The following is a 72,089-nucleotide window of genomic DNA, read 5'->3' as shown; positions in this document are numbered from 1 at the left end:
CAAACTTGAAACCTTTCCTGATTCTCCCTAGTTACATATATTTTCTCTCTGAAATTAATTCATATTTTTATATTTTTATGTGCAGATTGTCTTCTGTGATATAAACTAAGCTTTTAGAGCACAGAGACTATTTCACCTTTGTCTTCATATCTTCAGATTGTACCACAAGTATTTGACATGTTAGAGATCCTTAATAAATACTTATGGATTTATTATTTTTAATAATCTTTCTGGGAAAAGAAGGTATACACGTGATACTTCAATATGTCTTTTTTGTTGGTTGGTGTTTGAAATTAATGAGCATATTGGCTAGCCAACATTTATATATAATTATTCTGATTTCCTTCTATTTGCTGAGATAATCCTTCAGCAATGTTGCTTTTTTACATGTATCTATTTTATTTGTCTTTTTTGGTCCAAAAATGTAGAGGGAACAGAAGCTCTAGGACATACAGCATTGATTGCATGATTCCATTTTCAACCTGTTTGTATTTTTTAGAGTAAGTTCCAAATTTCAGAAGTCAGTGTTAGCACAAAATTTTGTGAAGAGCTGCGTGGCCCTTCTTCTGTTGCTTTAATTAATAAAATAATAGGCTTGTCTTTCTTAACTCTGAGTGCCTGATCAGTTGTGCAGATGGTCAAGAGAAACCCGAGAGTATTTGGAGGAGAAGCCAGGATGGCCAACTTTTCATAGCAAATCCTTCCATTCAGTAATACCAAACTGGGCAGCCTACCCAGTATAATAGCAGATGGCAGCTCCATGGCATAGATCCATCAGTGTGCTGAACATTCTGTCATTCTTGGCCATCCAACTCTTTATATGCTGATGGTCTTTATTTCTCATAGTGTTGATCATGATTACTGTTTTCATATTTAGGTTGACCATGTACCCAGTGCCATATAGCAACAAAATGTCTGCATAAGTTCTGACAGAGCATTGTTGGCAATCAATAAATACTTTTATCATGTTGATAAGAGATGTGTAAGAGGTATATAAACCTCTACTCTCAGTATCAAGAAGCTTTGGGTTCCAAGAAGCTCCCCACCTAATAGACACTGGATATGTGATGCTGGATAAATTAATCTTCAGCTATTTTGTATATTTTTATATATACATATTTATTTATATGCAATCTCTTATTGCAATGTCAATTCCTTGAAAGCACAAGCTATTTTTGCATCTCCAGTGCTTAGCACAGTGTTTGACACATAACAAGTATTTAATAAATATTAATTGATCAACTGGCTTAAATCCTCATTGCTTTAGGGATGTAAGACTTTAATTTGCAGAGATGATGTTTAATCTCCCTTGAGATTAAACTCCAATATCTCCACCAAGAAAATTCCAAAACGGGAGTTATGAAGATTTAGATGTGATTGAAAATGGCCGAAAAACAATTATGATAACTATTTTTTTTTTATCTCATACTTAGTATGTACCATGTATTGTGTTGAAAACTTTATAAGCACTCTTTAGATCCCCATAAAAACTCAGGGGAGATAGGTGCAATTATCACCCCCATTTTACAGATAAGAAAATAGAGGCAAACAGAGGTCAAATGCCCCTTTCACTGTCACACAGCTACTAAGTGTCTGAGGATGAATTTGAACTCGAATCTTCCTGATGCCAAATCCAGCATTTTATCCACTTTGCTACCTAACTGTTCCACTCCCCTTCATGTACTCCTTGGCCTACTTGTTATTCATCATACATGGTGCTACATTCTTCTCTATAATTTTTCATTAGTTGGCCATGCTTTGAATTTAGTCCTCCTTTACTTTCATTTTTGACAATGGTTTGTGAATTATTTGGTTCAAAGAATAACTTGATATAGTTTTGTTTTAACAATGGTCAGATATGCGTACTTCTACTGAAACTGGCCTAAGATCATTTGAATTTGACTATATTAAATTGGATTCATTTGATTCCCCTACTTTTAGTAGTTCAGTGACAGCTGAATACTGGATTTCACATTATATACATGTCTTGTTGCTCTTTTGTTGTGTTTTTCATTCTGTGAATTTTAAGAATGAATATTATTCCCAAAAAAACATGTAAAAGTTGTAACTCTTAAAGAGCACACTTCAGTGACTAATATCCATATTATAACAGTTGGTATATGGGAAATGTATTTCCCATTTCAAATATCATTTAGGTCTACAATGAAATAGGATCAATTATGCTTAAGTACAAAGAAAAATACAGGAAAAAAAACCCCAAACAACAAAAAAAGAATGCTAAGAACTGAATAAATTATTCTGGAAAAACAGCCTAATTAATACTCAAAAAACAAATAAAGACTAGGAAGCCCTAATAGTTGTGTGATTACTATTAATTACTTTACAATCCAGTATAAGGTTTTTGAATTTGGAAGAACAGTGAGAAGACAAGTTAAAAACAGTATCTGCCAACCATTGCTATAATGAAGCAGATCTTGTCTTATGAAAGACAAGAAATATGAATTGAAAAAGTATCAAAGATAGGATAAAGGGTTTTTTTTTCTGATGAAACTCACTTTTTCATTACTCCAAAACATTATTTAAAAAAGTCTCAGTGAGCCTAAAGGATCTGGGCATCTTCATCAGATAGTAAAACATTCTTCCCCTCAAATTAAGAGGAGATAATTTTTTTATTTCTAGTAAGCCTCATAATCTTATCTCCACTGAAAGAAATGATGAATTCTAACAAGTATATTGGTATACTGAGCATAAATGATTCTAGAATTATATAAATCCCCAGATGGAGATGGAATATTACTATATGACTTGGTACTATGCCACATGTCATGAAAGGTCAAGAAATTTACTTAAGAGATGGAGATAAACATGCTTTGATTGCCTGAGAATTCTGATTTAAACTTTATTGAAAACTTAAGGGTATAATCAAGGCTGATCTTGGGGAAAATGAATTCTCAAAAGTATGTATCTAATATGATAAGAGTAGTTTCTTGATAAAGAATAAACAAATGCGTATCATATCTTGTGGACTCAATGACTAAGCATATAAAACAACTAATCTCAGAAATAGGAAGACATAATAAAAGTTTTTTTTAATTTTATTTTTAATAGCATGTTATTTTTTCAAATTTTGCAGATAATTTTCAATCTTCATCTTTGCAAAACCTCATGTTCCAGATTTTTTTCTCTCTCTCCTCCTCTGCCCCCACCCCTAGAGAGCAAGCAATCAAATATAGGTTAAATACATACAATTCTTCTAAACATTTACCTATTTGTCATGCTACACAAGAAAAATCTGATCAAAAGGGAATAAAACACAAGCAAACAACCAATAACAAAAAGGTGAAAATATGAAGTTTTTTTAAAGATAGAAAATTTTAAGTTTTATTGAATTTTAATAATTTCCTTTGTCTCAGGCAATCCACATATCATTGTAGAACTCTAATATCCTTCTAGAACCAGCAAAAGTTCTACCTTCTATTTAAGTTTTTCTGTTTCCTCCAACTGTTAATGCCTTACCTCTCAAATTACTTTGTATTTACTTTATATTTATTTATGTATGATGCACTATCCTGATAGAATGTAACTTGATAGTAGGCATGGTTTCATTTTTATCTTTGTATGGTAAGAGCCTAGCACAGTAGCTGATTTAATAAGTCTGTCTGTCCTTAATAAGGGTTTTTTTCCCCCTATAATCCGAACTCATTTTACACGTAAGAAAACTGAGGGTTGGTGAAGTTAAGAATGATCCCCTGATCCAGTGAAAAAGAATTTGTACTATTATAAATCTATTCAATCAGATACTTGAGATGGTCTAATGACAGATATTCTATAATTTTTTTTCAGGCAGAATGATGTAGTGGCAAGAGTATTGACCATATTATCAAGAGATCTGAATACTAGTCCCTATTTTGCCATCAAGTAACTTTTGTAAAATTATGATGTTGAATGAATGCGTAAGGTTATTTCTAGTCTTAAAAATTCTATAAATATCCCTAAGCCTGATGAACAAAACTCCAGAAGCTCATATCTTTCTGACTTTTAGCCTAATGCAAACCTCTTTTGTTCCAGTTGAATCCCCTCACCACTCCTTGTCCATATGGGTTGTGGGAAACAGGACATGTGAGACTATGTCTTCATCATTTTTCTGTTTTCCACAGGAAGTCTTTCCTGATTTCTAAAGATCACATGACTCATTAGTAAATCTTGTGGTTTGCCTTTCCCTAAGTCAAAAATTGGGATACAGAGAAATTTCCTAATCACCAAGTTTTCAGATTTCTTTTCTCACACTGCTCCCTTCTTTGGAATCTCAGCCTGTTCTCTGTCCAACCTAGTATATCCTAATGTGAATTAATTTGATCTTGTTGCTATTTGGCTGAAAAAATGTGGTTTGGGTTTCATGTGTGTGTGTGTGTGTGTGTGTGTGTGTGTATTCCTTCACCTCTGGAAGCTATTCTAAGATTGTTTTTTTTGTTTTTTGTTCAGATGCCTTCATCTTCCTTCTGCCTTCCAGCACGCTATCATTTCTTCCTTCCTTTTGGGGCCCCTTCTACTGGGTCCCATTTCCCAGAAGGGGTCTCCTCCTTCAGTGCTCTCCTATGTTCTCAGATTGCATCCTATGCTCAGGGTTTCCATCAGTATATTCCATATAGATCTGCCTGCCTTTCTTTTCTTGGTCCCTCGAGACTTGTCAAGGCCTCACATGTGGTATAAGTTTAATAAATGTTTATTGATTGAATGGTTATTTGTGTACATATCTTACCTTCCCTTCTAGAATATAAGTTCTTTGAGTGCAGAAACAAAGTGTTAATTCTCTCTCTGCCTCCTGACATCCTGTCCCCCCTCAAGTCTCAGTTCAAATATCACCTTCTATGGGAAGCCTTTCCTGGTCCTGCTCAATGCTTGTAGTTTCTTTCTGTAATTGATTCATTCAATATATACTTATCCCTTCCACACCTCGACTTCTTCTATCATGGTTTTGATATATCATGTGAAAAAAATTAAATAGAAACTTTGGGGGAGTTTTGCAGAAATTGCAGATCATATTGCAAAGGCCAGCAGATGACACCAAGCCTTTGACCAAATACTTAAATTTTATAAGATGATATTGTAAATAATGCATAAAAGAAAAAGAAAACATTCTGGTGTGAAGGGCCAATCTTTTGTGTGTAAAGGGTAACTATGTACCTAGTTGCTTACAAATTGTCACTCCTATTAGATTTTAAGGTTCTTGAGGGCAGGGAATATGTTGTCTTTCTTGGTATCCCTAGGACTTACCACCATTCCTAGGCACATGTGCTTGTTGTGCCTAGCATAGTATATTACATATGTATCATTTATAGCTCTCTCTCTCATATACATATACATACATATATATATATTTGCTAAATGCTTGCTACATCTCATCTCCCTCAGCACCCTCTGTCCATTCAATGAAAAAATATAACAATAATTTACCTTTATGTTGTACTTCATATTTAATGTCATTTAGTCATCAAAACCCCCAATAAAGCAGATAGGACAGTTATTTATTGCCTCTATTTAACCTATAGGTGACATTGTATCATAGCAGAAGGAGAACTAGTTTGAAAACAGGAAGACCTGGATTCAAGTTCTGCCCTAAGTATGTGGACCTGGACAAAAGATTTAATCTCTCATTGTCCCAGACAACTTTTTAAGCCCTAAATTATAGAACAGGTGCTGAGCTTCTTTGGTGGAGAATGTCCTTCAGTGAGAGTACCCTACATCAATGAAATCTTAGGTCTAGTTAAATTAAAATGAGGGAACTGAGTCTCAGAGACTTAAGCAAAATCAATAACACAAAATGAAAGGCAGAAAGAAGATTTTGATTTTATTTTCTGACTAATTTTCTTTCTTTTTCACTCTGAACTCCTCTAGTTTAGCTAATCATATACAACCAATCTTTGCTAATGGAGATAGTCTTCAGAATTCTCTCTTCTTCACTAGCTTGGCAAGTCTTCAAGAGACAATATTCCCTGGCCCATTTTTCATAACTAAAAGGAGTAACTAATGGTGGGAATTAATGGCTATTAAGAGGAAAGGATGGTATGATTGTCCAGGGGTACAGATATTTCAGTGATTGCATTTCCAGATTTCCATCCAATGGGATCTGCAGATCTAGACTGATTTTGTACAAACCTTTCCCATCCCTAGCTTCTGTGGAGTGTATATAAGTAGAATAAGCTGTCTATGAAGTTATTTAACAGGTGTGTAATTTCTCTTCAACCAAATGCCCAAAGTTATTGCAAACTATTCTTGGCAGTGATATTCTGCTTCTTTCTTCCTCGCTCTCTCTATGCTCTCCATACCATGTTGTCTCCAGCTCTAGCTTCTACCTCCCACTTCCTACTGGAAGGTCCCACCACTGTGATTCCAGGCACTGACTGGGGAGCACTTCGCCTTTCTGTACCTCATTTCAGACCACCCACCAAGCTACTTCCTGGCCATCTCCATGTTTTTCATACCATTCTAAAGCAGACATACCATATATTTCCATCTGTTTTTTTTTTCCCCCAAAATAGTAACCATATCTTCCATTCTCAGCAAGGGCATCTCAATTAACTGTTCTCTTATTTCAGTCACCATTGTGACTTTCTTATTTAAAACATCCCTCCCTGGTCACTACTCCCTTATATATATTGTCTTTCTCTCTTATAATATAAACTTCTTGAATTCAGGTATTGTATTGCTTGATCATATCTGTTTCCTCATTATTTAGCTGGCCATAATAGGTACCTAATATGTGTTTTTTCATTTATTCATTCATTTTTGGTCTGGTCTGTGTATGTTGTTTTTGTGGGTTTTGCTTATTTCATTCTGAATCAGTCCCTACCCCTGGACTCTAGCCCAAATATTGGCACCCAAGGCCCTCCTGAGGGAGGTCACACTTGCTACTTGTTCCCTTGGCTGTATCCCCAGAGAACACAGACCCAGAGGAGGAGGGACTCTAGGCCACTTGTAGTCCTTCCTATTCTACCTGACTCTGTCCCTTACCCCCACAGCCTTTCCTACTGCACCTGCCTAAAGGACTGGTTCAGAAGACATAAGCCTAACCCCTTCTGGTTAAATACACTAGATGTGGGCAGCTTCCTTGTGGGTGGAAAGACTGGCATTCTACCAGTACAGTCAACCACACCTGCTCTCTTTCTGCCTCCAAAGTTCCGTTCCATTGATCTCCCTATTTTGCTCACAGTCTCCCTGCTTTCCCCCCTCTCCCTAAGGTCCATTCTCCTTCATCCTCCTCCTTCTTCTTTCTCCCTTCTACATTCCCCACAATATCATTCAGCCCCTGTTGTGAAGGTTTTCTCCTAAAAAAGCAGCTCCTGGTTGGTAACCTTCCATGCTTCTGAATATGGCTTTTACTGCATTTTTATTCTCTTTATCCTCATCCAAAGCCTTTTTTTTTGTGATCCATATCTGAGACTTGTAAATTTGCAGCTTCAAGATAGTTAGCATGGATCACTGCACGATTTTGCTCAGGCTTTTTCCTCCTAATCTTCTGGTATTACAGGCAGTTCTAACCACACTGACAGCTGCTTAGTTCACTTTATATGCCCATAGGATTGTAGTTTTAGTGCTAGAAAGGTTCCTCTAGTCCAAAAAGCTAATTTCAAAGGTGAGGAAACTGAGGTTTAACGAGAATAACTAACTTACTAAAAACAACAACAACAACAACAACAACAACAACAACAACAACAACAACAACAACAACAAAAAACAGCACAGCCAAAATTTGAACATAGGATATAACTCCAATCTTGTATTTTTTCCATTACATCATATTGGAAGCTCAGATTTTTAGCAAACTTAGTATTTCTGCATTTCCAACCCCCACAAGAGACTGAGGTACCTGGTTAATGCCTACTTGTCTCCTTGGTGGCCACCTCCAGTTGTCCTGATTTATATTTTGCCACTGAACCCAAATAGCTCTGGAGAAGGAAGTGACTCCGTACAATATTTCTCACTTAAATCCAATTCACTTGGAAGTCATGACACCATCTTCCCAAGAACAAAGGATAAACAATAACAATAACAATTGACTACTTACCCGGGAACTTATGGCTATATCTGCTCATTTAAGTTCTCTTAAACCTCAGCTACTACATTTATAAAAATGGGAATAATAATACTTATTGTCCCTACCTCACAAAATTTTTATAAGGTTCACATGAGATAATGCACATAAATCACTGTAAAATAATTTATACATTTCTGATATTATTGTTGCTATTACAACAACTCTGTGCCTATGCTATGTCTATATTTGGGCATAATATCACTAAGCTGAGCATAGGTGACATCAAGAAAAAAATACCATATGTACAATGACTGGCACATAGTAAATACTTAATGCTTGCAAGCTGACTATGTCAGCTCAGTCACAATGGACCAATAGAATAAGCAGACAGGAGGGCTTTGTCAACTCCATACTAACAAAACTAACAAAACAAAACTGCTATATTGAACATCTAAGTTTATCTTACTAGTTCTGCCTATACTTTTATTACCTCTGCGGTTCAGCACATTACAGTATCCTAAATGAATGGTCTCAGATGATACTGGTCAATGATTGTACCAGCCAATCACTAAATACATGGGCTTCAGTAAATCTCTGTGAGTAAAAATACCAAATGTAGGTACTATTTCAAGGTATGGGCCAGCTAGGTGGTCTAGTGGATAGAGCACCAGGCCTGGAGTTAGGGAGAGCCCTCTTCTTGAGTTCAAATTTGGCCTCAGATATATATTACCTCTGTGAACATGGGCAAAGCCACTTTTACCCTGTTTGCTTTAGTTCTCTCATTTGTCAGAGGAATTGGAGAAGGAAATGGCAAACCACTCCAATATCTTTGCCAAGAAAACACTGAAAAGTTGGACATGATGACACAATCTAGCTATATCCCTATTCCCTTTTTGCATTTGCTTTCCTAATGTACTCCTTTCCCATTTGTACTAAGAAATCCAAGTGAAGAGCTCTTTTTTTGGAAACTTTTCTTTCTAAAGATTGAAAATATTTTATACAATTCATTAGGACTATTTCTCTCTTTCATTCTTCTTTCTTTCTTTCTCTTCCTTTCTCTTTTATCTTTTCCTTCCTTCCTTCCTTCCTTCCTTCCTTCCTTCCTTCCTTCCTTCCTTCCTTCCTTCCTTCCTTCCTTCCTTCCTTCCTTCCTTCCTTCCTTCCTTCCTTCCTTCCTTCCTTCCTTCCTTCCTTCCTTCCTTCCTTCCTTCCTTCCTTCCTTCCTTCCTTCCTTCCTTCCTCCTATGTCTCTGGTTCTGTCTTTTTCACTGTTTCTGTCTCTCCCCTTCGCCCCCCTCCCCTTTCCCTCTTCTTTTCTCCTTTCACATTTACAAATTGTACAAAAGGAATCAGCAGCTGGTGAAACTTGGGCATGTGACAGGTGGACAGCAGTGGACTCAGCTCAGAAGCTAAATACACAGGGTTCTTTTTTTCTCTCCTGGAGAGTGCCACACACTCGTGCCACTGTTTACTCTGGCCTCCTGTTAGTGAGAATCAGCCGGATCCTCTGGAAATGTCTCCTAAAGCTCCTCGCTTCTTTGACCCAAGAGAATATTTTAATAACTAGATGTAGAATACACATTTTACCTTAAAAATCTTAATAATGGACAACACCCCTCCTTTCTCCTTCTCCCCCCAATCTCGGAGTCTGAGCTGCTTTCGCCATTATATGAATGGAAAAGAATGAATGCTGATGATTTTCTTCATTTCACTGGGTGAAGGTTTGGGAATTTGGAAATTTCTGGGACTTTTATTTACAGGGCTACTATAACATCCCTTTATACAAGCCCTGAAGTGAGCAGAGAGTTAGCTTTGTCACAAGAAAAGAAAGTGGATTATTTTTATTTTTTTAGGAGAGCGCTAGCAATGGAAGACAATTCTTAGAGAACACTGCCATCTTGTGGATAAAGTCAGTATAGTCTTGTTCCTCTGGTTATATAATAATCATAATAACTCCAGCATTAGGACTTTCGAAATGGCAATGGTGGTGGCTCCTTATTTACTGTGATTTCTTCTGAATCATTGTTAAGTAGCCTGGTGTTTAAAATAATTTGCCCCAATAATTTGGTGCAGCAGAGAAGAAAATCCCTGGTGCTTTCTATCAACCGAGTTCTGGGATGTCATTTGATTCTACAGAATACTTTGGTTGAATTGTCTATCTACATGAAGAAGAGGAAGAGAAAACTGTTCTATGAATTAATTTTTAATTTAAAAATGTTCTATAATTGTCTTTTGTCTTTACAGTTATTCAAGGTATGATTTCCCCTTCTCCCTACATAAGCCCTTCCCCGTGACAAAGAAAACCATCAAGCAAAAACATTCCATGTAATGACTATCTATGATACTGTTTCTAGAATTCTGTCCTTATGGACCCCCAGCTCTTTTGGAGTTATATCTTACAGTCTGAAATTCAGGATCTTCATTGTTTTTTCAATTTCTCAGAGTTCAGTATCTTTTCATTTATATTGCTATAGTAATTGTTTATAGTGTTGTCTTGGTTCTATCTATTTCAATCTGTGTCAACTCATACATGAGAGGCATTTGGGCCTACTTGATAAACCAGGGTTCAGGCCTTGTCTCTGACACATAGTGGCTGTGTTACAACTCTAGACAAGTTATTTAACTTCTCACTGTTGCTTGTAGGAATCTCTTAAAGATTATAATATTTCAGAGAAAGTGCTGACTACATAGGTAGAAAGTTTTCTCACCTGGGAGTTCCTTATACTAATGACATCACAGGCTCAATTTCTATTCTTAATCGGTTCATACAAATATTCCTTTGTTTCTGTTAATTCTTCATATTTATAATTTCTTGCTATACAATACTGCTTTATTATATTTGGATATCTTAGTTTTTTTCAATCATTTCCAATCAGATAAGGAAGGCAGACACTCAATTTACTTCCAGTTCTTTGCTTCCATAAAAATTGCAGTTATAAACATTTTAGTTGTCAGAAGAGTGACTTAGAGAAGCTTTGCATCAGGAATAGTGGAAGAAATTAGATAATGTGATTCTAGGCTATTCACTGAATAACTTTGAGGTGAAAGTTAATCATTTTGACCCTGTGAAGAATGTTAAGATCATGTCAAGTGTCAACAAGTATTTGCTAAGTGCTAATTATGTGCCAGGCACTATTTTAAGCACTAGGAATATAAATGTAAGCAGAAGATTCCTATCCCTCAAGGAACTAACAAACATTCTGATGACGGCCGTATATGAAAGGTACTCAAAAGTGGGGGAGGGTACCCATTTGGGGGACTTGGAAGAGAAAGTTTAGAAAATCAGGAATAGAACCCAAAGAGGAAGGAAAATTATGGAATGAAAACGAGCTTTTCTCAAAATGGAGATTCTTGGAGGAACTAGGTAATCTGATAAAAGGGATTAATATCAGGGCAGATTGTATTTCTGGAAGGATAAGGGAAGGATCATAATCAACTTCTAGAATGAGGAGGCTGCTTAGTCATGGTAGAGAAAGTACAGAGAGTAAGGAGTAGAACCCCAGTAGAATGATCTGGAGTTCTGTGATTGTCTAGGAACTAGCTTTTGAAATGAAGTTGCATCAACAAATAAAACACTGGCTGTTGAATGCATCAGAAATGAATTTACCAGAAGCCATTCACCTCCCGATAGGGAGAGCAAAAATCTGCTTATGACTTCCATTTGTTATTATTCAGTTTTTAGTCATGTCTGATTATTCATGTGCACATTTGGGGTTTCAGTGGCAAAGATACTGGAGTGGCTTTTACAGTTCATTGTACAGAGGTGAACAGGGATAAATGGCTTGCCCAGAGTCACACAACTAGCAAGTATCTGAGGTCAATTTGAACTCAGGAAAATAAATCTTCCTGACTCCTGGTCCAGATGTCAACCTAGCTTCATATTAATAAGTAATTTTATTCATATTTAGGGAGAGTCAGGTGAGGGATGGGAGGGGTACTGTATTTTTATTATCTTTTACATTAAGAGGGGTTAGGAGCTACTTTGGGGAGTTCTGTAGAATACATCAATGATATCTTTTTTATTCAGCTACCTTTCCTCAGATGTGCTTATCTAGAGGCTAATCATAACTTCTATGTATCTCTCTCTCTCTCTCTCTCTCTCTCTCTCTCTCTCTCTCTCTCTCTCTCTCTTTCTTCTTCTCCCTCCCCTCTTTCTATTTCCCCCTTTCACTATATTTGTACTATGTACTGAGTGGTCTTTTCCAGGAACCCAAGTGCCAGAGTAAACATAGATGAGGAATTCATCTGGCCAACCCTTTGTAATTCTCATCTCTATGAGTTAATGAAGATAGATAGTATCCTTTCTTTTGATGAACAAGGGAAACTAATAGGGAGATCAAGTTGCATGAGTCCAGTGAGATGTAAAGAATAGAACTAGAGTATCTTACAGGATACAAATGATAATTGTTTATATTGATACAGTTGTTTAAGGTTTACAAAGTACTTTAGATGTTTTTTTTTTTTTTTTTGTTATTCAAAATCCAAATCTTATGGGAGTAGATGAAACAGATGTCATTATTTCCATTTGATCTAGAGGTTTACAAAGAAAAAATCACTTACCCCAAATCATTCACCTAGAAAGAGACATATTTGGTATTTAAATTGTGTTTTCTAACTCCAAATACAGTATTATTTCTGGACGATAATATTTCCTCTAGTGCCACTAATTTGGACTAATCTGAATTAATATGTAGTCTGGTGATAATAATATGTATATTTTAAAGAAAGTTTCAAATATGTAATTTGAAGAAGAGAAAGGGTCACTAATTAGAGGTCCTACTTTAAGTAATAAGATAATGACATAAAAGCCTCAATTTAAGTAGCATTAACCTTTCCTGACATTATAGTTTCACTCTCTGTATGCAAATACATGCCTGTGAAAATACCAGGAACATTGTTCTCTTAATTAGATAAACATTCTACTTAAAATATTATTTACACTGTTCCTTGCTTGGTAAGATAGAGCAAGGGTAAACTTCAGCCTGGCCCAATCTGAATTATCACAGATTTTATATTACTGGGATCTAATTAAGAAGTTTCAATATGTATTGCTTTGCCTTTGTTGCCACAGGTCTCTGAAGGGACTTTGGAGAAGGTAAAGGCTGTAAGCCAAATCAGTTATTTTCTAGGGAAGATAGATGGATGCAGAACAGGAATTGGAATAGAGGGAATCTAGGCTTAACTAATATTTCTGATATTTGTTGGCAATGTTATACAAGTCATTTCACTGAGACTCAGTTTTGTCATCCGTGAAATGCGGATAGGAATCCCAAGGATACCTACACCTACCCTCATAGGATTATGTGTAAAAACTTTGAGAGAGTTTCTTTATAATTAATCATTTTATTAATCATGCTGGAAATAATAAAAAGTGTCAGTGTTACTCTCCAGTGCTAAAGATCTCTCATGAAACTCACTCAATTTTTATATACCCTTGAAAGAGAAGGTGCTCTTAAGGGTGGTAATCAGTTCTGATTGGTTAACAAATAATGAGAGAATGAATATTATAATAAGCGGTAGGCCAATTCTAATGAGGGGTTGAGAGATATAACTGATGATTGTTATTTACTTTTCCAAGCTTTGCTCAATTTCATGTTCAGATTAAATTCTTTGAAAGGCTCCTCAGTTGTATAGGCGAATAATCCCAAGATTTCATTTCATCACCTAACCTGACCTTCAGAGAATCAAACTTTGACTTAATTTCCAAATGAAGAAGAAAAAGAATTGCCAATTAGAGTTCCAAATTTAAATAACAGAGGACATAATATTAATAGATATTTAATAATAATTTCTCTCAGTTGTGAAGCTTAAATGAGATGATGTATGGAAATGTTTTCTAAAATCTAAAGTGATACACAATTGTCTATTGTTGTCATTGAAAAGATCAGAATGAAATTGAGCCATCAATTTATTTTGTATTTTTTTAGCATGGTTACAGAAAAAAAAATAAAGGAATTACAGAACTTTTCTTGTTCTTAATTTTACTTTGCTGTGAGATCTTTAATTTACTTATTACCTATTGAGGTAAACTGTTTTCTATTTCTCCTATCTATCTGTCTATCTATCCATCCATTTGTCTGTCTGTCTCTATAAATCTGTAAACTATCGAGGCAATTATTTTATCTGTAAAATTAAAGGATTTTAACTTAAAAATGGAAAATTAAATTTTAATATATTAATATATTAATGCATTTGAAAACTTTCTGAGAAGGGGTTCATAGGTTTCGCCATCTTTCCATCATCTACAGTGAGAGTTATACTACAGATCTCTTGAAGAAGAGGAGATTACATTTGGAGAAGAGGAAGAACTTACTTTCCCCCAATGCATGCATTAGAACCCTAGACAAATGTTTCTTTCTCCCTCTGAATGCCCTTTCTATTATTCTTTTAAAAATCCTTAGAAATCCTACCCTGGAGTCTTTTTCTCTTGCTAGCTTCCTGTCTTTCCACACAAAGGAAATACATGATCATTAGTGACTTAGATCTTTTTTCAAGGCAGCTAATCCAAGTCTTTCCAAAAAGACTGATACTTATACTTACTTTTATTTCTTAGCATATCACAGTGGGTAGAGGTGGCCTTCTAAATAGGAAGACCTGAATTCAATTTTACCTCTGATATCTATCAACTGAATAACCAAGAGCTTCTTTCTCAAATGCTTTGTCCAATTTGCTAAGACTTTGTTTTAGAGCAGCAGCTTATCTTCATCATTAAAGGGAATTTTTGCTCTGGGAAATAACTATATCAAAGAAATCCTAACTCTCCCTTTTTCCCCAATTTTTCTCTCCATATATTGAATATGTGAATCTACCATGTGTATATATCTATCAATCAAAATTTCTTTAATTATCCCAGTGATTGGTATACAGTAGTTATACTTACTAAATGTTTGCTGAATTGATAAGATTATAGGCAAAGGGGATGTGAAGTTCAAGGGACATGTGGATGGACCAGAACATATTTAGCATGGCAATTAGAGAACTTAAAACTTTAGTCCTATTGCAGGGTAGGACAATGATGTTGTGTTAAAAAACACAACAGCTTATTTGAAGCCATCTTCATGCATTAACTCAGATAAGAGTCTGGTTTTTTTTTTTTTTTTTTTTTTCTTTTTTGGCTTCTGTGTTTAAGAATAGCTTTTGGCTTCTGATCTGCCCATGGCAAATATACTGTCAATGATCAAACTCAGAATCCTCTGAAAACTAACTCCAAAGAAAGCAGCCAATTTCCTTTTATCCACTATGATTAGAGAATGTTAATATATTCTCTGGTTAATAGGTAATTGTGATATACTACATATATTATATACACAGATTATCATGCATTTGTTTCGGTCTTGCCCAACTCTTTGTGACCCCATTTGGAATTGTCTTGGCAAAGATACTGAAATGGTTTGCCATTTCCTTCTCCAGCTAATTTTACATATGAGCCAAATAGGATTAAGTGAAATTACCCAGGGTGTCACACAGCTACTAAGTATCTGAGGCCAGATTTAAATTCACGAAGATGAGTCTTTTTGACTCCAGAACTGATGCTGTATCCATTGTGCCATCTTAGCTGCCCTATATACATAGATTACTGGTTTACAAGTAAATTGTGGAATGTTACTGCATATGAAGAGAATTAAAAACCATGTAGAGCAAGTGTTATCTTCCTTTGGTAAGTCAGAAACTGTTTGTGGGTCATGATTATGAATACCGTCATCATTATACAATATGTGCATATATACAAGGGCTATTTAATAAGGAAAAGGCAATTAGAAGATGCAGTGTATAGAATATTGTATTTGAAGCCAGGAAGATACAAGTTAAAATTTTCTTTGATACATTATTTGTGACAATTGGGTAAGTCAATAAATATCAGCCTCAGTTTTCACATCTGTAAAATGGGAACATTATAGCATCTATGTCACAGGAAAGTGGTCAGATAAGATATGTAAAGGACTTTGAAAATCTTAATATGCTATGTAAATGCTATTTTTATTTTACAAATATTTTAAGAAAGCTAGAAATAACAATTTTAATTATAGAAAAGGCACAGTAGATGGTATTAATTGATTTGGAAATCCTTTGCTAATTTCATTTGGGCACATATTTATGTAGCTAACATATGGAAAAGCCATGACAGCAATCGAAATAGTTCAATGAGGGCTATACACAGAAATTCTGTAATATTGATCCCCAAAGAGTAATGGGGTTATATCAATATAAGATATTGGAAAGGTGGGAGACCAATTCTCCATCTCCTTTTTCTATTGCATCACTGACTGAAAGAGCTGTCATTCAACACCAGACCGACCAGAAATCTCTTTAATTGGTTGTTATCCTGTCCCTGGCTAACCCCATTGGCATTTCAGTCGGTCAGTAACAATAGCTGAAAGGAACATGGAGGAAACAGGATAGGTCTTTTGACAATCTTTGATTCAGCTCAAAAAGAAAGACAGAGGCGTTTGGGGACATCAGACTTGAAAGGCAGACAGCTGTTCATGGAAAGAAACAGCTGTTCAAAAATTTTAATTATTCTCTGAGGAATATATTTTTAAGTATCAGGATGTTTTTGTGACAGAATTCAGGAAAAGAGTAGTTTTGAGTGCTGTAAGAATGAGAGTATTATTGAGATTGAGAAAGAGACCTGCGTATGACTGGGAGTAAATGTGAGGGCATTATGGTGCTTGGGGCTATGAATGTCTAGCAGTCACCATGAAGAATATTTCAGGGATTTTTCTGAACTAGGGAGACAGTGTGATATAGTAGAAATGGCACAAGCTTTATAGAACTGGGATCAAATTCTGCCTCATACTGTTTGATCTTTTGTAAATCACTTAAGGATGCTAGGTGGTGCCACAGTGCAGAATGCCAAGTCAGGAATCTGGAAGGCTCATTGACCTAAGTTCGTTTTAACCTTAGACTTTTACTAGTTATATGACTCTGGGCAAATCACTTTATCCCTGTTTGCCTCAGTTTCCTCATCTATAAAATGACTGGAATCCCAAATGAGGTCACAGAGTCTAAAATGTCATTTACATTTCCTGGGTTATCTTTAAAATAAATGATTGGTTGAGATGGTTCCCTAAATCATTTTCAGTTTTATTCAGTTCTATTTTTACTTCCATTTTTACTTAGTTCTATATCTGTGAATAAGTATTGGTTTCTGAGAATAAAGTGTGATCCTGAGGGTCTGAGTTGTGCTAGGTCCCATCCTTTGCCTCTGGTCTTGGGGCTCCACTGGTACTGTTCAGATCATTATATCTGGATTGTAGTGCTCTCTCATGAAATATTAATGTTTGCATAATAAAAATAAAAGAGCTTTAAACTATATTGTTACAGCAAATATTAAATATGATGAACACAACCTTTTCAGTTTCCTAATCTATGAAACACTGATTACCTTACCCCCTTCTGCCTTTAGACCAGATATATTACATTTCACTCTTCTCCTGAGTTTCTTTTTTGGGGAGGGATGTCTAGGCTTTCTGCCAATGGTGCCAATACCCACTGATGGTATTTTCCCCATTCTGCACCTCAGTCCATTTAACCACTAACAATCAGATTAGCTTTCACCACAGACTATTTACCTCAAAATTATAATCACAAATATATATATTATTCCTCAACATTTGTGGTTGAATTTACCCTTTACCACACCCTCAGTCTCTGGGTAGGAGAAAGGGATTAGGTTCATAATTAGCCCAGTTCCTATAAAGCACAATTTCAAGTTCCAATTCCATTCCCACATCCACCCTCTTTCTCACCGTGTGGTCAAGTTCTATACACTCTGGTTTTTATGGCTTCTTTACCAGGCTGGCTGACTGCAATTTCCTACACCTATAATCCTAACCAGAACTTGCCAGAATTTGATCTCCCAGGTTTGCAGAGATTGAAGACAAAAACAGAACAGAAAGAGAAAATTCTCCTGCCTAAAAGAAGAGGAGAGAAGGCAGGGAAGAAGATATGCCCCCTTCCTACTCAGTTCATAGTACACATGCTGTGGTTGAATTTTGATCTTCACCCTCTGGATGGAGCAAGAAAGTGATTGTTCTGTCTGGTACTTTTTAAAGATGCAACCTCTTCTGGCTACATAATTAATTGAAGGAGGCTGTTCCTTCCACATAGTAGGAAAATGGCAGGATGGAATGGGAGCAGCATACCTCCAAGTTGCTAGATGTGGATATGCACAAAACAAGCCTTATTACATTTGGGAGATAAGGGGTTGGACTAGGTGCACTCTGAGGCATTCTTTACCTCTAAATTCATGATACAATGATTATATGAATCTCCAGTAGTTTCTAGAGAGAAGATAATGTCCTTTTCTCCTTAATCTTCCAAGAGAACCCTTTTCCCCTCTTTTAGCTGAGGGTCTTCTCTCATATTTTATTTTATTTTTTATTTTTTAAATAACTTTTTTATTGACAGAATCCATGCCAGGGTAATTTTTTACAACATTATCCCTTGTACTCGCTTCTGTTCTGATTTTTCCCCTCCCTCCCTCCACCCCCTCCCCCAGACAAGCAGTCCTATACATGTTAAATATGTCACAATAAATCCTAGAATCACAAGGTAGAAATAACCTGGGAAGAAAAACAAAAAGGCAAACAGTTCACATTCATTTCCCAGTGTTCTTTCTTTGGGTATAGCTGTTTCTGTCCATCATTGATCAATTGAAACTGAGTTAGATCTTCTCTTTGTCGAAGAAATCCATTTTCATCAGAATACATCCTAATACAGTATCATTGTTGAAGTATATAATGATCTCCTGGTTCTGCTCATTTCACTTAGCATCAGTTCATGTAAGTCTCTCCAAGCCTCTCTGTATTCCTCTGGTCATTTCTTACAGAACAATAACATTCCATAACATTCATATACCACAATTTATTCAGCCATTCTCCAATTGATGGGCATCCATTCATTTTCTAGTTTCTAGCCACTACAAACAGGGCTGCCATAAACATTTTGGCATATACACGTCCCTTTTCTTTCTTTAGTATCTCTTTGGGGTATAAGCCCCGTAGTAGCACTGCTGGATCAAAGAGTATGCACAATTTGATAACTTTTGGGGCATAATTCCAGGTTGCTCCCTAGAATGGTTGGATTCGTTTACAATTCCACCAGCAATGTATCAGTGTCCCAGTTTTCCTGCATCCCCTCCAATATTCATCATTATTTTTTCCTGTCATCTTAACTAATCTGACAGGTGTGTAGTAGTATCTCGGAGTTGTCTTAATTTGCATTTCTCTGATCAATAGTGATTTGGAATACTTTCATATGAGTGGAAATAGTTTCAATTTTATTATCTGAAAATTCATATCCTTTGACCTTTTATCAGTTGGAGAATAGCTTGATTTCTTATAAATTAAAGTCAATTCTCTATATATTTTGGAAATGAGGCCTTTATCAGAACATTTAGCTATGAAGATGTTTACTTCCCTTCTAATCTTGTTTGCATTAGTTTTGTTTATACAAAGGCCTTTTAATTTGATGTAATCAAAATTTTCTATTTTGTGATCAATAATGGTCTTTAGTTCATCTTTGGTCACAAATTTCTTCCTCCTCCACAAGTCTGAGAGATAAACTATCCTAAATTCCTCTAATTTATTTATAATCTCATTGTTTATACCTAAATCATGGAGCCATTTTGATCTTATCTTGGTATACGGTGTTAAGTATGGGTCCATGCCTAATTTCTGCCATACTAATTTCCAGTTATCCCAGCAGTTTTTGTCAAATAATGAATTCTTATCCCAAAAGTTAGGATCTTTGAGTTTGTCAAACACTAGATTGCTATAGTTGACTATTTTGTCTTGTGAACCTAACCTATTCCACTGATCAACTAATCTATTTCTTAGCCAATACCAAATAGTTTTGGTGATTGCTGCTTTATAATATAGTTTTAGATCGCTAGGCCACCTTCATTTGATTTTTTTTTCATTAATTCCCTTGAGGTTCTTGATCTTTTCTTCTTCTATATGAATTTTGTTATTTTTTTCTAGATCATTAAAATATTTTCTTGGAAGTCTGATTGTATAGCACTAAATAAATAGATTAGTTTAGGGAGTATTGTCATCTTTATTATATTTGCTTGGCCTATTCAAGAGCACTTAATATTTTTCCAATTATTTAAGTCTGATTTTGTGTGAAAAGTTTTTTTGTAATTTTATTCATATAATTCCTGACTTTCCTTTGGTAGATAGATTCCCAAATATTTTATGCTGTCGACAGTTATTTTGAATGGAATTTCTCTTTGTATCTCTTGCTGTTGGATTTTGTTGGTGATGTATAAAAGTGCTGAGGATTTATGGGGATTTATTTTGTATCCTGCAACTTTGCTTAAGTTATGAATTATTTCTAATAGCTTTTTAGTAGAATTTCTGGGGTTCTCTAATCATCTGCATCATATCAGCTGCAAAGAGTGATAGTTTGGTTTCCTCATTGCCTACTCTAATTACTTTAATCTTTTTCTCAACTCTTACTGCTGAGGCTAGCATTTCTAATATACAATATTGAATAATAAGGGTGATAGTGGGCAATTTTGCTTCACTCCAGATCTTACTGGGAAAGGTTCCAGTTTTTCCCCATTGCATATGATGCTTACTGACGGTTTTAAATATATGCTCCTGACTATTTTAAGGAAAAGTCCATTTATTCCTATACTCTCAAGTGTTCTTATTAGGAAAGGATGTTGGATTTTATCAAATGCTTTTTCTGCATCTATTGAAATGATTATATGGTTTTTGTTAGTTTGGTTATTGATATAGTCAATTATACTAATAGTTTTCCTAATATTGAACCAGCCCTGCATTCCTGGTATAAATCCTACTTGGTCATAGTGTATTATCCTGGGGATGATTTTCTGTAATCTTTTTGCTAATATTTTATTTAAAATTTTAGCATCAATATTCATTAGCGAGATTGGTCTATAATTTTCTTTCTTTGTTTTCAACCTACCTGGTTAAGGTATCAGTACCATGTCTGTGTCTTAAAAGGAGTTTGGTAGGACTCCTTCAATCACTATTTTTTCAAATAGTTTATATAGCATTGGAGTTAATTGTTCTTTAAATATTTGTTAGAATTCACATATAAATCCATCTGGTCCTGGAGATTTTTTCTTAGGGAGTTGGTTAATAGCTTGTTCTATTTCTTTTTCTAAAATGGGACTATTTAGGATTATTTACTTCTTCCTCTGTTAATCTGGGCAAGCTATATTTTTGAAATTATTCTTCCATTTAAGTTGTCTAATTTATTGGCATAAAGTTGGGCAAAGTAACTCCTAATTATTGCTCTAATTTCCTCTTCATCAGTGGTGAGTTCTCCCTTTTCATTTTTAAGACTAACAATTTGATTTTCCTCTTTCCTTTTTTTAATCAGATTTACTAAGGGTTTGTCTAATTTGTTGGCTTTTTCATAGAACCAACTCTTAGTTTTATTAATTAATTCAATAGTTTTTTTACTTTCAATTTTATTGATCTTTCCTTTTATTTTTAGAATTTCAAGGTTAGTGTTTGACTCGGGGTTTTTAATTTGTTCCTTTTCTAGCATTTTTAGCTGCAAGCCCAATTCATCCTTCTCTTTCTCTATTTTATGCAAGTAGGCCCCTAGAGATATGAAATCTCCCTTTATTACTGCTTTGGCTGCATCCCACATATTTTGGTATGACGTCTCATTATTGTCATTTTCGTGGGTGAAGTTATATCTATGATTTGCTGTTTCACCCAATCATTCTTTAGTATGAGATTATTTTGTTTCCAATTATTTTTTGGTTTATTTTCCCCTAACTTTTTGTTGAATGTAATTTTCATTGCATAGTGGTCTGAAAAGAATGCATTTATTATTTCTGCCTTACTGCATTTGAATTTGAGGTTTTTATGTCCTAATATATGGTCAATTTTTGTATAGGTTCCATGAACTGCTGAGAAGAAAGTGTACTCCTTTCTGTCTCCATTACATTTTCTCCAGAGATCTATCATATCTAACTTTCCTAGTATTCTATTTACCTATTTGATTTATTTATTTTGTGATTTGATTTATCTAATTCTGAGAGCGCAAGGTTGAGATCGCCCACTATTATAGAATTTGCTATTTCTTCTTGCAGCTCTCTTAATTTCTCTTTTAAGAATTTAGGTGCTACACTACTTGGTGCATTTATGTTTAATGTTGATATTGCTTCATTATCTATGCTACCCTTTAGCAGGATATAGGGCCCTTCCTTATCTCTTTTAATTAGATCAATTTTTGCTTTTGCTTGATCTGAGATCAGGATGGCTACCCCTGCTTTTTTGACTTCACCTGAAGCATAATAGATTCTGCTCCAACCTTTTATACCTTTACTCTGTATCTCCCTGTTTCAGGCGTGTTTCCTGTAAACATATTGTAGGATTTCCCTCACATTTTATCAAGAAAATGAAGCCATTTCTTCATGGCTGTTAGCTTTAGCTTCCTCTTTTCTCTTCATCCCATAACCTCTTGACATTGTTCCCTAGTGAAGAGGTAGTCTTTCTATATATCTCCTTGATCCCATCCCTTTTCATTTTTTCCCATTAGATTATCACTTCTGTCATCTTTCCTTTTTAATTTTGTCTCCACTAGTTATTGCCTACAAAATCATCCATGTTCCATCATTATGGGAAAAAACCTTCACTACATCCTACATTTCTACATATTGTCTTATGTTCTATTTTCAGCCAAATACCTTGAAAAAACCTGTTTACCAGTTGAGTCTGTTTTTGCTCTTTTCATTATCTTTTAAACTGATTGATGATCAGACTTTACATTTCAACTCAACTAAAACCACCTTCTAAAAATTATCCATGATTTCTTAATAAAAAACCTAATGATTTTCCCCTATTCCTCATTTTTGACTAGCACAGGGCTCTGTTGACTAGTCTCTATTGGATATTCACTTTTCTTGGATTTAACATATAATGTCCCTTTGTTTTTTTTCTCTATGCATGACCTCCCTTCTTCATTCTCTGTCACTAGATGCATGTTACTCTCTTTAATTGTGGTGTCCTCAAGAGTCTCTCAGAGATCTTCATCTCACTTAAGACAACTCATTACCTTCCATGAGTTTCAATGATCACCTCTTGTATATGAATCCTATACTCAAGCCCTAGTTTTACTCCTGAGTACCAATCCATCCCCTTATTTACCTATTAGATATTCCAAATGGAATGTTCTATAGATATCTTCAACATAAGCCATATACTCATTCTTTTCCTCCAAACCTACCCCTCTTGAATTTTCCTATTACTATCAAACATCATCCCATTTGTGGTTACCCAGTTTTAAAATCCAGTTACAATGTGGACTCTTTATTCCATGTTCTTTTCACATATCCCATTCAGCTGGAAAATCTTGATTCTATGCCCATAACTTCTCTTACATAAGTGTCTTGTCTCTATTCCCCCAGCCATGATGGTACTTTGGTTCTTCTTTATCTTCACTTGGATTATTGTAATAGTCTCCTAATTCATTGCCTTGTCCCAGAACTCCAACCCATCTTCCAAACATTTACAAGAGAATTTCCATGACATTCAGGTCTGATAATATATCTCTCCTTAATAAATTCCAGTGGTTTTCTAGTATCTCTAGGAGCAAATATAAAGCCATATCTTATCCTCTTTTTATAGTTTTATTATATATTACTTCCACACATTTTATTGTCTTGCTGTATTAATGTTTTTGCTGTTTCTCCTTCATGGTCCAGTAATCTCCCCTCTCCATGCCTTTGCCTTGGCTGGATCCTTTTCCTGGAATGCTTTTCCTTCTTACCTCTGCCTCTTAGATTTCCTAATTTCCTTCAAAGTTAAAATCACATGACATTTTCTGCAAGAAGTTTTTCCTGATCTCCCCAGATGCTAATAATCTTCCATCATCTAAAGTCATTTTGCATCTGCTTTGCATGTGTTTTGAGTAAATCTTTATAGATTGTTTTCAAGGGTTAGTGCAGGTTTAAATCTATTTTAAAGCTTGAAACCTGCACTCAGACCTTTTGAACAGCTGGTATATTTGAATGTTGTATGTCTTCTTAGAATGGAACTGTTCTCATTTTTTGTCTCTTTATACTCAGAGTCTAATACAGTGCCTGGTACATATTAGTTATCAACAAATGTTTGGTTGATTGATTGTGATATGGCATGGTGAACTCCCAGTCTGACATGGGCATCTCTGAATAGAAAAAACACTTGCAATATGGTTAAGGACCTAGTTTGATTTTGAGAAGCCACAAGAATCATTCCCCCAAAAGAAAATTATATACAAGGCGGCTTAACAGGTTATCAGTTGTGTGTTTGTGTAGGTGCTTATATCTATAGCCATCAAGAAACTCATTATTATAAAGTTTTAGCTAACTCTGTCCCCTTCCTCCCTCCAAACCCAAGTAGGGCATAAATTTAACATCTCTATTTCCACTCAGCAAAATGAATATAGAAAAGTCTAATGAAGAATATGGAATAATGAAATATGGAGTGGAATAATGGAAGATACACAGAAGACCTGCAAAGAGAATGTCAGATTATTATTCATATGCTATTTTGGAGGTGTCATTTTCTGCTGCCTGTTTTCCTCTCTCCCATCCCCACTCCCTTTCACAAAAGTTTGGCTCCTTATATGGTATTATCCACAGTCTCCGCATTTTATGACAAAATTTTTTATTGGGGGAGAGAACTAACTCATGGAAGGAAAACTTTAGATGGGAAGGTCACCAGGACAGCAGACCTTGGGAAAGCAACTCTGTCCAAAGTCTCTTTCCTCCACTTGGCCACTCCTCATTCATAGCTTCAATCATGCTTTGTCTCCAGTCACTCAAGTCCACCACACAAAGGGATTAGTGAGGCAATACATCTTCTGCCTCCAGTGTAAAAAAGGGCAGTAGGAAGCACCTCAATTTATACAAGGTGCTTCGGCCCAGCATCTTAGGCAGGGTGTCCAAGATTAGATCTGGATTTACATGATTAATATGAAAAAGCAGGTAGCCTTGTAGCCTGGTGAACAATAGGATTGTAAAGAAGAGATATCCAAGGGTCCTGTAAAGAGAGTGTTATGTTACTGTTCCCCAAACACACAAAAGTAAATTCAAATCAAAGGAGTGCAGCTTATTCTTGTCTTGGACTACTATTCCAGGCCTTTTAAATTTTAATGTTATTGCTTGCTCAAGGAGAGCTGGAACTTCAAAGATGTGTTGTAAACATATTTAACAACTGGCTTTCCAGATATATATATTTTTTTACTCATGACACACTTTTAAAGTTTAATCTTCATCATTAACATTTTCTCAACCATTTAAAAAAGTTTATATAATCAACAAAACAATAAATCAATATTTGTCTTGCTAATGTGAAGTATAAATGCTCACACTGAAAATTTAACAATAGATTTTCATTAAATATAGATCTGATTCTATGAATATCAGAACCAAAGAATTACTGAGAAATAAGATGATCTGCCAGAGAATAGCCACTGTATACTCAGTAGGAGAACCAATTTTCTGGACTTGAGACTCCCTACTTATCCAACAACCTATACTTGCCAAAAGAAGCTGGGCAAAGAAAAGCCCTTTCTGCAGCCTTATATATTGAAATTATCCTATGGGCTATTGTTGAGTATCTGTGCTCTAGACATTTATCTCTGTTAATTTAGGTAATGATTGATTTTTTTTTCATCTTCAAAACCAGATGGCTTTGGAGACTGGGATGCATGTCCAGGGATTATGAATAAATTTTCAGTGGTTCTTTTGGGAATCATCTTCAGAGATATGTAAGTTTAATAATATTACTTTCCTGTAATCTCTGGAAGGTAAATATTATTTGCAAATTAATCTTGTAGATTTATGAAACTTATCCCTACCATCTAAGACAGAAAACTCTAAACATGAACCTTCCTTTTGATGATACAGGTACATTACCACAGAGTAGTGATAAATACATCAGATTTTGTCAGAGGTGATCTGGATTTGAGGTGAGTTTTCTTGGCAAATAAATGGTTTGCCATTTCCTCTGGCTGGTTTTACAGATAAGGAAACTAAGGCAAACAAGTTTAAATGATTTGTCCGAGATCACATAGCCAGTGTTTAAGGAAGGATTTGACTTCAGGAAGATGAGATTTCCTGACTCCAAACCCCAGTGTTCTTTGCACTATGGTGCCACCTAGCTGCCCTTTGAATTCTTATGTCATACTTTACTATTTTCTCCCCTTTCCCTCATTGTTAGCTATCAAATGAAATAATGAATATAAAGTATCTAGTAATCTGTGAATAAAATATAAAAATGCTAGTTGAATTTAGCTGAACAAGGCACTATATAAATGGAAACTTATTATTATTGTTTGTTATTACTGATATTAATGTGACTATTAAACAGCATTTTTTCCCCTTTTGACTTAAGACTTTCTAATATATTGGGAAATCAGGTAACTGGATATCTTAGAATCTGGAAAAAAGTACGAGCAAATGAACTTTTGAGTAAGGGCCTCTGGAAATCTTCTGTTTGTGTGAATATCAGTGAATATATTTTATAAAATCGATTTGGCTGCTTAGAGGATTTTTTTGGTCTCATTTCCGAGTTTTCTGCTAATCTGAAAAACTTGAGATTACCTATGGCCTCTGAATAAGCTAAATATTAATATATAATGTAAGATGTAGTCTAATTGATTGCATGACTATTACATTTTCCAACTTCACTGTATGTACTATTTTTTTTTTTTAATAAAGCTGTCTCCTTCTCTATCACCCCTACTAGGATCCTCTTGCTTCTTAGAAGGGCTCTTTATTATAGGTTGGGGTTCCAGTGAATTGAGACAAATATTTTCCACCTACTTGTACCAGAAGAGGTTTCTCTTTCTTCCAACAGTGATCTTCTCCTGTGGTGAAGAGCCAAGGATAGCAGTGAGCATTTAAAAAAGGGCCTATGATTTTTATTCTTCCCCAAAATCCTAGGACACTCATTTTTAAGTGGGGGATAAGATTCTAGACCTGTGATTTCTTTGATATAGGAAACTTCCAATGTGGAAACTCCCTGTACTAATGCAGAACTTAAATATCTTGTTCCAAGATCACTTGTCACTTGGTCAGAATGTTAGATTTGGGATTTGAATCCTTTCTAGTTCCAAGATCAGTTCACCATCAATTAAACCACAATCCCACCCAATTGTTTCCACTAACTATATTTATTACTTATGCCAACTTATTACTTAGCTCAAAAGGAAACTAAATGGTAGGTCTCTATTCCCAGAGAGAAAAAGAAATCTAGAAAAATATAGTGATGGTAGTCACTTGGATTTTTATAGCATCTTCCTTTTAAAAGGTTTTCATCAAGATTTCATTTTCCTCATAACTAGCCTATAAGGTAGAGATGGGAGGGATTATAATGCTAATTTTAGAACTGAAGACATTGAAGCTAATAAGGGCAAGCTCATTTATTCAAATTCAAAAAGTATTTAAGTGCTCACTGTGAAAGACTTGCCATTTGGTAAAGGTAAAAGTAAAATTGAAAACCAGTATCTTGCTTCACTCAACATACTTAAGCATTACTGAAATGATAAAATCAGAATGAGAACTTTTTTCTGATTCATAGTCCAGTTCTTCAGCCTGTTAGGGAATCTAACATATACCCAAATACCCTGACAGACATCCTAGATTGTGACCTCCTAAGAGTGTTCTAGCCAATCCTTCCAAGAGAGTTATAGCCAATCAGGAAGAAATGAGATAATTTCCAGGGAAGAATCTCAGACCATTAACTTCAGCCAGGTCAGTTACTAGATAATTGCAAACTTGACCCTAAAGCTTCTGAGAGTCTCATAGACATGTTTTCTTCCCTATACCCTCCAGATTTTCCTCACTTAAGAAATAAGCCAATATCTATACTTGTTTCTGTCTCTGTGTGTATCCATGTGCCTCCAACATGGAAGACTAATATTATAGTGAAATGAAAACTGGGATTGTGGAAGACACCTTCTTTCTCTAGAGCAGATTCATTTTCCTCAGTCCTCACAAGCTATCACTTCAGTGGATACAAAATAGAGCTATACTGGGCACTAAATTTTTAATCAACATTTTATTTGCCCAGAGCCCTTCTTCTCTAATATCTTGGCTGACTTTAATTTAGATTGTGATTTGCATGACTGTTAACACAATGAACCAGTTTGTTCTTTGGGGATCTCTTTGGTCAGTTTGGGGGATTCTGGAATTGTTATATTTGGTAGTGAATCAATGATTTAACATTGGAAGGATACAACAAAGGGATATGAGTAGTATCATTGGTAGAGGGAATTATTGATGAGAAAGCTTCTCTACCAATACAGGTAAGCTCCATCTCTGCAATTTATAGTCTCAAGAGAGTTAGCAGCAATCAATCATTTTTATTAAACAGCTACTATATATTAGGCATTGGGAATACAAATACAAAGAATGAAACACCCCATTTTCATTGAACTTATAATCTAATGGGGAGATATATATGCATGTATATATAAAAGAAGTACATATAAAATATGTACATAAATATAAATAATATAAAATATAATACTATGATATGTAATATATAAACATAAAGTATAATGATATATAATAATGTTTTATAATCACAAACATGTTACACACATATATTTATATATATTCAATACATGTACACATTATATATATAGTATGCAGCACACATTTGTGTAAATATATGTATATGCATAAGTGTGTATGCATATATATGTGTATGCATGCATGTATATATAGATAGATGTATGAACAGATAGACAGATGATAGATAAATAAAGTAATATAATGGATAAAATACTTGGCCTGGAGAAAACTGAATTCAAATCTGACTTCAGATACTTAATAGTTGTATGATCCTAGATAAATCACTTAACCCTGTCTATCTCAGTTTTTTTAATCTGTAAAATGAGTTGGAAGGATATGGCAAACCACTTCTTCAGTATCTTTGCCAAGAAAACTCCAAGTGGGGTCATGAAGAGTTAGACATGGATGAAAACTACTCAAACAACGAAATCTCTGTCTTTCTTCTTCCCTCTCTGTATATATATTCTCTCTCTCTCCTCTCTCTTCCTCCTCCACCCCCCCACAGACACACATTTAGGTAACTTGCTCATGGTCACAGCCATTCTACTCTGTTAGAGGCAGAGAGACAGAATTCAAGTCAAGGTCGTCTTGGCTCTGATGCAGCTCCCTACTTGATATATTAGGCTGGTTCTCATGGATAAAAATTTGAAAAGAGAAGAAATTTTGGAGGGAACTGCCCCCCTGTTCCAAAACAAAATACTTGCTGATGAAAGAGGGCAATACTTACCGCATCATTTTGGATGTCATCTACCAGCATTAAACCTCGTCTTGCTGTTTGAGAGGATATACTTAGGACTTTTGATCTGGTGGAAAAACCCACAAGAAAGGGACTGAAAAAAAGTACACTGAGGTATTTATACCATGGTGGTTGAGGAAAAATGGCTATCTTTCATAGGGCTTTTATAGTTAAATCATAACCTGATACCTAGGCAAAGGTATTGGAAAACATGAAGTAGACTTTGGCCTCCTATTTCCTCATTATGTCACAATTAGTACTTATATATGATTGACCTACTTCGATGTCCAGGAATTCAGATTTGTGAGATTGCAACCTGAAAGGAAGCTCAGGGTAGTGGAAAGAATACTGAGTTGGGAATCATAGGATCATAGATTTTGAACTGGAAGACACCTTTGAAGCCCATTAAGTCCAATCCCCTTGCAAATTTTGCAGATACACAAAACTGACACACTGAGAGGTGAAGTGACTTGCCTAGGACTATACAACTGGTGAGTGAGTGTGCAAGACAGGATTTGAATCCATTTTCTTGTGGTTCTAGGTCCAGTCTCCTAACTACTATACCATTTTGTCCCTCTTAAAATAACTTTGAATCACAGATTTTCTACTTATTACACATATAATCTGGGACATATTATCTCTATGAACCTGGATCAATCATAGTATTAGATTGTGTATTTCTAAAGTCTCTTTCAGTCCTATAAAATCTAAAAGGAACCCTGACAAGGATAGTATTGGGTGGCATCTGCTGTGGCTCCCATTCTATTGTCAGAGAAATGGGAACACAGAAAAAATTATTACTGTATTCTCTATTAATATGTCATTTTTTATTGTTTGGACTCTTCTCATGAACCCAAAGAACATTATTCTTACCTTTGGATATAATTTTTTTAAAGAATGCAGACCCCAATATGTTGTGATAATTTTGAGCTTTACAGAAATGGAAAGCTCAAGTCCTGCCCTGAGATTGTTTTTTAGTTTTGTTTTGTTTTGTTTTTATAGAATTTCCATGTATTAGGGGATGGGACACTTCTATAGGCTGAGGATTTTTGTTTTTTAATTTTATTTTTAATTTCTAGACTAAAACAAGCATTTCTATAACATAGTGCAATTAAAAAAAAAAGATGATTGCACTGAGGGCTTTTTAAATGAATGCAGAATGTTCCCTGCTAATGATCTTTTGCTTCAAGAGCAGTCAATTTGGTGTCAAAAGACCTTGGTTATAATCTTGGCTCTGACACTTAAAACTTTTCTGTGTGTCTATGAGCAAGCCATCTAAATTCTCTAGGCCTACATTCATCATTTGTAAAATGAGAGGACTGGGCAAAGTCATGTTTATGTCACCATCTTGTTTAAAGTACCATTATAATTTCTAGAAAGGAAATGATACTTGGAAATTTCCATCAGTAGCTCTTAAATCTATGATCCCATCATCCCCCTTTCCCCCAGCCAATATGGGTTATAGTGAGCTTTGCTCCTAACACAAACTTAAGTCACTGATCACATGACAAAGGATGAAGAGAGATGTGTTCCTGTTCTTTCCTGGGATGATTGGGAAAAGGGGCTGGATATGCTGAATTCAGTCTGTTCCAGTTGGGATGATGAGCTCAGACATCCACCCAGGTTGGATGAATAGGTAGAATTGTTGCCTATTTGACTTTGGTCAGGAAAGGGCATGAGGAATATTTTTCTGTCCCAGGTTGTCACAAACTCAGCAAGTTGCTGGGAATGTTGCTAAAACCCAGATGGTTTTCCAAAGCTCACACTTCTCTTTCAAGGAACCTATTTTCTACTTCTTCTTCCATCTTCCTCAGGGCTTCTTGGTATTTCTTCAAAAGGAAATAAAAGAAACTTCAATCACTTATTGGAAGATTCATATATTTTAATAAAATTATTACAATTGTTATTGTTTTAATTGTCATTGTTGTGAATAAAACCTGTGATTCCAATGGGTACAGAGAATTTTGAGCAAGTGAACTCCCTCTTTGAATGCAGAACCATCAACTGCTCTGCTTTTATAATATGTAGAGTTGCTTGGGGCATTTAGTAATTTAGTGATTTGCCCAGGTTACTCAACCAGTTTATGTCAGAAGAAGGACTTCCCAGTTCCAAAGTGGGCCCTTTACTAGTTTTTATCTCTACTAATATATTGGCTGTTCTCAGTCAAAGCATGAGGACTGCTAAATTGTAATAGGGCTATGACCTTCCTTTAACTCATCCTTTAAACGTTCCCTCCCCCCTAAAGTTGTACCAATATAGAGGACAACTTTGATGGTGGTTGGATTGGGGATTATGAAGGTGGAGAGATGAAAAAAAAAGTGATTGAGTCAATATTCCTTTAAAGGATTGGGAATTAGAAGACCCAGGGGAGAGAGTGCTAGGAATCTGGAAATTGGTGGATACACTCTTGCACGAATTTATATTGATCAGGCCTGGGGACATGACTGGTATATTCTATGACTTTCTGCCCTTGTATGGAAAAGCTGTACCTTTATGCAATAGGCCTGGGCTTCACAGAGCCGTTGTACAGATTCGTATTCATCCAGTACCTGGAAGGTCAAAATTCTGTCTTAAATTTATTCCTTTGAGTTGACAAAAGAATGAAAATGTTTCTACTCATGTATTGAGCCATCGGCTTTAGCTCTGTTATTGTACCAACAAGCCTTTTTAATTGTGTCTCTGGGCTCCCTTTTTAGGAAAAAATCCTCCTTATGAAAGACAAAACTTGCTTTTTCTTTTATAACTCAATTTTGAATAATCAGTGATTGGAAAACATTAACGGGCTGTTGGGCCCTATATATTGCAACAATTTATATTTAATAAAATGTTAGGAGGAATGAGAACAGTTAGGAGAGAATATAGAATCATGGATTTATCCTGTAAAAAGATATTTAGAAAAAGTGTGACTGGGATTTTCTTGTGGTTCCTTTTTCTGTATCTTCTTAAAGGATATAAATCTAAGAGTCTTTTTAGTTATCTGTTGGTCTAGATAAGATAACATAAGTGGAGTACCTCACACATAGTAGAATCTCAATGCTTATTGACTAACTAGCACACTTCTGTTCTCTTCCATCCTGCTTTGGGAAAGGTAGTGATTTTACCTTGGCCAGTTCTTTCTCTTGCTCTGCCAAAGAGACTTCAGCTTGTTGAATTTTCATCTATGGAAAGAGAGGCATGGAACTCAGCAAATAGAACAGTAGAAACATGAATGATTCTCTCATTTAGCAAACTAAACTGTATGCTAATCCCTTTCCACCTTGTTCATCTTGAACTATCAAAAATTCAGAGGATAATGGATGATAGGATAACATACTTAGAATGAGAAGGGATCATTGTGACATCTAATTCAACCTTTTCATTTGACAGATTAGAAAACTGAGACTTAGAGAAATTAAGAAATTAGGAGGCCAACTTGACTAAGATCACACAGATAATAAATTAAAGACTCAGAATCCAAACCAGGCCTTCTGATTCCCAAACCAGTGCTCTTAACAATACATTGTTATGGATTTCCACTTGTCTAGCTGTCTTTTTTGATAGAAGGGGAAGGAGGTTGACTTTGGCCCAGGGATATGTTAGTAAATGTTTAAAAATTGGCCCTCCATCCCCCAAATCAAGAAATACTTAAAAAAAGTTAAATGTGAATTTTGAACATTTTCCTCATCACTTAAGTCAAAATATCAAGAAGGATGAGGACTTAGAAAAGGCCATTAGATTTGTCCATTGGCAATTTTTGAGAGAGTAATTTTACTTTAGTATTAAGTTAGAAGGCCAAAAAGAAAGTGAGAAATAGAAGTTAACAAGAGTAAAAACATGGGTAGGCAGCAGAGAAGAAATCAGGTATATTGAAGATTGGGATGGGAAGAGACAGTAGAGAGCATCCTGCTAAAGAATATGAGAGAAGTTGGGATATATGTAGAAGAAAGGCCTCCACAGGGTGGTTGACCTCCTTCATCAGACACTGAAGGAAAGAAAGATAATGGTCATTTTAGTCAGATTTCCCTCTTCTCCTTTTACCCTTTTGTTTTCTATTTATGATGTAACCTTTGATAAATCATTTAACCTAGGGCACTTCTGTTTCTATATATTTAAAATAAGAGTTGGAAAAGATAATTAGCTCTGATTTCTGAACTTGTTATCCTTTCATTTTTCTTCGTTAACTTTTAGAAACTATGCTTGATTTTGTATAGTTTATGCATAGTTTTGTTTTCTCTTTATAGAAAATGGAAAATTTCATATTCAGGTAAGGTGATAATAGGAGGAAGAAGACATGTTTCCTATGTATCTCCTTTTGATCATTTCTGATAACTACTCACACAGGCCTTCTTGATTCTTCTGTGACAGAGATATTGGAGAAATGATTTCTGTACTGGGTAGAGGCTGAGATTAGATGACTTCTAAGATTCTATTTTGATTTAAGATTCCCTGAGCTTGTATTATCAAGATTTTTGTTTCTAAGGTACAGAAGGGCCTAATTGTGTTTTTTTTTTTTTAAACCTCAAAATAAGATCCCTACCATATTGGTGCTTCTCAGCTGGTCCCCTGCCTATTTTGATAGTGATGAAAGCATCTCTGTTATCCTGGGTGAATCGCTTAACTTCTCTAGGTCTCAGTTTTTCCATCAATCAAGTGGGGTATTTAGATTAAATAATCTCTTAAGTCCCCATGTAGTTCTCAAACCATGATGTTTGGAAAGACTCTTTCACCTCCTTATAACCAATGAACATATCATTGTCATTCTCATGTCTGTGTCTTTTTTTAGTTTGTGTTCTTTTACCTGGAATTGCATTCTAATAAAAAAAAAAAATAGCACTCTTTTGCCCATCCAAATAAACTCTATCCAGTTCCAGTGCTTCCCACCCTACCTACAAATACTTCTTACCCCAAGATGGCAGTGTGGTTCAATGAAAAGAGCATTGCACATATAGTCAGAGGATCTGGATTCAAATCCTAGTCTTCTTAGTAACTACTAGTAGGACCCTCAGACAAATCATTCCCATTTTAATTTATCTACAAACTGAGGACATTGCATTGAATGGTTTTGGAAACCATATCTAAATCTTAATCTATGATTTTATAAAGGACTTTGGGCAATTCTAAAATTCGAATGCTTTTCTGACATTTTGATGAACAATGCTCATGTCATTTCTACCTTTGGGCCCTTTTTAAATTGGATTCTATCTAGAATGCCTTTTTCTTGCCTTTTTCTATTTAACTGTCCCAAACTTGATCCTATCTTCTCCAAGAGGGCAGCATGCCATGAAAAGAGTGCCATATCTGGAGTCGGGAGAGATGACTTTAGTCACTGGCTTTGTCACTTAGTCTTTGTGTGACTGTGAGCAAGTTACTTTAACCCTCATTTCTTATAATTATATAAATAATTATATAAGGAGACCATTGGACTAGATTGCATCCAACATCTGGAACTTCTAGTTCTAAATCTACATAATAATGATAATCCTTTTCCAACTACTGCAGTCCATAGTGACCCCTCCTCTCTCTTTTTCAATAATCTCAGCCTATTGTGGCTCTTCCATATCTTAGTCTCCTCTTTATCATAAGGAGTCAATAATCAGTGAACAGTTATTAAGAATCTACTATATGCCCAGGCAGTGTGCTAAGCACTGGATGACACAATAGTACCTTTGTTATCAACTCTTGGCTGTGTGGGAGGGATCAAATGAGATAGTGTAAGTAACAAGCTCTGTAAGCCTTGATACTTCTAAGGATTAATATTGCTACATTAGGAAAGGCACCTGCAGGTCTCAGTCCTTTTAAGGCTGAATGTAGATCATGCAAACCTTAAAACTATATAACTATGTGTTCTTATTATTATAGGAAACTATTCAACAAGTACTTGAAACAATTTCTGATCACATAACAAACATTGGTTAAATGAATGAGTAAAGTGCAGGGGTCAATTCTGAAGGAAGCTGGAATAAGGAATTTGGCTTCAAGTTGGAATTTTGAAACTAAGGCCACAGATAAACATAGAAGCTCTTGGTTTATTTGATCTTGGCAGGATCTCAGAGCTGTGTGGATTTGTGCTGACCTTGAGAGCTGGCCCCCAGAGAATTAGCAGGTCCCTAAACAGTCCCAAGAATACATTTTCACTCACCTTTGCCACTTCTGGGGATTCCGATAAGTTTTCTTCCTCAGGCACAAGTACTTTGGGCGCATGCGTTTTCCCTGAAAGCTGTAGTTTCACATAAAAGTATATTGAGCTGAATGAGATGTACAAACATCCTATCCAGGGGTGGGCTCTTGAGTTTCCTATGACTTCCAGGGGAGGGGAAGTGGGCAGAGGAATATTGGAGGTCCTGAATAGAAATCATGATGGTAAATGGCTCTCTCCATTCTATTTTAGCAAGCTCAAAAAAGCCTCCTTCTTCTTTTATTTTTGGGTCTCATAGTTTGTGCCAGCCAAGTCAGATGCATCCTTAAATTTGAACTTCACATTCATTCTAAGTCTGAACCTGAACTTCAAACTCAAAGTCAGCCAGGATAGGGGTCAACCATCTCAGAGGGCAAGGAAACCTCAGATAGGTTTATTCTGGTTTGATCCACAAAGGATTATCTGGTCATTTCTTTAAAACCAAAATATATGCCATTGTCATCTCCACAGGATCTATTAATGGAGAGTGTTGAAGGAAGTGCCTAGATAAAGAAAAATCCTTTGGGAATCAAGTATCATTAGGGGAGCTTCCCTTGTGAAATTATGCCAAGGGCAGAACCATAAATAGAACTTCCAAAAATTGTGGCAAGGTAATGTGGCACAAAAGGTACCCGTGGGCTTTTTTTTTTTTTTTTTTTTTGAGGAAGGAGGGAAGGAAGTGAAAGGGAAAGAGAATGGATGTTATCCATTATAGAGGAGATATACAGAGGAGATAAAGAACCCAGAATCCTATAAGACCTATGCTGAATAGAGGTAGGTATTTTTCCTTATCTCATCTATAAGAGGAACATTAAAGTAACCTTGAGGCCTAGTTTTCAAAGATAAAGTTGTTCCTTTTCACTTAGTACCTAAGAAGTCTTATTAATAAATTGGGGAGGAGTAATTGGAATGGAGGTGAAAAACAGTAGATAGGTAATTGCTTTTGGGGAAAAGGTCTAAAAGAGGGCTTGAAATCATTCCTCTCATCCTTCAAAGTATCCTAGTACACTTAGAAAAATTTAGGGAATCCTCTAGTCTAGAGGCAGCAAATTCATGCACATGGGGCTATGCAACCAAAATCCTCTCCCAGCACGGTCAGAATCAGATTAAATAATAATTGGGAACAGATGAGGAAACAAACTCCAGACATAAGAAATGACTTGCCCAAGATGACACTGAGAAACTTAACTCTTAAAGATACTGAGGCTGAGTTAGTTTTAAGTCAAATGAATCCCAATCCTCATGCAACTGACTCACAGACTATGAGAACTAGAAGGAACCAGAGTGACTTCCTTGACCAACCCCTTTCATTTTACAAAGAAGAAAACAGAGACTTAGAATGAGGGTCAGCACACAGGGCTGAAACTTGTTCTGCTGACTCTGAGATCAGTACTTTCTGACTTCTTGTATAACCCAGGAAAGACACCATTGAGAGATTAGTGAGGACTCTTAGGCCTGGGAAAGTAATTCCAGAATCCCTGAAGTACCTTCTATCCCTCTAGCTCTAAGAGACATAAGGAAGTCAAAGTTACTCAGTTATTACTTTCATGGTAAAATCAGGATTTTAAGCCAGATTCTCTTAACCCAAATCTATTATTTTTCACTGTCTATGTTGACTCCCTACTGACTGTCTCATTATGATCAGTTTCTGTTGGTAAGACCAGCTCTGAACTGAATGTTCCTAAAGTATCTCCCCTACCCCAATCTGAATTTAGAGTGTTTATCTCAGGATAACTTTCTTTTATGGAAATTCCTCTTTCCATTTTCATTGTCCAATCTTCAGCTTTCAAGCCCAAGGAAATTTTAAGAACTCAAGCAGGACCTCTTCCCCCTTCCCCCCAAATAAAAATCTTTAAGGGGAAAAGAAGATATTCCTGACATTGGGAAGAATGCAGTATTTCCAGGAAGGCCACTGTCCCTGCCAATGCTGAGGAGGGTAAGCACTCTAGTTCTCAAGCAGTATAATTTCCCTAGCCTTCTATAATGATATATGCTTCAAGGAAGCCCCACTTGGGCACTCACTAATCATACTGAAGGGATCAACTTCACTGAGCCAGGGTCATGTCTCTTTTCCCAGCACTAAGTCAAACTAGGAAGGAAATGAATGGGCAAGAACCATCTAATGGGATTCATTACTCATTCTGCTCGACCCTCTCCCTCAACTAGGCCAACTGAAGGGATCTGAGTCTTGGTGAAGAGGTTGAGCACTGCCCATCTGAGTCTTAATTTGAGGAACTAGGGATACAATTAAGTTGTTCCTCCTGCCTCTCTTCTCATCTTCCTCATAATTGGATCCTCCTGTCCACTGTAACAACCCTTGCAGCTCATGATGTTTGCCCCACTTCATCATTAGGTCACAATACTCCTGCCTATTTCTTTAGAGGAATATTCTTGCTTGCCATTAAGTCATTATATTTCCCCAACCCGGGAACAATTTGCTATCCTTTAGTAATTCTTCACTCTAAGGCAGAGCCGCCCAGGGCACTCTTCCCTAGCTGTAGCCCTATGTACTCTCCTGTGTGGAAAACATAATAGAATATCTGCTGGAATCCAGGAAATAGAGGACACTCTTGAAATCATAGGATCTGAAAAAGGACCTTAGGGGTCATTGAGTCCAACTCCTTAATTTTTACAGATGAGGAAACAAACTTAGAGAGGGGTTATATGACATGGATAACGTCACACAGGTAATAGGAGAAAGAGCTGGGATTTGAATCCTGGATTCCCCTGGCTTCAAATATAGTGCTCTTTATATTAAATCAGTCTTCTTCTCCTCATATTACCTTAAGACTCATTCATTCATTTCAAGAATAGATCTAAGTAATGAGCCTCAGTCTAGGTATAAGGGTTTACAAAGTATGTTAACACCCATCAAAACAAATAATAACAGCTCATATTTATATAATGTTTTAAGGTTTGCAAGGTGAATTATATATATGTGTATATATGTATATAAGCATATATATACACATGTGTATATATAAATATGTTTCCATATAAAATCTCATGTCATTATCACAGCAATCCTGTGAAATAATATCATCCCCATTTTACAAAGAGGTTCTGAGAAACAAAATGACTTAAATATACAGGATATCATACAACTGGTAAATGTCAGATACAAGATTTGAACACAGGCCTTCCTGATTCCAAAGCCAACACTCTATCCACTGTACTATACTGCCTTAAATCCAACTATCTAAACAAAGGAATGGAAATTATAGCTCCTTTTCAGAAATGTACCCTTTGTGGGAACCACTTTGTGGTATCTTTTTGTTCAGTGAAGTTTGCTGTTATGGGGATATTAGTAACCCTGTGGGACTTATTAGAGTCATGTCCTACCTGATTCTGAAGTGCTGCAATTCCCTGGGTCAAAGCTTCATTGATCTTTTCCTGTGAAAAGAGAGAAAGAAGGTGTTTGCTTCCATATAACCCTGTGCTCATTTGAGTTTTCTCTGCTTCTCTATACACCGATATTTCTTTGGAATTTGACCTGTGAGTAATTTCCTTTCTGCAGAATTACAGAAATTTATCATGGGCAGGGGGCTCCGGGGCTATCTGAATCTGACCAATTTCACTCCAAAAAGGAATATCTTCTTTAACGTGCCTAATAAATGATCATCTGGATCAGGGATGAGGCAGATAAAGGACCATGGGCCACCTGTTTTTATGTAGCAAAATCTAAAGCCACTCTTAGTCCACAAAATATATAAAAACAGTCAGCAAAAGTTGGATTTTGATCAGTGTGATTTAGGAAACTTTTCCTTACATTACAGTTTTATTTTTTCTTTTTTGCATCTTCTGTCCCTCTCTCATCGTTCTGCCCTCTAGGGCCAATTAGCCCAAATCTGACTTTTCTTCCTAAGGAGTGTCCTTCAAATATTTGAAACCAACTGTCATGTTCCAGGCTAAAATTTCCCAGTTCCTTTGTTCTTTCTTTTTGTATTGGTTCATAGTAGGTGCTTGATAAATGTTAGTTGATTGATAACTTCAGGTGACCCTTACGTGGTATTAATACTCAGGATCCTTCACTATCCTGGTTGTGTTTATCTAGATAGAAGGTCTTACTTAGGATCTATGAAGTTAAATATATGTACACACACACACACACACACACACACACACATATATACATACAAAATGCGCACATTTTACTACACACATTACTAATTTCCTCCTGGTGCCTAGAAAGATTGTTATTTTCATTCTGTTAACTACTCCTAGTATGGAAGCCATGAGAAGAAAAAAAAAAAGCCTTTAAGAATGGCGAGGGTGAGAGAGAATAATCTAATGAGTAATGAACCCCCCCCCCTTCCCAGCCCCCAAGCTTCTTTGCCAGGCACTTCCTTACTAGTTTTGATGTCTCCTGTTCTAGTTCTTTCAAATCCTGCTCCTTGTCAGTTAAGGTACATTCTAACTCTTTCCTCTCTTGTTCTTCTGCTAAGTGCGCTAACCGGGCAAGCTCATTTTCCAACCTGTATAACAATACAAGATTGATCACAATTGAGGAATGAGAAATGGTCCAGGTTCAATGTCTTACGCTGGAAAGACTTATAATGACAACCAAACAGCAACCTCAGATTGGGAATATGTGTTCTTTCATGAATCAGGGCAAGAAAAATAAGAATTCCCCTGATTTCTTTTAACTCCTCCATCTTAACTCCCATCTGCCACTAAACTTAACTTGCAAAGATTATCTTTGTTACCTTGAATAAATGTCCAAGAATTTAAAACAGGAACACTTAAAACAGGGAACAAGCCACAGAAAATTTTGCCTAAGAATGTTGAGGAGATTACCATGTGGTGATCCATAGACTATCAGATCTCTTGAGTTTGAAAATTTTGAGCTGCAATAGAACTAAAGTACTAGGTATCCTCCCTAAATCTGATACTTATGTGGTGAGCCTTTGGGAGAGGCCATCAGGCTGCCTAAGGAAAACCAAACCTATTTGGCTTGAAAGCAGATTGAATCAAAGTTTTTATGTCAATCAACAGTGGAATTGGGCCTATGAGTGGCCACTGCAATTTTGACGTGGAAAAGATGGTAGAGCCTATTCTCAAGAAGGAAAAAAAAAACAGAAGAGTCTCTTTCTTTTCTAGAGTTTGACATCTTGAAGAGCAGGCAGGGAGACTTAAAGAAATGTTCCTCATCTCTATCACCTATTTTCCCATCTATTGATACAAGAAATAGCCTTAATCCTATTCAACCCCAAACCCTCACCTGTTGTTCTCATCTTCTTCCTTTTGAATTTTTAATAGAAGAGACTGGTTTGCCTCATCTATTCTCTGCAGATCCTTTTCAAGGTCCATGTTTAAGCTGTTAAGGGTCTTCTTAGACTGCTCCAAACGTAAGATTTCCATCTTTTGAGAGGACCTGTAGATTCCATTCAGAAAAAATTGATAAGGAACAGATAGCCAAAGAACAATAATGAATAATAGAGGCAGAAAGGATTTCTAGAAGTCATAGAATCCAACCACCCATCTGTTTCCTTTGGGGATCACACAATAACCAGTTTCCCTTTTCTTTTAATATCTTGATTATTATAATCATAATTATATCCTTTTATTTTCTCTAGTTTCTGTTATCCAAAGTAACCAGGAGGACTTTTAATGAGCTTTCTCTAAAAAATTCCAGGGCAGAAAAATTCCCTTCTCTCCTCCCTATAAAAAGTTGTCTTCTCCATTAATATGATAAGGATATATTAAGTGTATATGATAAGAATTCAAACTAAAGGCAACATTTGTTCTATGAAATTGCTTTTTCAAAATCAAGGAGAATGATTTTCTCTGCTGTAGGTTTTGTGTTTTCCTCCTTCCCAGATAGGTGGCAGAATTTATACTGCAATATTGCTAGGGGAAGAATCCATTCCTGAACATTATTTATCTCAAAGGTTAGCTTTCTATAACAGGCTATCAAGATGGTATTATTTGAGGTCTATCTCTACCTATCTGCCATTGACTCTTTATAGAGTCATTTCTTAGGGTTAGGGATTGTGTTTTTTCCGAGTAGTTTTTTAAAAAAGGAAAGACAGGAGAAAGGAATGAGTAATTTTGTAGTATGAAAGATTATCCATAAGGCCTGGATCCTGCACTGATCCAGGCAGCATTAGGATGCTAGATGAGTAGTAAGAGGAGGAGAGAGGGTTCCACAGAACATCAGCAGAGAGTACATATCAGATACAACTTCACCTAATAAAGAATTTGGAATGAGTTTATGGTTTGTGTTTACTCACTCGTTATCCAACAGGGTCTGCTCTTCTTCTTCTTCCATCTTCGGTTTCCTAAAATACCAATACAGATAGATGTTTGCTAGTAAATTGGAGAAGTGATCTCATCTTAATTCTTGGAATAACTAGCTCAAGAATCCAACAAATATGGGAAAAATTAGATCATCAATCTCTATTTTCCTTCTTCCTCCAAATCCACACCATATTAGTTCTAGCCCTCCTATTCACTTTCTCAGGCTATTGTTCTCCTGTCCTTTTCACTTCTGTGCCTCAGTTTATCCGGAAAAAGGATATATTTTGGAAAGACCTTAATATTTACTTGCAGGTACGTAGATTTCTCAAAAAACAAAATATTGCTATGAAATGTAATATCTAGTCATTGATTATATGACTAACAACTTTCCAAGAAGATTTACCAAAAAAAAAAATGTAGATGGAACAGAGATAATTGAAGAAACCTGCTCTAGTTTCCTGCAGGTCCAGTCTAATTTTTTTTAAGATCCTTGGAGGATGGGCAAGGATGAATGTGCATGATTTTTTTTAAAAGACCATGTAAACACATTGGCTATTTTGACTTCCCCTTAAGCCCAGTATCCATAATTTTATACTCTAGGTAGCAAATAACATCCTCTTTTTCTGACCGGGGTTCAGAGAAGTCAAGGCAATGTTTCTTAGCCCAAAGCCAAATGGGAAAAGAAAGAAATGAGGCCTTAATATCTCTTTCCTGGTCCTCTTGTTTTTTCCTCCCTCCTCCTTCCCTTCGATCCCACCTCCCTCCAGATGTATGCTTGTTCCCTCACTGCCCCAGAACACGCTTCTCTAAAGTCTCTTCTGTCTCCCAATTAAATCTTCCAACTGAATTTCAGAACCTTCAGAGAGAGGTCACCTCCCTGTTGTTTGATACAGACTGCTTAGTTCCCCAAGGGGAGGATGAACCTGTTCTGTCATCCAGAGTTAGGGTGGGGCAACATGTCATAGGAGGTAGGGTGGTAATAGCACATCACCATCACTATTGGGCAGCTGACTGAATGGGCAGAAATAAGTACACCAGCAGAGTGTGTTTTGTAACATTGGTCAGTTCATCTTTTGGAATCACTTGATTGGATCAGATAAATGATTACCCTTTGCACAGGGAACTAATTCTTGCTGAGAAAGATCCTTATACCAACTCAAATTAGCAATTGTTCAATAACTTGTAATCTTTTTTCTCCTACTTTTATAATATTTTTATTTCTAGTTTTCCTCTCTCCCTCCCTTCCCAACACCTTTCCCAAGATGGCAATCAATCTGATATAGGTTATACATGTTAAACATATTTCTACATTAGTCATGTTGTGAAAGAAAATAAAAACAAAAGGAAAAAACCATGGGAAAGAAAAAACAACAACAAAAGTGAAAATAACATACTTCAATTTGCATTCAGACACCATGGTTCTTTCTAAGGATGTGTATAACATTTTCCATCATGAGACTTGAAATTATCCTACATCATTGCTGAGAAGAACAAGACCTTTCAAAGTTGATCATCCTCACAATGTTACTGTTGCTGTGTACATTGTTCTTCTGATTCTGCTTAATTCACTCAATATCAGTTCACATAAGTCTCTTCAGGTTTTTCTGACATCTGCCTGCTCATTATTTCTTATAGAGCAATAGTAATCCATTATATTCATATACCACAATTTGTTCAGCCATGCCCAGTTGATTAGCATCACCTCAATTTCAAATTCTTTGCCACCACAAAGAGAGCTGCTATAAATATTTTTGTACATGTATGTCATTTTCCAATTTTTATGATCTCTTTGAGATTCGGATCTAGTATTCCTATTTTTGGATCAAAGTATTTATAATGTTTTATGTTTAAAGGACTGAATCAGTCCACAACTCCACCAACAATGCATTAGTATTCCTATTTTCCATACCCTCTTCAACATTTATCATTTTCATTTACTGCACATTAGATAGTCTGATAGGTGTGATGTGGCACCTCAGAGTTGTTTTAATTTGCAATTCCCTAATTAGTTCTTATAGCATTTTTCCATATGATTATAGATGGCTTAATTTCTTCATCTGAAAAATGCCTGTTCATATCCATTGACCACTGATCAACTAAGGAATGATTTGTATTTTTATAAATTTGACTCAGTTCTTTATCAGAAACATTGGCAGTAAAAAATGTTTTCTAATTTTTTTTTAACTCCCCTTCTAATCTTGGTTGCATTGATTTTATTTCTGTAAAACCTTTTTAATTTAATGTAATCAAAATTATGTGACCTCTCAAGTGACAGACATATAGTAATTATCAACACCAAGATTTAAAGCTGAGTCTTCCTTCTTTTGAGATCAGCTTTCTGTCTACTATGTCATACCATTTCTCCAAGGATGGTAATGGTGGTGGTAATTGTATTAGTCGATTACATTTGTATGTCTCAAAAGTCTTACTCTAATTTTAAGGTATTAAAGCTTTGGGACAGCCTCTAAAATGCTTTACAATTTACAAAGGACTTTCCCATACAGTCCTTGGATTCCCTTTGAAGGAGCACATATTTTGTAGCTGTGTGTATTCCCTCCACTAATGCATTGTAATCCATTCATGGTTTATTAGTTGCCATAAGTAAAAATTATATCATCTGGTGGCCATCCTCATGAGGATCCCCCTTTGGGCTTAGTGAGATTGATCCTTTCATAATATGTGCATACTTCATTATTGGAAGTCTTGTTCATCTTAAAAATTATAAGCCCTTCCCAAAGCCCTCTGATTCTTCCTTTAACCTTAGAGGGGTCCCTAGGTTCTTCAAAGTATTACAAGCAAAAAGAGAACTCAGATAGGTTAATAGAACTGAAAAGGGGAAAAAAAACCCTGACAGTTTGATCCTAGACTGTTTACGAACTTTATTGAAACCCAGAGTAAGAGTGTCATTCCCTGCAATATTTTGGGCTGAGTACTTTTCCTCTTATTACAAGCTTTATTTGGGTGGGTTTTAGTGTTATGTGCTCTGGTAGGCATTCAGTAGGTGAGCGCTTATGAAGAGCATGTAGTGTCAACTTTGTGCAAGGATCCCTGGTGTGTATGTGTGTGTGTGTGTGTGTGTGTGTGTGTGTATTTGTGTGTTTATATATATGGACACCAGCTATTATATATAAATCATAATATATAATCTGAATTTATTAAAGTTTCTCTCACTTTTTCATCATGATTGTCTGCTGCTTCTGATTAATATGATTAAATACATATGATTCAATATTTCATATGATTAAATAATATGATTATTTAATATAATTATTAAATAATAAATAGTATGTTTAAAAATAGACTCTAAATCTGAAGACTACTAAGGCCTTCTAACCACACATATACACAAATATACAATCAACTCTTCATTATTCAACCAAATAGAGGTATTGAGGGGAGTATTTTTAGAATATATGATTAAAAGTTACCATTAAGCCATTTAATAAATATGCTGAAAAATTTCTAATAATGTGGCCACACCTTTTGTTTTTTGGAAGGGATCTTATGAGGGGAGAAACGTGACAGAAACCATGCAGAGAAGGCCTCATTTTAGCGAGGCTTTGGGCTGTACCCTTGTCTTTTAACTTTCTGTTCAGGTGCTATGCACCTGCATTGCAGGCTATGGTACGATGAAGTTCTAAACTCCATTGAAATCATTGCAGAGGTAGCATATTACAGTGGAATTAGTTTTACATTTCAATCAAAGGATCTGGCATTGGATAAAGTCTTTGCCCCTTCTATCTCTGTAACCTTGGGTGTAAGTTGCTTAAAATTTATGAGGTCTAGTTACCTGAACTTTAAAATGGTAGTGATGGTAGTACAGAGAGGACTAGATTAGACGGCCTTTGACATTGTCCACATATTATCCTGTTATAATATGGCTCACAGAATCATACAAGAACTGATTTTCTCATATACTTTGATATATTTTATTCTTTCTAAATCCTTTTGCTAGCTACATAATAAGTAAAAAAAAAATTTGGTCTAAGGAATATTCATGTATTTATTTTTTGGAAGAGAGAGAGAAGAAAGCGGAACCCACAATCATTAATCATTCTCTTTATGAATCTAAACTAAACTATTTGACTGGAATCTGCAAAATTGGCATTTCCCTCTAGATAATCCACAGAAAGATAACCATAGAAATCTAAGGAGTTGTAGGTCCCTACTAATAAGGACCATCCTGAATTGATTTGTGGGCCAATGTGACTTCTTAACATACTGTAGTTTCTAACAAACTATTTGTAAAATTAATGGCCTCTGATGACCCCCATTACCATCTCCCTCCTTCCTGAAAGAAGGTATTTCACTGCTTTATGAAGCTGTACACAGAAGAGTAATTAAGTAACAATTCAGGCCAATGGCCTCTCCTAGGAATTAATGATAGGGAGAGTTCATTAACCCCAGCTGGTTATAGCTTCTTCAGGAAATGCCCTGGACCAAGGTTATTGTGGCTATTAATGTATTGGATAGAAGCTTTAACAGGGATGAAAAAGAAATTGGGATCTCTTTCCCAAGAAGCCTTTCTCCTTGAGGGTCTCCCAAAGATAAACTAGTAACTGGGGACATTTCTGAGGATTTTAGAGTGATTGTGGACAGGACATTTCTATCAGTGGGGGAAATAATACTATGTCTTGACAAAAGAGATGGCTTGCCAAGGGATATGATGTAATTTTATAGTTATTGCTGAGGTCTCATTTCTAATTGGCAATTTTTCTATGTCCAGGATGGTAGGAGTGTTGCCAGAAAGATTATGCTTCTGTCTCCCTTGCTACAAGTACATAGACAAGTCTGGCTCATTAATAATAATTGATTTATTATAGCACTTATGGTATGCAAAGTGATTTCAAGTGCATGATGCTATTTGAGCCTCACAACAATCTTGCATGGTGGGTCCTGGTCCAATCCTGTAATATCATATAGGGAACTTAGCATGAGAAAACACCCTCTCTCAAAACCGATCAATAACTTTAATTTACAATCTGAAAGAGTTGTTGGGGGGTATTGCAAGGTCAATTGACTGGTCTAGGATGACACAGCCAATATATATGTTTCAGAGTGTGGGCTTGAACCCCTTGAATTCCTGATTCTGTTGCCAGCTTTCTATCCACTATACTACATTGATTAGTGATATATCTATATATCATCTAGAGCTCTATCTTTCTATTTATCTGTATTTTTATTTCTTTTTATATAGGCATCTTTATTCTTTTATTTTTTTATTTTATCTATATATCATCTATAGCTCTATCTTCCTATTTTTCTATCTGTATTTTTGTTTCTTTTTATATAAGCATTTTATTATTTTATTTCTTTAGTTTAATAATTATTCGTTTGTTTTTGGAGGCAGTATTTATGTAATTTCTTCTGGATCAATATCTGAGGCTGCATTTGAATTCACATCCTACTGACTTCAGGGGCTGGGCTCTATTCACTACATCATCTAGCTGTCTTTATCTGTATTTTTAAAATAAATTCTTTTGGTTCTAGATGTTTGATTTCATCCATGTAGAAAACTCCTTGCCTGGAAATTCCCTCCCCAACATAGGTCAATAACTTCTCTGAAAGTTATAGGCTTAGAAATTTTCTTGGATACTGAAAGGTTAAGTGATTTACTCATATATATGTCAGAGGCAAGTAAAACTAAGACTTTCTGACTCCAAGGCTATCCCTCTACTACATCCCACTCTCACTTATAGAAATGGTTCTATTTAATAGAATATGACGAACTGAGAGATTGCTGCAAGTCATTGAAGCAAACTATAAATGGTGGGAGTTTAATACAGGCCTTCCTGACCCTAAATGTCACTCTTAACTATTGTAGCATATATTGTCTAATGTGAGAATAATGCAATCCATTCTCTAGTCCAAGGCTATAATCTCATTGGGGCTACTGTATACACTGGTGTAGTAGCTAATTCTGGTTGCCTGCCTCATGGGCATTCTATGGGTATCCCAAATGGACTGGGTTATCTCTGATAATACAAATTTTGCTGCTCTTGGTAGTCTCCCTATGTATAATAGGAAAATTCTAGGGCCACTCATGGTACTTGCCATTTTTTCTATGTCCTGTCATCTATCTTCATCTTTCATGCATCTTGGGAACACTAAGGAGGTGCAATGAGCCTAGCAGGACTGTATGATCTCATTATTGGTAACTTGTTCACACCATTCAGAATTACTTACGTTCCCTTCTTATTGTCCTTAGTTTTTCTTCAAGAACCTAAGGTTTAAAGAGTCCTTTCAGAAATCCTGGAATAATCCTTTTTCCTTGCAGTGTTCTCAAGGGCAGGCATTTGGAGCAGAACTGGAAACAGACCAAAAGAATTTCCTTCAGTTTGAGCTGCCACAAATTATAATTTAAAAATAATAACAAAAGCCAACCTTATTCAGTGCTGTAAGGTTTACAAAGCACTTTCTATACATTATCTGATTTATTTCTCAATCACAATTCATAAATAAACCAGGTGATCTTTTTAAACCAAATACCTACTAAACTACAATGCTTTAAGCTAGAATAAACCTCTATATTTTCTAAAACTATTGAATGAAAACATCTGAATATTAGAACTAATTCTCAGTCTTGAATCACCATTCAGGGAACTAGGTAAATCATTTGACCTCTATTTTATAAATGCTTAAGTCAAGGGTCAGAAAGGCAAAATGTTTTGCCAGAAATCATAAAACTAGTCAATAGACAGCCTCAATAATAGGCTTTTCCCCTCTTATAATTCTGCTCCTCCAATCCAACCAACCTTTCCTTCTCTCTCTCTCTCTCTCTCTCTCTCTCCCCCCCCCCCCACTTTATCCCTCTACCCCCTCACCCAAGGATTTTTCTCTTCTCCTATGAGCTTGAGAAAATGGAAACTTATTGCATTTTAATCATATTCTATATGGCAGGAGACTCCTCATTCAGAGTCCTTTGAAATGGGTGAATGTAGCTCATGGGGTCAGTTATGTCCCTCTTATTCTTTCCAAGATGACTGACCCTTGGTCTCTACTTTATAAGGCTGTTTCTCTGGCTGTCATTTTGCTAATCTGAACCTTAGAAATGACCAGTTAATGGAAGACAATGAAAATGAACAATGACGCTCAGTTCTTAAACTCTTTCTAGAAAAGGAAATTATTTTCCCTAAATTTTATGATATTAAATATAACTCTCAAATCACCATCAATCCATTATCTTTAGTCTTTGCCTATATTTTATAAAAACATTTTTAAATTTACTTATTCTTTTCCAACATTTCTAAGTTCATAACTGAAAGGGAAGCTTCAGTATGGAAATTTATAGATGTCTTATTGTTCAGTAGGAATAATGGTCATAGAAATATTTTTTTTCCTCAACAGTATTTTATTTTTCCAAATATAAGTAAAGATAGTTTTCAACATTCATTTTTGTATAATATTTTTGTTGCAATTTTTTTCTGCCTTCCTTACTTATTTCCCTCCTCCCTAAGATAACAAGCAATCTGATATAGGCTATACATGTACAATTCTTAACATATTTCATGGGAATACTTTTATTTTAAGATGTTTTAAAGGATAGGTTCTAGTTTTGACATTTCATAACAAATATATAAATTTGCATGTGCTCCCCCTCTTTGTTGCATGCGCAAATATTATTTTTTGCTTCATATGTTGAGCTGTAAACATTTGCAGAAATGGAAACATTGCTGGATCTTATTTGGAGGATCTTTAGTTTTTTTATTTTAAAAAACAGAAAACAACAAAAAAAATTATGTCCCGTGGTCAACATTATTTGTGTCCCATTGTATTATATTGTTTACTGAACTTGATAATTCTTTAAAAAATTCCCCTTTTGTGCCATCCATGGTGTGCATTAAAAGGATACTGTTCTTAAGACAAACTTATCTTTTCATTCTGAATTTTTTTTTCTGAATGGAAACTTGGAGATTTCTTAATGTGATAGAATTTTTTTTTTTTTTTTGGCTAGAAATATGTTGGAGGCATTTTTTTTTCTTTTTTTGCAATTTACCCTCCACTTTGGTATGTAAAAGCCATATGGAAATAACTCAGGAAATAAAAAAAAATTGTAGAAAGATTTGGAATCAAAGAATGATCTCATTTTGATCCTGGCTTTTCAATACTTACTATTTCTGTATCCCAGTGCAAGTCATTGAATTATCTTAAAGAATTTGATCTCTAAAGTCTTTTCTGTCTCTAAATTTATTCTCCTGTGCATCTAGGCTTTAGAAGCTAGGGTTTTACTTCCTAATTATAGTGGGAGAATAACATATCTTTCACCCAATGAACTCAAAATGGAAAAGACATCATTTCCTATGTAGTATCCTTTCTGCACCATCTCATCAATTACAAATACTTCTTTCTAAATAGCATTTCTTGTCACATTTCCATTGCTTTCTCTATGTTGAATAGATTAGACTTAAAGTCAAGATGACCCACATTCAAATTCTACTCTTGATACTTTCTATGCACCTCTCTGAGCCTCAGTATCCTCATTTGTAAAATAGGAATAAATAACACCAGTAATACTTACCTGATTAGATTGTTGTAAAATTCAAATATGATGATGTATTCAAATAATTTTTGAAACCTTCTATAATCAGGGGTTCTTTAACTGGGGTTAGCACAATTGATAACTATATTTTAATATGTATTTTTATATTATGAATTTTATTTTATTCATTTATAACATTCTGAGAAGGGTACTTACTATAGATTTCAGCAAATTGCAAAAGTGATCAATATCAAAAACCAAAGTAAAAAAACCTGATTTATATAAGTATCTGTGTTGGTTATTATTTTAATCTCATATTATCTTATGTCACATATCTTATATTTGTTGGAGTTCTGGGCCTGGGATGAGCTGTTATCTTACTGTTATTGTTGTTGATGTTGTAACTGCGGGGGAGGGAATTGCCCTCCCACTTCATTTGATCTCATAAAAGGCTTATAATGTAGTCATAAAATATTAATGAGGTGCTAAATTGGTTGTAAGGGGGGGGTGTCTAAGTCCTAATCCTTTCACCAGGTGTGAATACATCTCATGGAACAATTGGATTGGCTGAGATATCAAAATGAGGTGTTTATAAAGCTAAACCCTATGATCAAGATTTAGAGAAGTTTAAATGAGAGTGGGATAGATTAAAATCAAGATCTGTCTTTGGAAGATAGACTTAGGGGTAAGATTTCTCTCTCCTTAATCTTCACCATTAACCATATATAGTTTTGAAGGGAAGGTAATGGACCAATAGAGAACACTTCATCCAGCAGGGCAAAGTTCTATTCCCTTCAGGAAGCATGACCTCTGCCAATCAACTTTCATGTTACATAGAGGAACAGATCTTCAGAACTCAGAATTTGATCTCTATGAAGATAAAAAAATGCTTCCAAGCCTTACAGAACTAGGATTTTTTAATTCCCTTTGCTAAATATGTAAATATATATGTACCGCACTACTATCTTGCTCTTAAGTTTAAGCTATCACTTATTATGTGTACTTGTGGAAGAATATGAAAGTAATTTGTGATTTGTGAAAGTAATACTTTCATAGATTCTGGTTGTACTATCATTTTTGTAAATGTCTTCACCAAGAGCTAATTATGTCTATTCACTGATTGTTAATGGAAAGTTCTTGGTAGGGGCTTGTGAGTTATAGGGTTAGTATAGTTTGTAGACTTGATGGGGATATGAAACTGTGTTCCCTTTAATCTGTAAAATTATTAAATTTTACTCTGAAATTGTGTCCCCTTTTGATCTGAGAATTTGGGGTCTCCCAGGCTCCATGGAGTCTGCGAGAGAGCCTGTTTCTCAGACTGGGCCCTTTCTAAGGCAAATCACCCCCATTGATAGCCGAATGCCCATTCAAATTCAGTATGAAAAAACCTTCAAAGCAATTTCCTTTGGGAGATGCTGGTCTGATCAGCTCAAACTGCGCTGCCACCCCCACCCCATCTGCAAATATAATAGTTTCTGTTTACTCGTTTCTTTGTAGAAGGGCAAAAGTAGCATACTCTGCCTCTTTGGTATAGCTACCAGGACCTGTCCACTGAAAAGACATTCTCTTCTCAATGCCAGCCTCCATTTCCCTAATAGGACTTTGCCACTGAGGAAGTCAGTCCATAACAAAGTTGACTTCTTGTCCAAGAATAAACTTCCCATTTTTGCCACCTAAAACTCTTCAGGTTGTGAATTCCTTCACAAAAGACCTGTGTCGACTAAAAGGGGATTTGTGCAACTCTCTGACTACCACTAGAACCCCATCAGATTTGCAGGGTGAATCTTACAACCAAAGGTGGCAGAGTTATGCAAGTTAAAGAAAAAGTTCAGAGGGGATGCTATAATTATTATTTTGAAATCTTTAGTTTAGGTTTATGATCTTCCCCTAGAAATCATATATTTGAACTATTTTATTTAGTTCATTATACATCGGATTTCCTACTTCCAGCTCCATTTCCCAAGCAGATGATAATCTGTGCTGTTGACAAAATAATTTTTCTCACCCATTGCTTTGACCATATTATCCCTTAAGTACAAGTGTGTAATGCCTCTTTTGTTTCAGTTTCTTTAACTTTAGAACATTTTATTTTAATTCTTGTGGTATCCCTGTGAGAATGAGAAAATGGCATAAAAGATAATGGTGGAGCCCCCAAAAAGTTTAGATAGATAGATCATAAAATATATTTTGCTTTTTATAAATGTAATGTTTTTTCTTGGCTCCTGACAGGGATTCTACATTGCAAACCTCTGGAACTTTACTTTAAATTTATTCCCTAGAATAGTTTACATAATCAATTTTTAAAAAGATTTATATCACATAGTATGAAATTCTAAAGCAGGCCTCTGAAATAAAATGTTTTGTCATTTAGCAAATGGGAGTTTATTAGGGACCAATTAGGGACAGAAATGCCTATGCATATGTATAAATCCAAGCTTTGCACCTACAAACAATGCATGAATCAAGTTGTAAACTTAAGATACTAGTAGTTTTGAGGAAAGTCTTTGCATATAGATGTTCTGATGATATTTAATCATTATACCAATAATATTCTGCAAAATAAAGCTGTGATATTCTTGTGCCTCCAAAGAAATCTTGTCAGTTACAAAGTTAACATTTTTATTTTCAATGTTCATTGGCTTGGTCTTTTTTTTTTTTTTTCTCATAACATTGAACAGATTGTTCCCTCCCCCTCCCACACCTCCACCCCCCTTTCTCTCGAACCATATCAATGAAAACAAAATATAAGGAGTGCTTTCTCAGGTTAGTTTTAGGTCTGAATGAAACACATCCCCATGAGGTCAAATTCAAAATAATTTCGGAATTCTAAACAGGTTTTATAACCTCTATTGGCAAGAGATCTGTATTTGCAGAATCCATAAAGCTTTTAAGGGATAGTTGATATTGAAACAATAATGACCCTGGTACAGGATATTTCCTGGAGATTAATGACCAGCTGGGAGGAGTTGATGGCCTGAGGTGTAGTTGAGGGCCATTAACCTCAGACAGTCATTAAAGCCCAGGAAATGTCCTATGTCTAGGTCGTTATTGTTATTATAAATTGAAAATGGAAAAAAGAAATAGGCGTGCAGATTATCTGAAGGGCGACTCCATTTCCACTGGTTTGAAGAGGGACGTTCTGGGAGAATTTATTCCCTTGTCCATTAGCCAAACAATTTGCTTGAATCCTCATGCTCACTGCTATTCTGCTGATGGGTCTTTGTGTTGGAAATCCCCAAATTCCCCAGCTGCCCAATCTGAGTGCACTGTTTCTGACATTTCAGTGGACTATTCTTGGAGTGACTTGGGACACACACACACACACACACACACACACCACCCAAACCACAACACAACAATGGTGATGAACCTCCCATTGCTCATAATGGTATTTTAAGTAGACATCCATTTGGTTCCCTCAGGAGAATTGCCTTCTCTTCCCCTCCCCCACCCCTTCTTCCCTATTTAGCTCTGAGATATTTCCCACAGTTCCATTTTAAGCCCTTGAGTATTTTGTTTCCCAGCTCCTTGGAGGTGAAAGGTTTTAGTTAAGTGCAAGCCCATTTCAAATTCTTATTCAAATTCTATCTTTTAAGTTGCCCTGAAGTTGAAAAGGAATGGCTGATTTATAAGATCATAGACATTATGGATCACTGGATCATTGATTTAGATCTAGAAGACCTTAGAAGTCATCTAGTTCAACCCCTTCTTTTTGCTGATGGGAAACTGAGGCCAGAAAAGATTAAGAACCTTGTCCAAGGTCACATGATAAGTAAATGGAACAGCCAAGATTCAAGCCAGGTCCCCTGACTCCCAATCTAGAACTCCTGACTTGTAGCAACTAACAAGTGATTCTTAATTTTGAACAGAGTTCAACCACTTTATGAGTCCTGTGTGACTGAGAGAACATACTTCAGCCTCTCTCAGCAATACTGCAAATGAAGAAGCTCTCTATTTCTCTGCTGTCTATCTGTCTCTGTCTGTCTCTCTATCTTTGTCTCTCTGTCTCCATTTCTCCTCTCTCTGACTCTCTCTCTGTCTCTGTCTCTCTGTTTGTCTCAGTCTCTGTCTCTGTCTTTCTTATTTCTTTCTCTGTCTCTCTCTCTTTCTGTTTCTATTTGTCCCCCTCCCCCCCCCCCCCCCTCTGTCTCTCTCACTTTTTCATGTGATACACTGCTTTGTAAGGAAGAGCATTCTCTAAAATATCCAACATTGATTTTATTTATGCCCTGTAGGGAATGTCCTGAGTAACTTTTTAAAAAATCACAACAATATGTCCTAGAAGCAAGGGAGTTTGCTTTTTCTGCCTCTGCCAGACACATTGATTCAGTGCAAAGCTGGTGGTCACAAGAGGATTTAAATACTGTGGACTGAACAACACAAATTCATCAGCACTGATGTCAAAGAAAGCCCATGCTCTGCTAATGACCAATTAGGAAGGCCAGCATGTTTGATGAAGAACACTAGGTGTCAATGAAAGATTTTGTGTTATCCTGTAATGCTGGAGAAACTGAGGCAAGATAGAGATTAGAGAGTTTTTAATATTTTATTTGGGTTCTGAGAAGGAGAGATAGTCTGGAGGCAGGATCCATTTGACTTCCCAGGGCTGAATTGGACTTGCATGTCAAAGAAACTAGCAGCAAATGTGAGATTCCAATGATTTTTGTATGTGACTCTAAGCGATCACAGAAGATAAAAATAAGGGGTGAAGTCCGTACTCTGGTGAGAGTGGGAATTTCCATAAATGGACCATCAATCTGATTCTGACAGGGTGGAGGGTAGGACCATAAATTCTGATAAACTGAGAGTAAAAGGGGTATTCAAACTAGAGATAGAAAAATTGGAATTTAGAGATGGAGGATGCCAATTATATATCTGAGATAGGACATTTGGAGTTTTATCTTTTGGAATGCCAGAGTGGCCAGATCTACAGCCTTAATTATCTCAGACCTAATGAACAGGAAACAGGAACAATTTAAGGAACTGAGGCAGAACAATTTAGGGAAACTGAGGCAGGGCAATTTAGGGAAACTGAGGCAGGACAATAAAAGGAAATTGTGGCATGACAATCCAATTCCCTACCATTTGTTCTGAAGCAGCAAGATATCAATGAGAGCATCATTGCAAAGCTTCTGCTCAAGTTACATCAATAGATGGCTGCTGAATTGGTGTGGGTGGTTAAGAACTGACACACTCTGCCATCCCAAAACTCTGTCTTTGGTCCTACACTTTGCTGCTCCAAAGTTATTAGCTGCTATCAAAATGTTGCTATGAATTTCTGTTTTTGTTCAGTCATTTCAATTGTGTTAGATTCTTTATAACCCCCTTTAGAGACATTTTGACAAAGATATTGGAGTAGTTTGCCAGTTCTTTCTCTGTCTCATTTTATATATGAGGAAACTGAGGCATATAGAGTTAAGTGATTTGCCTAGGATTACACAGATACTAAGTGTCTGAGGTTAGTTTTGAGATCAGACTTTTTAACTCTAGGCCCAGAATTCTCTTTACTGCATCACACATTTCCCCTGCCATGAATAATTTTATTTATTTGGACTTTTGTTTTAGTGACCCCCATCTACTCAAAAAACTCTAGTGGCTCCCTACTTTTTCAGTATAAAATATAGGATAATCTGTTTTGCTTTTTTTTAAATTAAATTTTTTTTTTGTTTTCAGTTCAAAATTCTTTCCCTTTTTCCTTCCTTTTCCTTTCTTTCTCATTGAGAAGGCAAGGAAAACAAAACCCAGTTCAAATATTGTATAGTCAAGTAAAACAAATTCCTGCATTAGCTACATCTGTTTTTTTTTTAAGTCCTTCACAGGCTAGCACTTTCCTAACCTTCTAGTCTTCGAAAACACTAAAAGGTAAACTTCTAGAGAGCAGGGACTATTTTTTCTTTTTTTTCTTTGTGTCTTTAGTATATTACATAGTGTCTGACACAAGATAAACACAAAATGCTTGTTGACTCTTGACTGTCTTTAGCTCTCTTGGGATATATATCTAGCAATGATAATATTTCTATTATTATTTACATAGTTATTAAAATTTTCAAATGTTTTACATATATTATTTGAACCTCACTGCAATCCTACAAAAAATATAATAGTATCAACTTCCATTTAAAGATGAAGAAACTAGTTCTGAGGAATTAAATTACTTGCCCAGGGTCTTATAGCTAGTTGGTATATATGGCAAAATTTGAACTCATCTCTTTCAGATTCAAACTCCAGTGCTTTGCTTTTGAGAAATCATTTTGCTAAGTAAAGAGATTTGAAAAATTTATGAACTTTCCCTTGCATAATTCTAAATTACCAGATTCATTTACAGTTGTACCAGCAGAATATTAGTATGTTTATTTTCCTGCAGGACCTTCAAGTCTAAATGGTTTTATTTTTGCTTTCTTTGCCAATCCAGAAGGTTTAAGGTGAACTTAAAAGAGCATTAAAAAAAACCTCTTTGACTCTCTTTGATCACTTATGTGTTGAAGAAAGGCTGAAAAGTATCTACAAAATGCTGAACATTGGTATATGAATGGAATTTAATAAGATTATGCAGTAAAAATGGCAATTTGAAGGAATTCTTAAAAACATGGGAAGATTTGTATAAAATGATGCAAGGTGGAATATGGAAGAACAATATGCACAATGATGACCTGTGATGCAAAGAAAAATAATTAAAAGCAAGTCAAATTTTTTTTTTTTTTTTAGTTTTCAGCATTCATTTTTGTAAGACTTTGTTTTCCAAATTTTTCTCCTTTCCTCCTTTACCTCCTCTCCCAAAACAGCAAACAATCTCATATAAGTTATGTTGAGCCCTGGATAATAAGCCATAGTCACCCCCACCTCTCCATTCTTGACATTAGGACTGGGAGAATTGAGTTAAAAACAAAAGAGCCCAGGAAAAACTCTGGGTTTTTTTCTCTGACCACCTTGTACATATTATTGTGTCATAAACTTCAGGTGCATTATCTCAATCCTTACTAGGATAATTCCCCTACTTTTGAATGTTGCCTCATGCCTACTGTCTCCTATCTTTGACTTCTTATCTTGACCTCTATCCTGTCAGAATTAAGCTATGATCCTTTTCTGGAATTATGGCTTGTCCATCCTCCCAGTGTCCTTGTCCCAGTTATCTGCCTTTGTTTCCTCTATAAGATTGTATACTCAGGTTATGTATTCTGTTTGCAAACCTTAATTAACTAAAACCCTATATAAGTTCTCTGTCTTGATTTATCTGTATGGAATGTTTTGGAAAAGAGTCCCATTTGGTCAACTAGCTTAAACTCTCCACATTAAAGATTAAAAACCAATTTTGACTTGCCTCAGTTTCTCTGGCATTACAGTTAAACATGTACAATCCTTTTAAACATGTTTTCATGTTTGTCATATTATACAAGAAAATTCAGCTCAAAAGGGAAAAATCCAAGAGAGAGAAAAAATAAGCAAGCAAACAAATAAACAAAGGTGAAAATACATACTTCAATCCACATTCAGTCTCCGTAGTTCTTTCTCTGAATGAGGATGACATTTTCTATAACAGTTTTATTGGAATAATTTTGAATCACCACATTGCTGAGAAGAGCCAAGTTCATCATAGCTGATCATGACATAATCTTGCTGTTATTGTATACAATGTTCTTTTGGTTCTGCTCACTTTACTCAGCATCAGTTCATGTAAGTATTTTCAGACTTTTCTGAAATCGGCCTGGTCTTTATTTCTTATAGAAAAATAATATTCAATTACACTCATATATCATAAATTATTCAGCCACTCCCCAAATGATGAACATAGGAAGTCTTGATTTGCCTCAGTTTCTCTGGCATTAAAGTTAAACATGTACAATCCTTTTAAACATATTTTCATATTTGTCATATTATGCAAGAAAATTCAGCTCAAAAGGGGAAAATCCAAGCGAGAGAAAAATAAGCAAGGGAACAAATAAACAAAGGTGAAAAATACATGCTTCAATCCACATTCAGTCTCCGTAGTTCTTTCTCTGAATGAGGATGACATTTTCTATAACAGTTTTATTGGAATAATTTTGAATCACCACATTGCTGAGAAGAGCCAAGTTCATCACAGCTGATCATAACATAATCTTGCTGTTACTGTATACAATGTTCTTTTTGGTTCTGCTCACTTCACTCAGTATTTTCAGACTTTTCTGAAATCGGCCTGGTCTTTATTTCTTATAGAAAAATAATATTCAATTATACTCATATATCATAAATTATCCAGCCACTCCCCAGCTGATGAACATAGGAAATCAAACTTTAAATTACTGAAAAATAAATGATGAGATTCCTGAAAGCAGAAAATGTTATGTGTCTCCCTTTTCTTTATAGAAGAATATGGAATGACTGGAGAGAATATTAAATACATTGCTCCAAACTGCCACTCTCAGTTATTATTGCTTAACTATTTTTCTATATTACAAAAAGGGTTCAATTTGAAGGTGATGATTTATTTGTTTTAAGAAATAATGATGATGTGAAAACAAATGATATCAATGAAGCAAAAAAACTTACTAACATTAATGGCACCACTGAAATAATAATTTTTTTTCTCTGTCTATCCTTAGTATTTGAAATTCTCCTATTACTTATTTCTTTAGGCAAAGGTTTCATGATGATGCAAAGATGAAACTTTTTAGTTATTACCACTTTAGTGCTAATCTTGCCAAATCTTAGGTTAGATATGGAGTTAGTAGACCTTATAAGAAAAATAGTGATACACATTCTTGCAGAGTTGTGGGGACATCCATTTATAATCTTTAATGTGTTATTGCTATTATTTATTCAAAAATAATTGCTAAGTGTTTTCTATGTGTAAGAAAGAATGCTATTTTCAATACCCTGTGATCTATGCGATCACAGATAAATCACTTACTCTGTTTGAGATGTGACTTAGTTATACCCACAGTCCATTCTAGCTTTTGAATCTATTCTTCATAAGATGAATAAACTTTCTGAGGGAGGATAATTTTGTATTTTTGACCATTTCATGAATCATCATGACCAAAGGTAAAAACTCATGATTTGGTGGCTACAAGGAGTGATCTAGTGACTAGGGTGATGAATTTGAAGTTGCAAAGACTTGAATTTGAATCTACCAGATGCCTATTAGTCTGTGGGACCTTGGGCCTGATTCCTTATCTGTACAAGGGGGTTAGTAATAGTACCTACCTCAAAGAGTTGTTTTGAGAATCAAACAAGATAATCTCTGTAAAGCACTTTGCAAACCTCAAAGTCCTGCTAAATGTTAGCTATCAGTTAGTGTCATAATAATAAGCTTCTGGTGTTGAGAAATTGCATTTGGCTAGACTTTCTTAGAGAGTATATAACATTGCACGTTGCCAGGCCCACAGAGGAATCCTTTCTGGCTTGACAGAACCAGACTCCATGTGCATTCTTCTGGGATAGCCTTTGAAAATCCAGTCTTTACTTCTATATTATGAGGAACTAAGTATATTAAATGAACTGGGCCCAGAACTACATAAATGACAGACGTTGGCTTGAATCTCATTTGGGAAATTGGTCTTTAATTTGCTCATCCTAAACCACTGGATGCTATAAAAGCATCAAATATTTTCCATTATCTAATACCAATCTTCTCCTAGTGATGCTAACGGGCTATGAGTTATGAAATATCATGCTCAGAAAAAAATCTAAATTATGAACAACCTCGAACACAATGGGAAGATGTATGATGAGTAGATTACTGACAATTATGCACATTTAAAGGGGATATGAAAGATAATGTAAAGATATTTTTACTACAGGTGGTTCCATAGTATCATAGTGATCCAAATTTAAATCCCTGTGAAATGTCCAACATAATGTGCTTTTAGAGGCAGTAGGGAGTAGTGGATAGAAAACTGACCTAACTCTTGGAATACCTAGATTAAAATCCTGATTCTGACACATATTGATAATCTCTAAATTACTTATTCCTTTCAGTGTTCTAGGCAACTCTCCTAAGACTATAAATTGCAGAGAGGGTACTCACCTACACTGGTAGAGGGAATTTCCTCACCTAGGAGTTTCCTAAGCCAACAAAATCACAGGTATAGTCTCTCTCTTTTCTTATCACTACAGAAATGAATGGTGGGTTGGTCACAGAGTAACGATGAAAGAGAAAATGCATGATTAATAAATTGGGACCCCGGGATCCTAAAAGCATGACAATAAGGTTTCTAACATGATTGGTAAATCCATATGGAGGGTTTGTGGAAAGATGTGGTACAGAGTGATAAGGCCAGGAGGAGATATAATCTGAATTAGCGGAGAAAGCAGCCACATGAATGAAATCATGAATCCATAGAATTAACAGAATATCCTGGGCCAGACAATCATAAATGTTCATAACTGAGGAGGCAAGTGGTACAGAAAATAGAATTCTGGACTTGAGTTCACAAAGACTTGACCTCAAATTCTGCCTCTGACATTGAGAAACTGTGTAACCTCAGGCAAGTCAGCCTTTCAGCCCCAGTTTTTTCATCTAAAAAAGAGGTATAATAATAGTATCTACCTCTCAGGGTTGTTATGAGGGTCAAATGAAATAATATGAGTAAAACAATTTACAGATCTGAAAATTTTATAAAACATATATTTTACTGTATGCAGTGTACAATATGTAATGATATATAATTTACACATCAATTATAGATATAAAATATAAATTACACAATTATACACAAATATAATATCATATATTAGTTCATATTATTACTATCCCAATGAGAAAATAAATGGGAAGGCATCTAAAGAAATTCAGATTGCTGCACAAAGAACTCTGATCATTTTCAGCAAAAAATAAGTAAGTGCATAAATTCAAAAGATGGATGGAATGGCACATAGCCAAAGAAAAATAATAAAGAGTGGCAGAAAACCTTGAAGAGTAACATTAGTAATTCAGAACTAAAAATAAAATAGAATAGAATTTTTAAAAAGGGTAACATTAGGAATGCTAAAGTCCAGAATGAGCTGAAGATTGTGATAACAAAGGACAAAAAAAAAAACCCCAAACCAACTATGTTTAGCATTACTTGTTAGCATGCTGATAATCCCTGTCATTATGGAAGCTGAGAGTGGTGGATTGCTTGATTTGGGAATTCTGAGCTGTAGTGGGCTAATGGTGACTGGTGTCCAGCTAAATCCAGAATCAATGAGTGAGTACTCATGAGTTGGGGGGCATCAAGTTGTTAAGGGAGGATCGAATTGGTCCATGTTGAAAAATGAAGTAGATAAAAAGCTCTTGGGAATATCAGTGACTGGAGTCAGGCCAAGTAGTGGTCATTGAGTTTCCAGCCTGGGTGACAGAGGGAAACTAAGTCACACACACACATACAGAGTAAATGGAGCTATGTTTAGAGCAGAAAATGAGTAAGCCAGAATATGAACTGCTTGATAAATATGCTCTAATAATAATTAGCATTTATACACACATTTAAGTAACTCTAATTATATCTAATTTTCACAGCAACAGTGTCATGTGGCAGTTGACCATTTTCTCTTTTCTCCACCATTCAACAAACTCCAGAAGCTCCTTATCACTTGTAGGATTAAATATAGACTCTGATTAGTTTTTAAAGTTTTTTCCTACCTGCTCTGATTCTGACTTTCTAGGCTTATTATATACATAACTCTCCTTTGTGTACTCTGTGAACTGGGCATACCGTCCTTCCAATTATTCCCCACACATGACATTCCCCTTTCAATCCTCACTGTCACCACTATCTCTCATCCCTGGAATGTTTTTCCTCTATACCTCTGCCTCTTGAAATCCCTGATTTCCTCACATACTCAACTCAAGAGCTTTTACAAGATGACTTTAAATCTGGATTTAGAATTAGCATTGAGATTGTTAAGACAACCAAACTCTGTCTACCTCAATTTCATCATCTGTAAAATGGGAATAATAATAGCAGAGCATATTAATGAGGATAAAATAAGAAAACATTTGTAAAGCACTTAGCATATTGCCTGGCACATAGTAACACTATATAAATGTAAGCTATGAAGATGATGGTGATTTTACTTAAAAATCCCACAGTAATTTCACAAGGCATTTTTTATAGAATAGGACTAAGAGCAGGTAAGGCTGTGTTACAAGGTGATTGAGACAGACAGAACATTCAAAAAAGTCTATCCTGCCTGAGAAGGGTGCTGTACTAGTCGATGCTGAGGGTCTGATGACAGATTTTTCTCATTTTTTGCCAATCTGTATCCTACTCCCCTTCAGTGGGATCAGACCTAGTTGTTACTGAAAATGGAACAGGGCAGTGAGCCTATACCACCTTCACCTACAATCAGGAACAGCTTAAGGTAAAATTGTGGACTAGGCAGTTTTTCTTTGGTTCACCCTAAGTCCCCTTCCTGTGCCCTCTTCTCTTATTTTAGTACCTTTCTCTCCCAAGAGTCTAGTGTCCTCTCATTCCCCTCAAGTGAAAGAAGAAAGCATCTGTTAGACATTTGTAAATTAACACTTTATTCCTTCCAGAAGCATTTGCATCTCAAAAGACCAGAGGGAGAAGGAGATTCTGTAGTTAAAAGAATAAATCTTTAACAGTGGGATTTTGGAACTGCAGTGACAAGCTAGTGGGAGAAATATTTTTTAGACAGAAAGGGTCTTCCAGTCATATCTTAAATCACAGTGCAAAACTGTCTACTTTGCCTATTTGTAAGGCTGGTTTTACCTCTACTCCCTATCTTTGATTTTTTTTCAACACTTAAGATATCCCATTGAAAGCTCTGTTTAATATCCTATGTTTAGGATTTTTCCATGTCATGTCAGTGAGCACAGGGTTATTTGAGAATTCAAGATAATTGTTGCTAAGATGTCGAAAGCCTGTCTCCTTTTTTTAGAGGTCAGGTTCTCCCAGAAAAGAATTTAGATCTACCTGAGCCCATTGCCAGAGCCTTTTGTGAGAGGGGGTGACAATCAATTCAAGATTTCTTTTTTTGTGGGGAAAAAACAAATATCACTTGTCAGAGACGTCATAGAAAATATATGTGCTTCAGATATTAGCTGGATTAGGCGATCTTTGAAGTATGATGATAGAAAGAGTTTTTATTTGGATTTGAAGGCTGATTTTCCACTTATAATTAGTCTATCCTTTAGAATTCATTTCCCCTCTTTGGGCCTCAATTTCTCCTTTTATAAAATGAGAAATTTGGATTAGATTATCTCCAAGGTCCCTTCCAAATTCTATGAACCTACTCTTCTTAATTCTACAATTTTGTGGTTATGTGATTCTGGGCAATTGTAGTATAGTCCCTATGACCCCATGAGGAATTCCTCACTACCAGGAGTCCTAGATTTGTAGGCCTTAGCTTTTAGATCTGTACTCCTAATGTTCCATTAATGGAGTGTTTGGTATCTAATTGATACATTTTGGTATATGTCTCTGGAATTTTAGTGCTGACAGAGCCTTTCCAGAGGGCTAGAAGATAAATTTTTAGCTGTCTCTAAACTGCCTAACTCTTCAATACTTGCAAAGATAAAGCAGCTCTGGGTAGCCCCTCAATGACATCAGGATATGCCTTTTTCTTCATTGATTCAAATAAGTGACAAGATGCTGCAGGTCTGTCTTTTGAGGTGAAAAATCTCTGTGTGATCATAGGTTCTAATTTATCTTGTAATGGTCATATTAGCTCTATCACTCGCTTGTGTTCTATCATTGGGGACCCCTGAGAGGTGAGGATATTACCCCTTACAGGAAGATGCTGACTTACTCATTCATACTTTGGTTACTTCCTGCCTGAATTGCTGCAACTCTCCCTTTGGAAGCCTTCCAACAGGAACATCCATCGTTCACAAATTGATCAGCCTGGCCAGTGCCAGCACATTTTAATTCCAGTTCCAATTTCTTCTCATATGTCACCTCTACTGAGAGCTCAGCTCAAGATTCCTAATCAAATGCCATATAGTTGGTGTATTACTTTTCAGTCACTTCATTAGCTCAACACGCCTTTTCTTAGCGGATGTATCACCCTGTCTGTGCCTCTGTCAAATGATCTCAGTTTGAGTTGCCTCCTTCTCTATTGTCACACAAAATCCACCCAGCCCTTTGTGAATATTTGATAAATCTAATCTAATCCAACCAAACAAATATTTATCAAGGATTACTTATATGCTACACACTGATAAGTGTTGGGGATAAAATTAATAAGAAAAAAAGACAGTCATTCACCTCAAAGAGCTTACTACCTGATGGGAGGATACAACCTACAGAAGGAGCCAGGAAAGAAATGATGAGGAGGAAAGGAAAGGACAGCTTTTCATATACTATCTATTTTTTCAGCCCCACCCTCAAGTTTCACCTCCTCCATTTAAAGGCAATGGAATGGAAAACCATTTGGTTAAGTGTTTATATTTATTAAGTACTTAGCATGATGATAAGTTCTAGAGATGCAAATAGAAAGGCAAGACAGCCATTTTAAACAATTTGAAATCTAATTAGGGGAAATATAGATATATTATATATGTGTACACACACATATATACATATATGTTTAGTTACAAGGTAGATGGAAAAGTCCAACTTTGGCATATACCATTAAGTTAGATGACAAAGTCAGGGAGTTCTTAGGATGTAAAACAAGGTCAATTAGCAATACTCTGGTAAATAGTAGTGGGGAAGATGATTGGGATAGTGGACTTGAAAGAGCTATTGCTGGGCACTTAGTAAAATTCAGTGGTCCATTATCTTTTCGGAAATATTTTAGTTGGTTATTCCCTGATCATGGCCATATTCCACAGAACCTAGGACCAGTTTAGCACACAGTCATTACTTCTTCCTCTAAATTCATGAGGATTAGCTGCATCACTCATTTGACACTTAATCAATGACTGCCCAGTGACAACTCTGATATTATTCTATTGTCAACTCTCATATTGTTGATTAAACTTTCCATTTCTGTTTTGGTCTTACTTAATTTAAGCCCTCATTACTTCTCACTTATATTATTTCATTATTCACTTAATTGAATAGCTTCTACTCTTTTAATATATTTATATATTTCTTGCTACATTATATTTTTAAAGTGCTTCTGATTATATCACCTTCTTGCAAACCTCTTCTCCTACTCTTCATTACTTATAAAATCTTTTAACTTTTTCAATATTGTAATTTTCATGAAGGCATGAATCATATATTATCTAAATTTCATATCTTTACCATTGTCTACCACAAATTCCCTGGACACATTGGGCACCTAATAAATATTTCTTCATTTTTTGTTATTGTTAGTCTGGCATTTGAGATCTTCCATGATCTAGCTCCATTTTGATTATCAACCCTATTTTTAAAATCTCACTCTATACTTCAGACAAACTGAACTAGCTACTATTCCACAAATATAATTTGAGCTTTTCATCCCAGTGCCTTTCCCTTCTCTTCTTTCTCTTTGTCTGAAATATTCCTTTTCTCTGTTGTGGGAAATGGATGGGCATTTTGGTTTCCATAGCTATGAAAATTAAATTGGAGAAATGAAACTAAAATTAGAAAACTGAAACCCAACAAGGATATCAAGGAATAGTCAAGAGGGAAGGTTATCTTCCCCCAAAAGAATGTAAGCTTCTTGGGGGCAGAGACTGACTTTTGTAACGAAGAGTGGTGGCCTGAGATTTGAAAAGATTGTTCTTTTTTTCTTTGTCTTTAGCCCTCCTCTGTTACCTTTCCCCTCCTAGAATGTAAGCTCATTTGGGGCAGGGACTACCTATGTAATGTGGGATGAAAGTTCATGTCCTATACTTCTGTAACATCCAATTAGTGGGGAATCAAGGGAGGGGGGACTTGTGCTTTAGGATAGGAAATAAAATATTGCCTTTGGAGTTTCAAAGGTGTGTTTACTCATCTTGGCACTCATTCTTGCAAGAAAGTAAAGTAAATCTTTCCTGCATTCATCAGTGAATCAGTGGAGTTCTTGGTAAGACATTTTGTTTGGAAAAATTAAAACAGAAGTTAAAAGGTTTTATGAGAGATGAAAAGAAGAATAACCAGAAACCAATGGAAATCCTCCTCCTTTAATGCCCGGTTAAAATTCTAATACCTCTCTGAAGCCTCACTTGATTATCTCTTTCTTTCCAAGACAGAAGATATCCCTTCTTCCTCTGAATTTATGCATCACTTAACTTATCCTAACTTCTGTAAAAGTCAATCATGTATGTATATCTTTTTTCTCTTTTACTGGGCCACAAATTCTATTAGGTTAAAGATAGTGTCTCATCTCCCATTGCATTTATCACAGTTTTTATATATAATAGACGTTCAATAGATGATTTGAAAAATTGTGAATTTGTTTATTATTTCTCCCTGATTAACTTGCAAAGTGATTGAAGGCAAGGACCTGTGGTTTATATTTCTTTATATTCCCACAGTGTCTAGTATAGTCCTATACATATTGCATATTTTCAATAAATATTTTCTGAATTAATGAAGACAAGCAAGGAAGAGAATGAACTAGTCACTTTGTTTCACTGTTGAATGTACTTAAAAAATACTCTTTTCTATCCTGGTACAAAAAAAACTGTGTGAAAATGTAGATATAGCTCAATTATGGCCAAAAGCAGTACTTATTGACTTAAGTGAGAATGCTAGTACAGTAAGCTTTTGTTGTTTGTTGTTAGCATTTGATAATTGGCATTTTAATTAGGGGCCATTCTTACCTGCAAAATAAAGATAATTGCAACTGTCATATAAAGTTGGGGGGTGGGGTGGAGTGGAGTTAGGGGACTTGACCAGTGGTCTCAAAAATCTATAAAATATTTTGGCCCTCCTGTTGTACCAGAGAAATCTGAATTTTTTCTTTTTTTTTCTTAAGGAGTATTTAGAGTACTTTATTGTAAAATTTAGGTTAAGTATTTCGTCAAAAGCTCTGAGTTGTCTGCTGGCTTTCACATATCATCTGTGACTTCTGCCAAATTCCCGTTTAATTTCTTAGGCTGACTGCAATATATTGAAACATCAGTGAGGAAACTTGTGATGTGAAAAAGATAACTATCTCCCTGAGATATGGGCAAGTGCACTGAATGGAAAAGTATGGTGGGGCTAGGATCTACTTGGTCAGAAGTACCATCCACATCAAAGGGATCCCAGATATATGAAAGCTAAATCAAAGCATCAAAGCACCTCCTTCACAGAGATATACAAAAATAAATAGTATGAAAATATTAATTAATTTAATCACAGGCTAATTTAAAAATATTCTTTTATGAGTGACCTGTTCCCATCCTGTAGACACTATTCCAAATCATTAAGGAGATATGTGGTTCAGTAGAAAGATGGTCATGATGTAATATAACTTCTAGGGGAGACAGCAATAATTTTAAGGTCTCCTGACCTTAGGGGGCTTCTGTTCTAACAATCTGTCAGTGATTCTAAATCTTTTGGCTTTGGAATCTGTGACCCTAAAGTCCTCTGATCTAAGAATGCTATTGTTGTGTCAACTATTATAAAAGTCCTTTTCTTCCCTTAGACTTTAGGGAAGATTATATTAGTGATCCTGAGACTATTGTTCTAATAAGCTATCTATCAATGATTTTAAGTCTTCTGGCCTTAGAATAGTCCTACAAACATTACTGTCTGTTGGTCAGTGACAACAAAATTATTAAGACCACTCCTTGGTTCTACCTCTAGACCATAAAATTAGCATGTTAGTAGCATGATGAACTGGATAAATTTGTCTCCTTGTTTCTGTTTCTTTGCTAAATTCTCTTGGAATTTAGAATGCTTCTATTGGCGTTACAATTACAATAAACTTTGCTCCTTGACTTGGAAATGGATTCAAGCCTGAAAATTCTTTTGAGATACCTCATGACATTTGTCTGTAGCCCCAGCCTTTTGGAGTTCTTTCCCAATCTCAACAGTCAGAGTTGCTGTCAGCACCTTGGTTCAAATCCTAGTAGGTAAGAGGTACTCATTGCCTTTGAGATGATAGGCAAATCATTTAACTCTTAAGGCCTCATCCTTTCTAGGTGCTGAAATAGATAGAACCTTGGCCATGGAAATAGATTCTTAATTTGAATCTTGATACAGACACTTATTTTCTATGTGATCCTGATATGACTGTGGCTTCTTTCACCTCAGTTTCCTCATCTATTAAAAGGGAGATTATAATTTGTTGTTGTTTAGTTGTGTCTAACTCTTTGTGACCCTGTTTGGGATTTTCTTGGCAAAGATATTGGACATCATCAGTTCCTATCAGTTATTATCTTTACACAGTTAACTTTCAAATGTCTATATCCAGTCCTAATCTCTTTCCACATATTTAGTCTTGCATAAATAGTTGAATATTGGACATCGCTATCTGGATGTTCCAAGGACATCTTGAGTTCAACGTGTCTAAAATGGAATGTAATAACTTATCCCCTAAATTGACTTTTCCTCCAAATGTCCTATTGCAGTTAAGGGTACCATCATCTTCTCAGTTTCCCAACTCAAAATGTTGGTCTAATCCTGGATTCTTCCTTCTCTATCACTATCATTTGTCTATCACAAGATTTGTCTATTCTATTACTTCAATTTTTGTCCTATATGTCCTCTTCTCTTTATTCACCCTGCCAAACACCTAGTTCAGAACCTAATCTGCTCTCATTTCTGCTATTTCAATATCTTGCAAATTGGTCTTTTAGATTTCATCCTCACCCCTTTTTAATTCATTCTCCACAGAGCTGCCAAAATAATTTTCCTAAGGCAAAGATCTCATTCTGCCACTTCTGTGCTCAAAGAGTTTCAATAGCTTCTGCCCTCAGCCTGGCATTTGAAACTCTCCAAAATATAGCTATTTTCCTTCTCAGACTTGTTTTGCATTACCTCTTGCACATATTCCATTTTCTATCCAAAATGGACTGCTAGCTATTGTCTGAATTCAGTGTTCCATCTCTTTCCTCAGTGTATTTCTACAAAACATTTCTCATAATTGTAATATACTCCATAAGCAAAATAGCCTCTCAGAACTATCTTCATTCATATTCCAGAATAGTTACCTTCTCTGTTAAGTCCTTCAAAATTTGACCCTCCTTCTGTTTCATTTACTTATCTGTCCATATAATCTTCTTTTATCCCTCTCTTCTCATCGGTAGAATGTGAATTCATAAAAGGGGAGGATCCATTTAATTTTTGTCTTTGTCCCTCTAATACCTAAGATATTAGTGTATTTTATTTACAAAGATTCGTTGAAAAAAATTTAATCCACTAATAAGAATATTATTATTTGGCCTTCATTTTCAAAGAGGATCAAAGACATCACAGAATGATATTTTAATGCATGGGTGAATTGTTTTTAAGTGAGGCAAAGTTATACAAAGTCATCAACCTTATTCTCTCTTCTGGAGCCATTGAAATTCGGTGGCAAAACAAAAGTCAGAATAACTGGGATGCAATGAATGACCTTGGCATCTGTCTGGCCAAGCTCTAAGCACTCCACCGCTCCAGCTTCAGCTGCCTTTGTGGCTGTTGGAAGAAATTATTCTATTTGCCCATTCCATTGGAAATCATCTTCACATACTTGGGATAGGTACCTTGAACTCATCAACATATTTGTAGACTGCTGCTTCTCCACAATCTGGTTTAGCCTGTCTGTGGAGATGTTTTACTGGGATATACCTACTGTGTATGCTTCAGCTTCTTGCAGCCACAGGTGAGAATTAAGTGCTAGGTGGACACCAAAAGTGGAGAACTATTCTTGTAAAGGGCTCAACAAACCCTTACACCAGAAGTATTTAATCTTCCTTGAGTGCCCACATATTCCTTGATATGAATAAGTAATTAAGTAAAAGACTATCCTAAAGTGATAATTAGTCTAGTTTAATGAATATAATGTCATAGGCATAATTTCTTAAAAGTGTTTATTAAATTGAATTGAATTTACTCAAAATGGCTTGTTTGGATATACTCATGGAAATAGGCTTTTAGGAAATAGTTTCTTTACTTTCAAGTTTTTATTCATTTCCTCAGAAATCTACCTGATCATTTAACTTTTAGATTTTGGGCATAAATTTGAGGATTATTTAGATGAAATTAACAGTCAAAAAACCTATCACAGCAGTTCTTTGGGTAAAAATGGAGATGGTAATTTTTCTTATTAAAGCTTTTTTATTTTCAAAATATTTGCATGGATAATATTTCAACACTGAGCTCTTGAAACCTTACATTTCAAACTTTCCCCCTTTCCCCTCACCCCCTCCCTCAGATGGCAAGCAATCCAACATATATTAAATATGTTAAATCCAACATATGCATACATATTTATACAATTATCCCACTGTACAAGAAAAATCCGATCAAAAAGGGAAAAAATGAGAATGAAAACAAAATGCAAGCAAACAACAACAAAAAGAATCAAAATGCCATGTTGTGATCCACCCTCAGTTCCTACAGTCCTTTCTCTGAGTGCAGATGGCTTTCTTCATCATAAGATCATTAGAACTGGCCTAAATTGAGATGGTAATTTGGAAGACAAAGTTTTGTATAGGTGAATACTGAAAACTTTGCATGTATTTAAAAATAAAATACTATTAAAATATTAATTTAAATAGAAAAAAAGTTAAGATGGTTCTTACATGGCCTTAACTTGATTTATTTCTTGGGCCAAATATCATTTAACTTTTTGCTATTTTTTTTCTTGAGATCTCCCAAGATCATCATCAATTTTTTCTGCTTAGAAGACCAAAGGTATAATTTCTTCTGACCTACCACAAGTGCCCTTTGGTTATCAGCTGCTCGAAAGCAGTAAAAAGAAAGATTTAGAAATATAGAGTTTCCCCCTATCAGGGGCTCACAATTTTCCCTTGACCATACCCTGATACTATTTTTAAACTTAATAATGAAACATACTCAATTTCCCTCTAATTCCCATAAAGGTAAAAGATATGCTTAGAGATTTTAAAAAGAAATACCTTTTGTTCTACAGTGGTATTAGAAATCTGACAAAAATTATAATAAAAATAGAGTAATTCTGCCTCTGATGCTCATTGCTTGAGTGATGTTCGGTAAGTCACTTTAACTTGATGGGCCTCATTTTTCTCATTTCTAAAATAAGGGTATTGGATTAGGTGGTCTCTGAGGTTTCTTTCAACTCTAAATCTGTGTTTTTATGAGAATAACTAGTTTTTCCTATATATTTTGTTCTTTAATGCTTGACTGCCACCTCATATGTAAAAAGTCCAGGCCATTAGGGTGTTCTTAAAACCTAAGGGCATTGAATGCCTAACTTGGAGTCAGGAAGACCTGAATTTGAATCTTGTCTTAGACACTTTCTATCTGGGAAATCCTGGTAAAGTCACTTAACCTTTCTGTGTCTCAATTTCTTTTTCTATGAAAAGGGGATAATAATAGTAACACTACCTCTTGGAATTGCTTTGAGGACCAAATGAGTTAACAGATGCAAAGCATCTTGCAAATCTTAAAACTTAGTTATTACCTAAATTCCTAAGCTATAATATTAATAGATATGTATATATTCAATACTTTAAAGTTCCATGATCTCAAACTACAATTCCCTTCATGCCCTAGGAGTTTCATGAGGTGTTGTGGTCAAAACACTCAGCATCCAACAGCCAGCAACACTGACCTCCTTGCGGTTCCTTGAACAAGATCTTATTTCTGACCACTGTAGGCACTTTCAATGGCTGTACCTATGCCTGGGACACCATGGTCTCATCTCTGACTCCTGAATTCCTTAAAGTGTCAGAAAAAATCCCATCTTCTCCCAGAAACATTTCTTGGCTTCCTTAATTCTAGAGCCTTCTCTCTGTTGATTGTCTTGAGTTTATGCTTATGTAGATCCTGTTGATACCTAGCTATTTTCATGTTATCTTCTTCCCTCTCCCTCTTAGATTGTGAATTCCTTGTGGACAGGGACTATCTTTTACCTTTCTTTGTATCAGTAGCACTTAGCACAATGCCTGGAACAGAGCAGGTGCTC

At 35.6% G+C, this 72,089-nt stretch overlaps 1 protein-coding gene across 3 annotated transcripts; it reads right to left on the bottom strand.

Annotated features, from left to right (window-relative positions):
• Window positions 1-24,625: 24,625 nt before the first annotated feature.
• TMCO5A (transmembrane and coiled-coil domains 5A) lies at window positions 24,626-42,606 on the bottom strand. Of its 3 annotated transcripts, none has more exons than XM_051977047.1 (12): window positions 42,540-42,606; window positions 41,677-41,724; window positions 40,665-40,817; window positions 39,795-39,918; window positions 38,786-38,836; window positions 35,408-35,485; window positions 32,391-32,447; window positions 31,779-31,838; window positions 31,054-31,118; window positions 29,281-29,356; window positions 26,799-26,842; window positions 24,626-25,011 (listed from the first exon to the last, which is right to left on the bottom strand). In XM_051977047.1, exons 2-12 carry the CDS (start codon window positions 41,712-41,714, stop codon window positions 24,813-24,815), a joined length of 945 nt encoding a protein of 314 aa, XP_051833007.1. In that variant the 5' UTR covers window positions 41,715-41,724; window positions 42,540-42,606; the 3' UTR covers window positions 24,626-24,812. The 3 variants fall into 3 exon arrangements, with proteins under 3 accessions (XP_051833007.1, XP_051833009.1, XP_051833010.1); XM_051977049.1 differs by lacking the exon at window positions 42,540-42,606 and adding an exon at window positions 42,441-42,515; XM_051977050.1 differs by lacking the exon at window positions 31,779-31,838.
• Between the last annotated feature and the right edge of the window lie 29,483 nt (window positions 42,607-72,089).

This window comes from Antechinus flavipes, chromosome 2 (genome assembly GCF_016432865.1).
Source record: "Antechinus flavipes isolate AdamAnt ecotype Samford, QLD, Australia chromosome 2, AdamAnt_v2, whole genome shotgun sequence".
Taxonomy (NCBI): domain Eukaryota; kingdom Metazoa; phylum Chordata; class Mammalia; order Dasyuromorphia; family Dasyuridae; genus Antechinus; species Antechinus flavipes.
Note: the sequence above shows the minus strand (reverse complement) of the source record. Positions and strands in the feature narration are given on the sequence as shown.

Bases quoted from the DNA above. Each gene is read 5' to 3' on its own strand.
- TMCO5A (XM_051977047.1), bottom strand. From the start codon at position 41,714: ATGGAAGAAGAAGAAGAGCAGACCCTGTTGGATAACGA. The intron at 38,837-39,794 runs GTAAGGAAGTGC...CTCTTTTCACAG, and splicing joins AACAGGAGACATCAAAACTA to GAAAAGATCAATGAAGCTTT. The intron at 25,012-26,798 runs GTAGGTGGAAAA...CTCTCTTTACAG, and splicing joins AGAAACCTCTTCTGGTACAA to GACCCTTGGATATCTCTTCT.